General features: G+C 31.4%; 3 protein-coding genes across 3 annotated transcripts; 1 reads left to right on the top strand and 2 right to left on the bottom strand.

The window, feature by feature from the left end:
* Positions 27759 to 32280, top strand: LOC109358797 (calcium-binding mitochondrial carrier protein SCaMC-1-like). The gene is made up of 5 exons (XM_019603242.1): positions 27759 to 27934; positions 28260 to 28774; positions 30580 to 31368; positions 31457 to 31547; positions 31652 to 32280. Exons 2-5 carry the CDS (start codon positions 28333 to 28335, stop codon positions 31827 to 31829), a joined length of 1500 nt encoding a protein of 499 aa, XP_019458787.1. The 5' UTR covers positions 27759 to 27934; positions 28260 to 28332; the 3' UTR covers positions 31830 to 32280.
* LOC109357806 (coiled-coil domain-containing protein 86-like) lies at positions 38508 to 39375 on the bottom strand. The gene has a single exon (XM_019601861.1). The coding sequence runs from the start codon at positions 39370 to 39372 to the stop codon at positions 38782 to 38784; it is 591 nt and encodes a 196-aa protein (XP_019457406.1). The 5' UTR covers positions 39373 to 39375; the 3' UTR covers positions 38508 to 38781.
* Positions 48953 to 52802, bottom strand: LOC109357772 (zerumbone synthase-like). Its single transcript, XM_019601814.1, has 3 exons — positions 52650 to 52802; positions 52297 to 52374; positions 48953 to 49818 (listed from the first exon to the last, which is right to left on the bottom strand). Exons 1-3 carry the CDS (start codon positions 52667 to 52669, stop codon positions 49014 to 49016), a joined length of 903 nt encoding a protein of 300 aa, XP_019457359.1. The 5' UTR covers positions 52670 to 52802; the 3' UTR covers positions 48953 to 49013.

The following is a 56731-nucleotide window of genomic DNA, read 5'->3' as shown; positions in this document are numbered from 1 at the left end:
CTTGTCTCCTCAAGAATTTGTGAATACTTAGTTTATTTTTCTTGTTAATTTATTTATGTGCAAATCAAACTGAAAAACTAACAAAATATGTTTAACCCATTATTTGTGCATTGACGTATTCATATGATTCATTTTATTAAGCAATTCCTTGTGGTTCGACATAATCCTATACTATATTACAATTGAATCTTGAAAGTATATGTTGTTTGCGAAAAGCGGATACTTTGACCGCTACACCTATTCAACCCCCCCCCCTTCTAGGTGTATTTTAGCCACTGATACCTAACAAGTTGGTGCTTTGGTTAATATTATTTGTTTGAGAAGTACTTAATGCTCTTTTTAGATTGATCACCTAAAAAATGGTTTGTTAATAAAATGAACCCGAAAGGGATTAAATAAATAAAGGTCACTAAATTTATTATTCTTTTGTTCTTTATTTATTTGTTTCTAACAACTAACTATTCATCACTTTTATATATTAGAATATCATTAAACCGGTGTTGGAATTTATTCCACAAAACTGAGATGGTATTCAAAGGTACATAATAATTATATAATAGGTAATTACTTTGATACCATTGTACCGGCATTAGAATTTATTCTAACAAAGCCGAGATGGGGCAAAGAAGGAATGACTTATTTACATGATTATTAAAGAAGTAAGTTGTAACTGGAATATTCTTGAAACCATTATACTGGCATTGGAATTTATTTCAACAAAGCCGAGATGGTGAACAGAGAGTAAAACCGAGTTTTCTTACTTAAAAAAAATAAAAAAGAACATAACGAAAATAAAAGTATTAATCTTTTAACAAATTGACACTACTGTCAGGACGATTTGTTGAGAGGAGAAAAATCCCAACAAAACACTGAAATACGCTTTCAACAAATTGACGTCGTTGCTGGGGAATTGCTTCAATAATAGAACATTTCATATTTAGTTTCCATTTATCAAATAATTGTGCAAAACATTTTCTTTCTCTTTTATATAAATTTATTTTTCCTTTTGTACATCTTTATTTTTATGTGTTGTACATTTGAAAAAATTGAATTAGTGGAGTGAAAACCCACTAGTTAAGAAACTTTTTATTGTTGTTATAAAATTTTTAGGAGATGTGGAGGTACCCCTCATCAACCTTTTCAAAAGAACAACATAAAAGGGATTGAAATAAACAAGGATTAATGGCTGGACTTTTTCTTCAAGAAGGGAAGCCACTTGAATCCTTAAAGGTTAAGTATTGACCATGTACTTTTTTATGATGATATTTTATCTTGTGATACTTTAACCAAAAATCTCCATCAACATGCCTTAGTAAACGATTTTGAAATTGTCAAATTAAAAATTAATTTTTAAAACTAAGAGCATGCTTGTTACATTTGTGCCAAACTTGAGAACTCCTAAAATGTGTGTTATTTGGTTCACCATTTAACAAAATAAATTCATGAAACTATGAATGTATTTATTTATGGATGTTTGGTGTGATAAAATGTGTTTTGAAGTTCCATAAATTCTGTTTGGACTTCCATTTTATCACTTGGATTTGAAATATGATTGGTTCACCTGTCTGTTAAGGCAAACACTAGTGCCACCAATTTTATCTTAGGGTGTGGTAGTTCTTTTCATAAGTTCTATGATGATGAGCTTCATAAACTACTACCTTACCACTTGGCATCAATATGCACCCTAAGTCTTTCTTGGAAACCTCACAATACACCACGAATCCCCCATTTGGATTGGGAATAAGAATCGGGGATTAAGTTAACCTTCGCTCTACTTCATTAGGTAGTCGCAGGGCTAACTTAGGAAAACAAATTCTATGAACCTTCTATAGTAGCCTGCACATCCGAGAAAACTTTAGATCTCCATTACAATGGGGTCCTTCCCATTGTAAAACCGCTTCCACTTTTGCAGCCAAAATCAACACAATCTTGTGTGATTACACGACCATCTAACAATACTTCTTCTTATCCGAATTTCACACTTCGATAACTTGGCATACCATTGCCTATCTTTCAAAATGCTTAAAACCGTCCTCATTATATCTTTCTACTTAACTCGAATTTGATGATTTCCTAATTTAGATCAAACTAAAAAAGATATTTATTCCTCTTAACTCGTCCATAAGATCATCCATTCGGGGAAGTAGACACTTATTCATCATGGTTACTTTGTTCAGTCGTCAATAATATGTACATCACCTTATGCTTCCATCATTTTCTTCACAATTAACACTAGAGCATTCCAAGGTGACACACTTGTCCTAGTGATTTGTTCATTCATCATATCTTCTAGCTGCATTTTAAGTCCTAATAACCCTATAGACATTGTTCCACAAGGAGACACATAAATTAGTACATCTCTAGGTACTCAGTGTATAGAGGACTCTAACTTTCTTCCAAGTGGCAATCTAGGAATATCTTCCAAAAATACCTTCGAAATTTTTTCCACCATTGGTATCCTTCAACTCTTGTCTCTTTTCCAACCTCTAGCACTAATATGAACACAAACCATGGGTTTCTTGCTTTAATTGTTGCTAAGAATTCCTATGCAGTAATTATTTTTCACCTCCCATATCCAACGTATCACTAAGTGTCCTTAGGTATCCTATAGTTTTGTCCCAACTTTTCGATAACACGCTATGGTTTGACATCAAATCCATCCTAATATCATATCCAATTGTGGTAAATGTAAGCAAATCAGGTCCTCTATTAGGTTTTTTCCCTAATTCACAACTAGGCATTTGAAGTATGCCTGGGATGTCGCTACTCAAGCTTTCATGGGTGTTCATATGCCTAATCACCCCTCTAGAACTCTAGTTCCTATAACGAGGGGATTCTACGAATGTAATAGTACTACTGTTCAATGTTATGTTGAACACTTGGTCTTACCTTTCCTATGTGTCCTATAGGCACGAATACTAGAGTTCGTTTAGATTTCTAGATACCCCTATGCATAGTCAATCCTAGACTGGCCATTTTTAGCTCGGTGATTGCTATGTAAGTTGTCTCCCAATGAGTTACTACTATTAGGGTGGCCAATCCTCATACTATATCTCAAAGGTGAGAAAATCGTCCAAATACAACCTTGCCAGTCGTGTACCTAAACGACCTGACATTCTATCTTCATTGAAGAATGTAGAACACGACTTAATTTATGGTAGATGTATGAATAGAATCATTAGTTCATTAGAATCAATCAAAACTTTAGTCAGTCTTGTTTTACCCAAAACTGGGAAGTAGCACTCCATGTGGCAAGCACTACCCATCGGGATGGTTATCGATCCTAGCCAACATGAGTAAATAGTTCTTTCCTCATTGCAAAATATAGCAAATGAAATTATAAAATATATTTTGAGTAAGAATAGATTTGCTATTGAAGGTTAGTTGTGAGATTAGGGAGACTCATAGTCAAATTTATCAAGTCACAAGGTAAGCTTCACCACTTATATCCCTAATAACTCCATACTCTGACTAATTGAGTGAAACAACATAGGCAGGCATGGCCATACCCTAGGCCGAAAGAAAAAACCTACTCTGATACCACTACTTGTAACACCCTGACTCAGTGGAATTACAATAATAGACAAGTCAAGAAATGATATATTGCGGAAGCAAACCCATTTTGAAAATGTGGAGTAAATTTTTTTTTTCAAAATCTCTTTCATATAACAACGAACTAGAATTTTAAAACACTGTAAAATTTCTCAACTTGTCAAGCGAAAAATATAATAGACTGATTCAGGTGTTACATCCTACAAGAGAGCGACACACTACCTAGTCATAAGAATTGTTTTTCTTTCCCTTCGGATGATGGCACGATCATTCTCTATGAAGTCATGTACTTCCTAAAATGTTAGGAGAGTAAGTACTTCCATATATAGTATATAAACGACACATAGGATATCAAATTCACATAGCATTTATCATATAATCATTATCTCATGGATGTAATCAAATATGGAATGTCAATATCATTAGGTATTAATAACTATTAGGTCTATATTAGCACGACTATTACTCTCTTAATGAGTGCATGGAGAAATGATTTCTATATGACCCCTCGACTCGATGTTAACAGCAGTGGTACCGACATTGGTCGAGCCCGACTAGTCTTATGATGTTCTTAGGAAACGATCAGGACGAATACCATGCCATGCCCACCATTGGTAACTCATTGGCAAAATACTATGCATTAGATAGCATCGGAAACCATCTGGTCGACAAGGGTAGTCGCCATATCATCTTGAACACGATAACTTCAAGTGGGTGTCAGAGGTCACCATAGTTACTACGAGGAGTTCCGTCATTGCAAGGGAGCTATCCAATTTCTGACAGATTGATACCTACTCGCAGTGTCCCCTCAACCAAGTCACTCAGACTAGGTACTCCTTTAGGTTCCCAACACAATGTTAGCAATGTCGTATCTTCTTGTAGACTATGCTACTAAGAGTAGACATAGTGTTATGAATCTTATGATCCATGTATGACATGACAACGATTCCTATAAGATGAACCGAGAGAAATTTTTCAAGGTAGAGACGACAACTTTATAAAAACCAGATTTTGACCAAAAGAATCACTTTATATAAGTTAAGATAATATATTCTAATTTAATACTTTGAAATAAAACAACCTTAAACTTATGGTTTCTCAAATCGCTTTCTTTTGACTTAGAAAAGAAAACATTTCTTTAAAATTGCATGCTAATATGTTTTCCAAACAACATTCCACCAGTTTTCTCGTAAAACACTATCTACATATTCAAAAGACTTTAGCTGGCAAAAGATAAGTAAAACAAATTCATTTTCCAAGAGAAACATTTTATGTAAGTTAAGACAATATATACTAATTTGACACTTTGAAAGAAAACAACCTTAGACTTGTTGTTTGTCAAATCGTTTTCTTTTGACTTAGAAAACCAAACCTTTGTTTAAAACTAATATGCTTTTCCAAAACAACATTTTGCCAGTTTTCTCGTAAAACACTATCTACATTTTCAAAAGACTTTAGCTAATGAAATCATAGTAAAACGGTTTTATTTTCCAAATAAATCATTCTTCTCAAACCACATCCTTTTCAAAATTGATTTCATTAGGGATACTCGTATGTCATGCCATGAGAATGAAAAATGACAATATTATCATGATGCAACATATAATTCAACATTCTCAATTATTCATATCAATTAAGATTCCATTATCATGATTAAACAGTCATATCAAGTATATAGCAATTTCACATTACTTGGAATTATCAAAACAACCTTAATCATACCAATCATTTAAATTCCAAAGATAGACAAATAAGCATGCTTATTCAAACAAGATCACATATTTATCATAAAATCATGTATCAAATAAAATCAATTCAATCTAAAGTTAACAATTTACGAGTTAAAGGGCCTCAATACCCGATTACTAGCGACCACAGAAATAGTATTTGACTATATCTACTTTAGGCCTAGCTTAGAGATGTGTGATTATCTTTGGCATCATTTTTAAGCTCATACATGAAAACACTTCTCTCCATACATGTACCTCTATTGTTCCTATTAATTCCTTGTCGTAGCTTGCCTGAGTGTCGAGTACCTGATTATGTCTAAAACGATTATCTTCGATATTTCGAATTTATTATAATTTATTAAGAAGTTGTCCTAGTAGGCTCTAAACCATTGAACATATCCAAATATTATATTTGGATACAATTAGAGTCTTAATTAGGCACGATAAAAACTTACAGACAGATTTGACTCAGAGACTCATAATTAACCTGAAAAGCTTTGATTCGTTCTAGGATGAGTACCGGAATTCGATAACATGAGACATACATGAATATGACTCATGTGGGGTTAAAACTTGACATATATTAGTTTGGTTAACTGAGATTAAAAGCTCTAAGTTATCCTAGAGATTATTGATTTTGGTTTAGGGCTTTGCGGCGAGGTAAATGACCTACCGTTGTTGACGAACTCATAGAAGTGTATCATAACTCCCCAAGAGAGTATTAGAACCATTCTCGCAGAACTTAGGCCGTGCATATGGGATTTAAGGTCATACTTAGGCCATTAGAGACCTCATCTAGGAGTATCGGGGATCTAACCTCAAAACTGGTGACATTAACGATGTTCAGGCTTCCCGATCGCCATACGACTCATGGATAAGCTTTGAAACCCTAATATTTTCTTGGATAACACCTAAACATACCTAGAACAGAATGACATTAAAAACTAAGTCAATTCATGTGGTAGAATTTAATCTTAAAGGTTCACACATAACCTACAACACCAAAATCATTCTTTTTGACCAACACCCTAGCTTTTTAACATGAAGTGTGGTTATTCTCTAGGACCCCTTGGACTTTCGTGGTTTAACATAATATCACACTTAAAACATAAATCCTTTAAGAATCTAGGCGCATGCATGTGAATATTGTTAGATATCAGTGGTCTAGACACACCTAGAGGGGGGTTGAATAGGTGTAGCGGTTATGAATTACCGCTTTTCGCACCCAAAACCCGGTTCTGGAGAACAGCCCAGGTAATCGATTAACCAGTGGGCTTAATCGATTAAAACGTATCAGAGACAGAATTGGAAGATTGGCTTCTTGCATAGAAAGTTACCAACAAACAAGCAGAGAAAAAACAAATATTTTTATGCATAATTAACAAAGATATGGCACATTAGCAGTATGCAAAATATCAGCTTAATACACGAACTAAAACGGCTTGAATTATAAAAGAGATTGAGAGAGAACAGCTTGCACAATAGGATTTTTATCCTAGTTCGTTTACGGGTCCACTTGCAAACTACATCCAGGCCTCCTCTTCTGATCTTGGGAGATTTCTCTTCACTATATTGAAAGCATTGTGTTACATACACCAATTCAATTACAAGACTCTAGATGCTTCTTTCTTGAATTTCAAGAACCTCTAACCTTGGTTTGACTATCCCTATCGCCCAAGAAAATGTTTCTCGCGATCCAGCCCCAGCCAAGATTCTCGCTCTAAATTCAAGACCTCCAAGCCTTGGTAAAGATTCACTAAATATCAATGGTGGTAAGACACCAAGAGACAAAATCTAATGTAGAAAACAGTATACAAAAACAGAGTATTACTAAGCACTAATATGTTCAATTTACAACAATGAAAACTCAATGATTAACCCACACTCAAGTAACACAAGCCATCATGAATGTATGCGAGTTAATACAAAATACATATAATGCTGAATCTTTCTCGAAAATATCTAAACAGAATTCACGAACATGTAAGAAAGTAAGAATGAGATTTAGAACATTAAAACTACATGCAATACATCATGAACAATATCAACTAAGCATGTTAATCTCTCTTTCTCATACATGCATCTCTCTTCTGCCTATACGATGCAATAAATCACGGAAAAAATATGCTCTTTAATAGTTTCTAACAATGATATGTAATGATACACGTTTCTTCAATTTAACACAATTTATACAAAACGGATTTCGCTCCACAAACCATTTTTTCAGTTACGCGGTTAAAACAGTTAAAAAGGTTAAAACAAAAAACACCAACTAACACGTTAATCGATTAAGACTCGGAGTTAATCGATTAGCCAGCATATTTCAATACATGATTAAATGGTAAACTACTTATATGTTATGCTTGACACCTATACATGTTTTAGCAATTATGTTATGCCTAATATGCACATATAACATGCATGATTAATGCATGAACACATAATAAACTAGATGATATGCCTCATGAATATGATATGTCAACATTTATGGCTTGTGAGACTTGCATCTAGGTTTACCTAACCTAGACTCACTAACTAAGGCACACATCCCAGACTACTTAGAAATATAACTCTATTGATATAACCTAGTCTAGATATGACCCTTGAGTTCTAGGCATGTTGATTGTTGAGTCATCTTCAAGCTTTTACTAACTCCTTATCTTCATCAAAACATCGGCAAAACATTGCTAGTGCAATCCTTGACACTTTGCACTTTCAATTATTTCTCAGCTCTAAGAACTCCTACACACTACAACATCTAACCCATCACATTAAGCTCATTGCCATGGTAAGAATGTGGGTTAGGGTTTGACAACCTTCTAACCCCAATTTTCAGAGGCTCAACGCCTAAAACAAAAGGAACTAAACAAAAAAAACGAAAATCAAGTTTAATTGTTCAACAATCATTCAAGTAGATGAAGAGAAACTCAAACAACAAAGAAACTAGCTTGATCAACATGCTACTAGAACTGAACTTTTAGAAGATATTTTTTAGTCTTTAGAAGATAGAATTTCAGTGTTTTAAGTTCAAAAATGAGTTCTTCATACCTCAAAATAGTTTACTAGCTTCTTGTTAAAAATCTAAGGAGGAGAATGGAAAGTTTCTAACAACCTACACAACTAATGTCTTTACCTAAGACATGGAAAATTTAAGAGAGAAATCAAGCTAGGAGAAGCTTAAAGATTGGAAAAAAAAGACCATAACTACGATTATCATACCTTAAATATGTGAGAGCTTGGTTTGCATGCAAGCTTGGAGTGAAAATGGAGGTTACCCTCCCTTCCTAATTTAACATTGAGAAAGTGGGGTGGAGGAGGAAGATATTGTGTGGGTGTGTGGGACTTTTGGGTGAGGTTTTGCCCCTTAAGATCTTTATATAGGAGTGGGGGGAAGGATGAGGTGGGTGACACATGGGGGCACTTGTCACCTTCTTGGACTAATCATGCATGTATGCTTCTTCTTTTGTTTTAGTTTGTGTTATCTTTTGTGTGATGCATGGGTGTGTTTCTTGCATTCTAAGACACCTTAATACAAGTCTAAATAGTGTCTAGATGAGTATATATGATATTCCATACCTCATATATTGATAGCTTGGGCTCTAAGAAACAAGACTAGACAAGATACGTGTACCTAGACCAATCTAGGTACTGTTGTTTTGAGATGGGTTAAATCCCTGGATATAAATCTTGATAAATTAAAATAACTTCATCATTTTATTTATTGGTTCTAAGATAATAGGTATAGACTCAAGAATCACTCAAAAAGCTATCATAATGAAAAAGGTTATGGACTTTCTAAGGAATGATAATTTTGGCTAATACTAGAACACGAGTTTGCACTCTAATTAGCTTGAGTAAGACTAGATAATTCCAAATGTGATTATAACACTTGAAAAACATTAACTTATACTATTACAATACTTTCTAATAGGTTTGATTATACTCAATGTGAGATAAAGACGAATACATGCACTCGTAGGTAAAGCTGGTAGTAGGGCTATTGACAATTTTCAGGAAATTGTCTTAGTTGTTACTTGGGATCTTTAATTGGGATAATAACTTTATAGTTCGCTAAATATTAATACATCGTCAAATAATCAGGCCTACACAAGTCATAGGGTCTCGTGAACCACTTCTGACGAAGTTTTGTGACGATAGATTTACCTGATAACGAGTAGATTCCAACTGTGGGAATCTTACTACTGAGCTTCTAACATACTTATTTTCCCTCATAATCTCATGATATAACCCTAATTTATGTTAGAAACTAAATCATGAACTTTTCCTAATGAAATTCCATGATATACAACTCATTTCCTAACTCCTCTCACTATCCATCTATAAATCGAGTAAGTCGACTTCTTAATCGAGTAATCATTTGTAATGGACAAGGGATTTCACATAGTTCCATATTAAATAAAATAATAATAGACACTTATATATACCTATATATAAGGAGAGAGCTGAAATTTGGGATGTGACATACTCATTGGATAAATCACAATCATTATAGTTATGATATCTATCAAAATTTCAAATTTTGTATTGGATCACATTCAATCTTATATCCAAATTCAATTTTTTTATTAGATCACATATAATCTTATCCTCAAATATATTTTGAGTGTAATATTTATGCATTTTTAGTATAAAGATTTATACACAGTGAGTACATTATTTATCATTTATTGATATTATTTTTTTGAATAGACAACGATGATGGACTAACATTATATAAAACTTTTATATTGTCAATGTATACATTTTTTCTCGTATATTTTTTAGATTGGGATACATTAATTAAATGACCTATTAAGACACAAAGAATAACGGTTATGGTCGAACTGATGAATCCTAATTTTATAACCCAAAACATAAAGAGTTCATGCTTTACATAACAACAACTTAAATATTTAACGCTCTTTTAATAGTAAAAACAATGTCCCTTGAAATTAATCATATCAACATGTGAATAAAATATTTATAAAAGTATAAAACATACACATTTAAAATTTATCATGCTTTTAAAATAAAAAGCAATTAAAAATCATAATAATATATATATATATATATTCATATTCATATGAATTCTCATTTTTAAAAACAATTATATCATGTTATAAACACATAAATAACATTATATTCAATTACATATTTATATATAAAGTAAATAATGCTTTAACCAATATAAACACATCTTGTTCATACAAACAGAGATCAGATCTTGTATCATGCTATAAAAAATAAGTTAATTAAAATGGAATTGACACTATATGGTTCTATTAATCTATTTTAAATACCATTAAAATTATGAAAGGTTCAATTTCAAGAAGAAAAAATATAAAATCGAAAACATATTTTTTCATGGTAGGCTCGCATACAATGTTGGAAAACCATGCGGATAATACCGCAAGGAAAAAGGATTCCCATGAAGGGATGACTTGTGAGGTCATATTTCAAAGTTTCTAATTAGAAAATTTTTTAATCCTTTTGTCATTGAGGTAATAAAACAATTACAACCTAGTATATATAGAAGTTCACGTGAACGCTCCCAGTAGGAAAACTTTTGTGATTCCTTGTGCTAGCAGAGACAAAAGTCTAAGTAAATTCTATTTTTTGTTTGTGTAGGATTTGAGTATTTAATACTCTATTTATAAGCAAACAAATGAATCACTCTCAAGGTGGCTAACCCTAATTTACACTTTTGCTTATTGAAGTTCTACCCATCTAGTGAACATGTCCCAATAAGGTAATGTATAACAATATCTAGTGGGTTAATTCTATGTGTGTACTCCTATAAGTATCCCTTGCAAAATTTAAGTTGTAACAATTAAATAAAATAATATTAAGCTACTGGTGCATAATTCAACATTATATTAGGGTAAATTCTTTACATTTTCTCAACACGTTAGTGCAAAAGACTATCAGATACTTTACAAGTTACCCATTAGGGAACTAGTAAGGTTAAGCATTCTACGATGAACATATTGGTGTATTAATATGAATTGTCTCATGTGCTACCAAATGAGAACATTAGTTATGTTCAAAAAGCGTTTTTCCCATATTGTGAACCATTTTACTGATTAAGGAAAAACTCTTCCGTATGATCAACTAACTAAAAAGGTGTTCAAATGTCGATTGGTCTTGGTAACCCAATGTGATTGGTATCACGTAAGTAAAGGATGTAACTTTTGTGAAAAGCTAAAAGAACATAAAATGGAGTTTGGATATGTCTTCCACTATACAAAGAAACAAATATAAAGAAGAATGAAATGGCTCTTAAAGCTATATTTTCAAAAACAAGTGATGTTCAAGAACAAGTAGAAGATGAAAGTTTAGATTCATTGACAATGATGAACATGATTTTACTTTTTTGAATGTTTATTGCCTATCTCCTAAGAAATATGATATCGTTATGGCATAAAAGATTTATTCACATAAATGTTAATCATTCCAATAAGTCAGTTTCTAAAGACCCAATATTTGGTTAACCAAAGATAAAACTTCAAGTGGATAGAATTTGCGATACATGAAAAAATGTTTTTTACCTCCTATTAACTTGGTATCCACAACAAGACCTTTAAAACTACTTCATATGGACATGTATAGACCATTTGAAATTATTAGATTTGGTGACAATTACTATGGATTAGTTATTTGTTCATGCTTAATTCATATTTACAAGGAAATTGTTTCTCATAAAAATCTTGCATGCAAGTCATTCAAAAAATTTGCCAAGATTATCCAGATTGTAAAGAATCTTAATTTAGCATTTATTTGTAATGACCATGATGGTGACTTTCAAAATCATGATTTTGATAAATTTTGTGAAGAATATGACATTGCATATTATTTCTTTTCTCTTATAAATCATCAACAAATGGAGTTATTGATATGAAATGAGGAATTACCAAGGACCATGCTTAATGACTCAAAAATACCTCACTACTTTTGGGTCGATGCGGTTAATACGGCTAACCATAGAATCCTAATTAGAAATATTATCAAAAGGAGTCCCTATGATTTTTACAAAATGAGAAAGCCAAATATTTCATATATGATTACAAATGTTTTATCTTAAACGATAGAAAAGAAAATTTGAGAAAATTTGATCCAAAAGCCAATAAAGGAGTATTTCTTAGATATCCATTGCATAGTAAGGCTTATAGAGTTTATAACAAAAGGATCATGACTATTAAATAATTAATACATGTTGTTGGAACTTGGTTTGTTGAAAGCAATTAGTGGGAACTTGTGAGTGTGAAATCTAAAAAAATCGCAAGTCCCACATAAAAGAGTTTTGAAAAACCAATTCTCAAGTCTCATATTGGAGAGATGAGGAACTTGGAAAAAATGTCATGTTATAAATAGAGGCATTCTCCCCTCATTATAACTCGCCCCAAGCTGAATGCGATTTCATTCAACTTTTTCTTTCTCCATCATATTTTTTGTCGATACATTTCCGGCAAACTTTTCCCATTTTCTTTCTGTGGCACTAAGAATTGGCACAAGCAGCCAAGTTGTGGGAATTCGAAAACTGACATTGGTAGTCAGTATTGAGGGAAAAGAACTGACATGGGTAGTCATATTGTGGGCATTTTGAGAACTGACACTAGTAGTCAGTATTGTGGGAAAAGAATTGATACGGGTAGCCATATTGTGGTATTTCGAGAATTGGCATTGGTAGCCATATTGTGGTATTTCGAGAATTGGCATTGGTAGCCATATTGTGGTATTTCGAGAATTGGCATTGGTAGCCATATTGTGGTATTTCGAGAATTGGCATTGGTAGCCATATTGTGGTATTTCGAGAATTGGCATTGGTAGCCATATTGTGGTATTTCGAGAATTGGCATTAGTAGCCATATTGTGGTGGGTGTATTCGAGATTGGTTCTTACGGTATAGTAAGAATTCGGTAACAGAGATCTGAGTTGTTTTATCCTGGGGACGACGTGGTTCATAGTCTACTTGCACATTTTGGGCAATGCCACGAAACGTCTTAAAGAGAGCGACATGGTCGTGACTCAGCCAGTAAGTATTATTTTGTGCCATTTAGAATTTTTGCAAGTTACGGTATTAATAGTATTTAGGGATAAGTATTTTAAGAAATGACATTGGTAGTCAATATTATGGCAAAAGAATTTGTACAAGTTGTCATATTGTGGGTATTTCGAGAATTGGCACTAGTAGTCATATTTTGAGTATTTTGAGAATTGGTTTTGGTAGTCATATTGTGGTAGGTGTATTCAAGATTGGTTCTTATAGTGCTGTAAGAATTCAGTAACAGAGATCTGGACTGTTTTATCCTGGCGACGATGTGGTTGATAATCTGCTTGCATATTTTGGGCAGTGCTACGAAACTTCTTAAAGAGAGCGACATGCTCGTGACTCAGCTAGTAAGTATTATTTTGTGCCATTTAGAATTTTTGCAAGTTACGGTATCAACAATTTTAAGACGTTTCTACTGCAATGACATTTGTAGATAATATTATTGGACCGACTAGCTATGACCTAAACAAACCATTTCAGTTTGACGGAACAAATTTTAAACGTTGACAACATAGGATGAAATTTTTCCTCACTATGAGAAAGGTTGTCCGTTTTCTGAAAACTGATATCATAGTGGTGTTGTATGAAGCTGAAAAAGAGGAAAATGATTATCTTTATAAGAATTTCATTCTGAATGAGTTATGAGATGGTCTCTATAATTATTACAGCTCATACAAGTCTATCAAATTAATTTGGTATGTACTTGAAAATAAATATGATACTGAGGAAGCTGAGACTAAAAAGTATGTTGTTAACCCTACCTCAAGTATCAAGTGACTGATAATAAATCAGAAGAATCTCAGTCCTTTGAGATACAAAGAATTTCTCATGAAATCATTTTTTATTGTATACCCCTAGAGAGTTAAACTCATAGAACCTAAGAATGTGTGTTTGTTGGGTATGTTGTAAACAGCAAGACGTATAGGTTTTATAACTTTAATGTAAAAGTGATCATCAAGTCTAAACGATGTTGATTTCATTGAAAAATAAATTCCCTTTCAAATTGAAGAATAGTGGGGGCACATCAACTAATTACATACGTATGATTAGAGATAATGATAAAAATGAAAGGTTTGAAATAGAACCTAGAGGAAGTAAGAGAGCAACAACTACTAGAGAGTATAGACCTAATTATATGGTCTATATATTGGAGGAGAATCCATCAACTCTCCAAGAAGTTTTGACTTCTTTGATGTTGATTTGTGGCAAGAAGCCATAAATGATGAGATGGACTATCCACAGTCTAACAAGAACTAGACTGTTTTGGCTCATTCCGCTATGGAAATTGAGATGATAGCCTAGTGAAGAAACAAGTTGGCTGAGAAGCTTGCTTGCAGATATTCGTATGGAAAAAACGTATGTCAACTGTGTTGATCATTGTGATAGTACTATGGCTATTGCAAAAATTGAGAACCGCTTTTATAACAGTAAGAAACGACAAATTTGTTGTAAGCACATCATCATTAGAGAGTTACTCTTTATACGAGTTGTTAGAGTGGATCATGTACGCATTGAGAATAAAATCACGAAAACAATATGATCTCTAATAGTTTCTAACAATGATATGCAATGCTACACGTTTCTACAATTTAACACAATTTATACAAAACGGATTTCGCTCCACAAACCATTTTTTCAGTTACGCGGTTAAAACAGTTAAAAAGGTTAAAACAAAAAACACCAACTAACACGTTAATCGATTAAGACTCGGAGTTAATCGATTAGCCAGCATATTTCAATACATGATTAAATGGTAAACTACTTATATGTTATGCTTGACACCTATACATGTTTTAGCAATTATGTTATGCCTAATATGCACATATAACATGCATGATTAATGCATGAACACATAATAAACTAGATGATATGCCTCATGAATATGATATGTCAACATTTATGGCTTGTGAGACTTGCATCTAGGTTTACCTAACCTAGACTCACTAACTAAGGCACACATCCCAGACTACTTAGAAATATAACTCTATTGATATAACCTAGTCTAGATATGACCCTTGAGTTCTAGGCATGTTGATTGTTGAGTCATCTTCAAGCTTTTACTAACTCCTTATCTTCATCAAAACATCGGCAAAACATTGCTAGTGCAATCCTTGACACTTTGCACTTTCAATTATTTCTCAGCTCTAAGAACTCCTACACACTACAACATCTAACCCATCACATTAAGCTCATTGCCATGGTAAGAATGTGGGTTAGGGTTTGACAACCTTCTAACCCCAATTTTCAGAGGCTCAACGCCTAAAACAAAAGGAACTAAACAAAAAAAACGAAAATCAAGTTTAATTGTTCAACAATCATTCAAGTAGATGAAGAGAAACTCAAACAACAAAGAAACTAGCTTGATCAACATGCTACTAGAACTGAACTTTTAGAAGATATTTTTTAGTCTTTAGAAGATAGAATTTCAGTGTTTTAAGTTCAAAAATGAGTTCTTCATACCTCAAAATAGTTTACTAGCTTCTTGTTAAAAATCTAAGGAGGAGAATGGAAAGTTTCTAACAACCTACACAACTAATGTCTTTACCTAAGACATGGAAAATTTAAGAGAGAAATCAAGCTAGGAGAAGCTTAAAGATTGGAAAAAAAAGACCATAACTACGATTATCATACCTTAAATATGTGAGAGCTTGGTTTGCATGCAAGCTTGGAGTGAAAATGGAGGTTACCCTCCCTTCCTAATTTAACATTGAGAAAGTGGGGTGGAGGAGGAAGATATTGTGTGGGTGTGTGGGACTTTTGGGTGAGGTTTTGCCCCTTAAGATCTTTATATAGGAGTGGGGGGAAGGATGAGGTGGGTGACACATGGGGGCACTTGTCACCTTCTTGGACTAATCATGCATGTATGCTTCTTCTTTTGTTTTAGTTTGTGTTATCTTTTGTGTGATGCATGGGTGTGTTTCTTGCATTCTAAGACACCTTAATACAAGTCTAAATAGTGTCTAGATGAGTATATATGATATTCCATACCTCATATATTGATAGCTTGGGCTCTAAGAAACAAGACTAGACAAGATACGTGTACCTAGACCAATCTAGGTACTGTTGTTTTGAGATGGGTTAAATCCCTGGATATAAATCTTGATAAATTAAAATAACTTCATCATTTTATTTATTGGTTCTAAGATAATAGGTATAGACTCAAGAATCACTCAAAAAGCTATCATAATGAAAAAGGTTATGGACTTTCTAAGGAATGATAATTTTGGCTAATACTAGAACACGAGTTTGCACTCTAATTAGCTTGAGTAAGACTAGATAATTCCAAATGTGATTATAACACTTGAAAAACATTAACTTATACTATTACAATACTTTCTAATAGGTTTGATTATACTCAATGTGAGATAAAGACGAATACATGCACTCGTAGGTAAAGCTGGTAGTAGGGCTATTGACAATTTTCAGGAAATTGTCTTAGTTGTTACTTGGGATCTTTAATTGGGATAATAACTTTATAGTTCGCTAAATATTAATACATCGTCAAATAATCAGGCCTACACAAGTCATAGGGTCTCGTGAACCACTTCTGACGAAGTTTTGTGACGATAGATTTACCTGATAACGAGTAGATTCCAACTGTGGGAATCTTACTACTGAGCTTCTAACATACTTATTTTCCCTCATAATCTCATGATATAACCCTAATTTATGTTAGAAACTAAATCATGAACTTTTCCTAATGAAATTCCATGATATACAACTCATTTCCTAACTCCTCTCACTATCCATCTATAAATCGAGTAAGTCGACTTCTTAATCGAGTAATCATTTGTAATGGACAAGGGATTTCACATAGTTCCATATTAAATAAAATAATAATAGACACTTATATATACCTATATATAAGGAGAGAGCTGAAATTTGGGATGTGACATACTCATTGGATAAATCACAATCATTATAGTTATGATATCTATCAAAATTTCAAATTTTGTATTGGATCACATTCAATCTTATATCCAAATTCAATTTTTTTATTAGATCACATATAATCTTATCCTCAAATATATTTTGAGTGTAATATTTATGCATTTTTAGTATAAAGATTTATACACAGTGAGTACATTATTTATCATTTATTGATATTATTTTTTTGAATAGACAACGATGATGGACTAACATTATATAAAACTTTTATATTGTCAATGTATACATTTTTTCTCGTATATTTTTTAGATTGGGATACATTAATTAAATGACCTATTAAGACACAAAGAATAACGGTTATGGTCGAACTGATGAATCCTAATTTTATAACCCAAAACATAAAGAGTTCATGCTTTACATAACAACAACTTAAATATTTAACGCTCTTTTAATAGTAAAAACAATGTCCCTTGAAATTAATCATATCAACATGTGAATAAAATATTTATAAAAGTATAAAACATACACATTTAAAATTTATCATGCTTTTAAAATAAAAAGCAATTAAAAATCATAATAATATATATATATATATATTCATATTCATATGAATTCTCATTTTTAAAAACAATTATATCATGTTATAAACACATAAATAACATTATATTCAATTACATATTTATATATAAAGTAAATAATGCTTTAACCAATATAAACACATCTTGTTCATACAAACAGAGATCAGATCTTGTATCATGCTATAAAAAATAAGTTAATTAAAATGGAATTGACACTATATGGTTCTATTAATCTATTTTAAATACCATTAAAATTATGAAAGGTTCAATTTCAAGAAGAAAAAATATAAAATCGAAAACATATTTTTTCATGGTAGGCTCGCATACAATGTTGGAAAACCATGCGGATAATACCGCAAGGAAAAAGGATTCCCATGAAGGGATGACTTGTGAGGTCATATTTCAAAGTTTCTAATTAGAAAATTTTTTAATCCTTTTGTCATTGAGGTAATAAAACAATTACAACCTAGTATATATAGAAGTTCACGTGAACGCTCCCAGTAGGAAAACTTTTGTGATTCCTTGTGCTAGCAGAGACAAAAGTCTAAGTAAATTCTATTTTTTGTTTGTGTAGGATTTGAGTATTTAATACTCTATTTATAAGCAAACAAATGAATCACTCTCAAGGTGGCTAACCCTAATTTACACTTTTGCTTATTGAAGTTCTACCCATCTAGTGAACATGTCCCAATAAGGTAATGTATAACAATATCTAGTGGGTTAATTCTATGTGTGTACTCCTATAAGTATCCCTTGCAAAATTTAAGTTGTAACAATTAAATAAAATAATATTAAGCTACTGGTGCATAATTCAACATTATATTAGGGTAAATTCTTTACATTTTCTCAACACGTTAGTGCAAAAGACTATCAGATACTTTACAAGTTACCCATTAGGGAACTAGTAAGGTTAAGCATTCTACGATGAACATATTGGTGTATTAATATGAATTGTCTCATGTGCTACCAAATGAGAACATTAGTTATGTTCAAAAAGCGTTTTTCCCATATTGTGAACCATTTTACTGATTAAGGAAAAACTCTTCCGTATGATCAACTAACTAAAAAGGTGTTCAAATGTCGATTGGTCTTGGTAACCCAATGTGATTGGTATCACGTAAGTAAAGGATGTAACTTTTGTGAAAAGCTAAAAGAACATAAAATGGAGTTTGGATATGTCTTCCACTATACAAAGAAACAAATATAAAGAAGAATGAAATGGCTCTTAAAGCTATATTTTCAAAAACAAGTGATGTTCAAGAACAAGTAGAAGATGAAAGTTTAGATTCATTGACAATGATGAACATGATTTTACTTTTTTGAATGTTTATTGCCTATCTCCTAAGAAATATGATATCGTTATGGCATAAAAGATTTATTCACATAAATGTTAATCATTCCAATAAGTCAGTTTCTAAAGACCCAATATTTGGTTAACCAAAGATAAAACTTCAAGTGGATAGAATTTGCGATACATGAAAAAATGTTTTTTACCTCCTATTAACTTGGTATCCACAACAAGACCTTTAAAACTACTTCATATGGACATGTATAGACCATTTGAAATTATTAGATTTGGTGACAATTACTATGGATTAGTTATTTGTTCATGCTTAATTCATATTTACAAGGAAATTGTTTCTCATAAAAATCTTGCATGCAAGTCATTCAAAAAATTTGCCAAGATTATCCAGATTGTAAAGAATCTTAATTTAGCATTTATTTGTAATGACCATGATGGTGACTTTCAAAATCATGATTTTGATAAATTTTGTGAAGAATATGACATTGCATATTATTTCTTTTCTCTTATAAATCATCAACAAATGGAGTTATTGATATGAAATGAGGAATTACCAAGGACCATGCTTAATGACTCAAAAATACCTCACTACTTTTGGGTCGATGCGGTTAATACGGCTAACCATAGAATCCTAATTAGAAATATTATCAAAAGGAGTCCCTATGATTTTTACAAAATGAGAAAGCCAAATATTTCATATATGATTACAAATGTTTTATCTTAAACGATAGAAAAGAAAATTTGAGAAAATTTGATCCAAAAGCCAATAAAGGAGTATTTCTTAGATATCCATTGCATAGTAAGGCTTATAGAGTTTATAACAAAAGGATCATGACTATTAAATAATTAATACATGTTGTTGGAACTTGGTTTGTTGAAAGCAATTAGTGGGAACTTGTGAGTGTGAAATCTAAAAAAATCGCAAGTCCCACATAAAAGAGTTTTGAAAAACCAATTCTCAAGTCTCATATTGGAGAGATGAGGAACTTGGAAAAAATGTCATGTTATAAATAGAGGCATTCTCCCCTCATTATAACTCGCCCCAAGCTGAATGCGATTTCATTCAACTTTTTCTTTCTCCATCATATTTTTTGTCGATACATTTCCGGCAAACTTTTCCCATTTTCTTTCTGTGGCACTAAGAATTGGCACAAGCAGCCAAGTTGTGGGAATTCGAAAACTGACATTGGTAGTCAGTATTGAGGGAAAAGAACTGACATGGGTAGTCATATTGTGGGCATTTTGAGAACTGACACTAGTAGTCAGTATTGTGGGAAAAGAATTGATACGGGTAGCCATATTGTGGTATTTCGAGAATTGGCATTGGTAGCCATATTGTGGTATTTCGAGAATTGGCATTAGTAGCCATATTGTGGTGGGTGTATTCGAGATTGGTTCTTACGGTATAGTAAGAATTCGGTAACAGAGATCTGAGTTGTTTTATCCTGGGGACGACGTGGTTCATAGTCTACTTGCACATTTTGGGCAATGCCACGAAACGTCTTAAAGAGAGCGACATGGTCGTGACTCAGCCAGTAAGTATTATTTTGTGCCATTTAGAATTTTTGCAAGTTACGGTATTAATAGTATTTAGGGATAAGTATTTTAAGAAATGACATTGGTAGTCAATATTATGGCAAAAGAATTTGTACAAGTTGTCATATTGTGGGTATTTCGAGAATTGGCACTAGTAGTCATATTTTGAGTATTTTGAGAATTGGTTTTGGTAGTCATATTGTGGTAGGTGTATTCAAGATTGGTTCTTATAGTGCTGTAAGAATTCAGTAACAGAGATCTGGACTGTTTTATCCTGGCGACGATGTGGTTGATAATCTGCTTGCATATTTTGGGCAGTGCTACGAAACTTCTTAAAGAGAGCGACATGCTCGTGACTCAGCTAGTAAGTATTATTTTGTGCCATTTAGAATTTTTGCAAGTTACGGTATCAACAATTTTAAGACGTTTCTACTGCAATGACATTTGTAGATAATATTATTGGACCGACTAGCTATGACCTAAACAAACCATTTCAGTTTGACGGAACAAATTTTAAACGTTGACAACATAGGATGAAATTTTTCCTCACTATGAGAAAGGTTGTCCGTTTTCTGAAAACTGATATCATAGTGGTGTTGTATGAAGCTGAAAAAGAGGAAAATGATTATCTTTATAAGAATTTCATTCTGAATGAGTTATGAGATGGTCTCTATAATTATTACAGCTCATACAAGTCTATCAAATTAATTTGGTATGTACTTGAAAATAAATATGATACTGAGGAAGCTGAGACTAAAAAGTATGTTGTTAACCCTACCTCAAGTATCAAGTGACTGATAATAAATCAGAAGAATCTCAGTCCTTTGAGATACAAAGAATTTCTCATGAAATCATTTTTTATTGTATACCCCTAGAGAGTTAAACTCATAGAACCTAAGAATGTGTGTTTGTTGGGTATGTTGTAAACAGCAAGACGTATAGGTTTTATAACTTTAATGTAAAAGTGATCATCAAGTCTAAACGATGTTGATTTCATTGAAAAATAAATTCCCTTTCAAATTGAAGAATAGTGGGGGCACATCAACTAATTACATACGTATGATTAGAGATAATGATAAAAATGAAAGGTTTGAAATAGAACCTAGAGGAAGTAAGAGAGCAACAACTACTAGAGAGTATAGACCTAATTATATGGTCTATATATTGGAGGAGAATCCATCAACTCTCCAAGAAGTTTTGACTTCTTTGATGTTGATTTGTGGCAAGAAGCCATAAATGATGAGATGGACTATCCACAGTCTAACAAGAACTAGACTGTTTTGGCTCATTCCGCTATGGAAATTGAGATGATAGCCTAGTGAAGAAACAAGTTGGCTGAGAAGCTTGCTTGCAGATATTCGTATGGAAAAAACGTATGTCAACTGTGTTGATCATTGTGATAGTACTATGGCTATTGCAAAAATTGAGAACCGCTTTTATAACAGTAAGAAACGACAAATTTGTTGTAAGCACATCATCATTAGAGAGTTACTCTTTATACGAGTTGTTAGAGTGGATCATGTACGCATTGAGAATAACTTAGCAGATCCTTTGATAAAAGGATTAGCTAGAAAGAAAATTCATAATACCTCTAAGAATATGAGACTATTGCCCTTAGAACGAGGATCATTCATGATGGTAGCCCGACTTAACTGACTAGAGATTCCAAGAAATAGGTTCAATGGGTAATAACAAGTTGTGAAGCGATATGATAATGAACATGCTATAAATTTATGTGAAACACGATTCCTGCAGCATATGTAAGGATGAGTTAAACTCTTAATGAGATCTATACTCCAATTGGAGTAGAGTACATAGGCTACAGGAGTACTCTTAATAGACTCACCTATGTGAATGTGGAAGTGAGAGTTGCTTTCTATGAAATTTAGGGGCATAAATTTCTAGAACCTTCACTATATTGGGATAGACGTGCATGGTTTTTAACGCACAGGCTTTACAGTATACACCTTTGAAAAGGTTGTGTGTGGTTTGATGCTGGAGATAGAGTTCAAGACTATGAGACACTCTAGTAAAATCTGGATCTTATTCATTATGCAAAGGTTCAAGTCACATGACACCTTTGTTTATGCACAATCTTATTGATACCATAAAAATTCTCGAAAATTGTTTTTTTTTTTTAATTTCAAGTGGGGGATTGTTGGAACTTGGTTTGTTGAAAGTCATTTGTTGGAACTTTTGGGTATGAAATCTAAAAAATCTCTCAAGTCTCACATAGAAGAGTTTTGAAAAAACAACTCACAAGTCCCACATTGGAGAGATGAGGAATTTGGAAAAATTCTCATGTTATAAATAGATGCATTCTCCCCTTATTATAATTTGTCCTAAGTTGAATGCGATTTGTTCAACTTTTTCTTTCTCCCTCATATTTTCGTTGATGCATTTCTGACAAACTTCTCCCCCCTTTCTTTCTGTGGCATTAAGAATTGGCACAGGCAGCCAAATTCTGAGAATTTCGAGAAGTGATACTAGTAGTCAATATTGAGGGAAAATAATTGACACGGATAGTCATATTGTGGATATTTCGAGAACTGACAATGATAATCAATATTGTGGGAAAAAATTGGTATGGGTAGTCATATTGTGGGTATTTCGAGAATTGGCAGTGGTAGCCATACAGTGGGTATTTTGAGAATTGGCATTGGTAGCCATGTTGTAGTGGGTATATTCGAGATTGGTTATTATAGTGCAGTCATAATTCGGTAACAGAAACCGGGGTTGTTTTATCCTGGGGACGGCGTGGTTGATAGTTTACTTGCACATTTTGGGCAGTACCATGAAACATCTTAAAGAGAGTAATATGGTCATGACTCAGGCAGTATTATTTCGTATCATTTAGAATTTTTGCAAACGGTATCAACACATGTTGCATTTGACGAATCTAACTCTTGAAGGTATGAGAAAGGCCTTTTGTAATGATGTTTCAAGATTACCAAGAAGTACGTACATCAAGAAATAAGAGATTGAGAAGATTGGAGAACTACCCTCTATGTCAAGTTAATTACGTCAAGAGTTTTCAATGTTGGACTTCCATTGTTGCTCGATAGATCTGTTCAAAACTTCCAATGTTGGACTTGAACAAGGACAAAGATCTATAGGAAACATCAGTACTACTAAGAGTCTTGTGCATAATTAATGTATGCTAAAAGGATAGCATAATGCCTCTATGAATGCTGAGATGGTAGCTTTTTTGATGCAACAACTTGTGGAATAACTTCATGATGATGAAGTTGTTTTTATATTGGAATCATGTTTGAGAATACGCTCATAGGAAACGTCTTCTTCGAGACTAAGTATAGCTATTAAGGAAGACACATTCCCAATGTGAGAAACGAGATCTGCTCCTCCCAATGCAGATATTCTATCCATACTCCATAGATATATCTTAGATGTGTCTGTCTCAAGAACAACTTAAAAGGAAGACCTCACCTATGGGCAACCATATCAACTTCCATCTACAAGCCTAGTTGAGATTGAGGTAGCATTGAGAAATCATTAATAATGTGCAAAAATATAAAGAATATAAAGAACTATGTAAAAAATCATTAATGGTTTATAAAATACTCAACCCAAAACAATGTTGCACTTCCAAAATCAAAATAATAAGTTGCTATCATTTTAATATTATCAAAATTAATAACATCTTGTTTTAATATGATTACTTGAAGTATGCCAAGCAGGAACCCACAATTGGAATGGTAAGACTTGAACTAATCCAAGAATTGAAGGATTAAGATTACTGAGTTCATAACAATGCTTAGAATCGTTAAAATCAATGGTAAACATGTAAGATTAGTAATCCTATAGGCCAGAATAGTGTGAAACAACAAATAAATGGAACATGCTGGCCGGACACAATCGAGTATGAGCGCATGTACTAATCGTGTTGGCTACTTGATAATAGTCCTAGTCGTGTGCAGCCAACTGTCAGTAATTTTTTGTAATTTTCTGAAATTATATATTTCCCATTTTTGAATAAGTTCTAGAAGCTTTAGCCATGTACCATTCGAAATTGGTAGATTGTTTCACTTTTTTTAGTTGTCTTTTCATTATCCAAGGATACTTAGTGAGGACAAGACACTAATGACCGAACTATACTCTAGGCTCAATCACCCGATATTTGTACTCTCATAGACATAAAAATCTTGTTTAGATCTTGTGCATAGTTTCATTAGTAGAATGATTCTTATAGGTTGTTGTTGATTTAGTGATTTATCAAATGAACCTTTTCTTGTAGCGTTCTAAATATAAAAATCACACATTTTCAAGTGAGATTACGAGAATGTTAAAACATTTCTTGTACCAAATAACCTTCAAATAAATTATTGTTCTTTTTTATTATTTTCTATTTAAAATCTTATTTTCACTGTTCACTTGTGAAATGATCAAGGAGTGTTGTAGTGAACAATTTAATCTTCAAGTTAATTATGTTTTGGCAACTATTGATGCATTTTTTTCCGGTATTAAAAAATGAAAACAAAGTTAGTTTTTAAAATTCTGAACATCATATCTTAATTTATTATATATATTTGTTATAAAACTTTGCTTTATGATATCAGTGGTCTTCAAAATTGAAGTTAAATATGTTATTAACACACAATGATGGATATGATATTATCCCTTTTGTTTCTACCCTGCATTATTGGTCAACCACGTTTGTTTCATGTCTAATTAGTTGGGATCACATGTGATATTTTAAAAAGTATAACATTTCATATATCATTTATTATGATTAATTAAAAAATGACCAATCATAAAATTATTACATTTTATATGAAAGTAGATGTCTTTATATAATTAGTATACTTTTTATTCCTAACATTGACACTTGGCAGATTGCTCCATGTGACTCCCTAGATTTTTTTAGTGTGTTTTATTTTATTAGGCAGCAAACACCTTGCCTACCACCAAAATATGGGGCCATTATTTGTTGAGTTAGTCACTTCATATTATGATAGGATCACAACATTATTTTTTATATTTTCCATTATTATTTAGACTTTAATATTTATGCATAGTAAAGTGTTTTGCACAATAAGTTTTACTTATTTTTATTTAAAAATTAATATTAATTAACATATAAATGTTAAATGATAAACTAACACTCTAAAAAATTTTACACTTTTAAAACATATATATTAAATTATATTTTTTTATGACTATTTTGAAAAATTGTCATATAAACTAACATAATTATTATATTTCTTCCTGAAATTTTTTTCATTTTATCCATAACTAATAAAACCAATAAAACGTTTGTCTAGTAGTATAAGACTCCATTAGATTTACAAGATAATCAAAAAGTCAAATTTTTTATTTATGAAAATAATATTTATTGGGAGAAGCAGACTTCAAAAGAGTATTTATAAGATGAAAGAATACACTTGATAATAATAATTAATGAAGATAATGTTAAAGTTTTACTTAAATAATTTCTTTACACACAAACACAATTAGCACATGTAAAAAAATCCAAACGAAAACTAATTAAAAAAGGGAAATATCTCAACTTTTTTGGTAGATGAAAATATCTCAATTTCGAAACAACACATTCAATAAAAAAAGAAACTTCCAAACTTTTGTCATCAACTCTGTCCTATCCTCCGCTAAATAAGTGTTGGTTCAAGTGATACATGATTGGTTACATTTAAGCAAGGTATCAAGTCATGTGGATGATAAAAATATTTGTTGGGAGAGTTAGTCTCACATACTTATGGATATTCCCAAAATAGACATAATTACCTCATGTGCGAGAATACATGTGAGAAATCAAAAAAAGTATTCCCATTTTTTATTATCATTTCTTACAGAAAATTCGAAATTTGTATCATAAAAAATGATCTCAGTTTAGATAAAAAATTTGTGCGTCCATTCTCAGGTTTTAAAAAGAGAATATAGTTTGGACATAAACACATAAACAGTTTTTATTCTTTTAACAACTCATATATTAATGTGTTAATAATAATAATTAATTTTTAATTAAAATAATACATACTAATAACAAATGAGGATTTCAATCTACATTATTAAACTTTTTAAAAAATTACTTCTCCAGTTATTTTTTTATGACTCTTTCTCATACTGGTAGTCAAAAGAAATAATTATATCACTCTAAATTTACCTACCAAAATGTATATTTGGTCAAAGTGGGATGTGACGAGAGAAAAATATAAATTATATTCCTTATTATCACTTAAAGTAATATTTATTCAAAATAATTTATCTTGAAAATTAATATGATGTCATAACGTTCTCTTTATTATAAGACAAATTCTAGAATGTTTTCACGATAAATTTATAAGACACTTTACCTTTTTATATAATATTTTCTTTCTTGATTTACCTTTATAAAAGCTTTGATTATCTATATTTTTCTATTATAGTTAAAACCAGTGTTTTGAGAACCGGATTGTACTGGACGGTACTATTGATTTGACCGGACATGAAAACGATTTTGGTTTATAATTTAATCGAATATGGTTGGACCGCTTTCAACCGTGCAAATTATGGCGCTACCATGTTAAACTCGGTTAAACCAGATTAACCCGAGAAGTAAACCACACAGTTTACTTAAAAATTAAAAAAAAATAAAATACTATTATAATCTTTTGTTTTATTCCGGTTCAAAAAAGATAAAATAAAAAATAAAAACTATAATTATATATTTATAATAAAACTATTAATTATATATGAAATCATTTGATTAGATTAGATGGATTAACCATTTAAACCGATTAAATCAAATATTTGATGTCTGATTCGGATTTCATAAAATTGGTTGGATGAAATTATAAATCAATGAGCTATATTATCATAGTAAGATTATAAGGTTACAATAAATTTTTTGGTACTACCAAGAGTATTCTCATCATTCATAGGTAATGAATTAATCTTTCAATATTTATGATTATCCCTTCTATCAAATATCGTTCTCAAGAATTAAATCTTTCATATTTTGATCATGTGGGAATTTAATGGGGTCACACTCACACCACTAAACTAACACATTGATTGATAATGATCTTAAAAAAAAATAAGAAAAGTAGTTTATATGGAAGTGTGGAAGGAGTATTTATTTATTTTATTTTTATTTCTGCTTAATAACTATTCGCCCAGAAAGCATCAAACTTTTAATGTGATGATGGCGACAGCCACGTTCTCAAACATATCATTTATCGCCGGCGATCAACCTCATCGTCGCCGGCAATAATCTCCATTACCCTCCTTCCACGGCTGCGCCACCGTCCCCATGGAACCGTAACTTCCATTTTCAACAACGGTAAAATGGTTTTTTCTCTTTGCATTATTTCTCCTTCCCGCCGTTTACGTTCTCCGTACACCATCAGGAATTCTCATTCCTCTCCGCGTTTCGTTGAATTCATAATTCTCCATTTTGACGCAAAATCGAACAAACCATTAAAACGAATATGCTTCTCTTATTCGATCCCATGAAACTATTTTTAATCCTCGAATTTGCTTTTCTTGTTTAAGGGAATCTAATTGCGTTAGCTTCTCCAATAATTTTGGATTTCAAAAGAACCCTTTTTATATTTTTAATTCTTTCTTTCTTACTAACAATTTTCCTTTGATTTTTCAATTTTCAGCCTTGGGACTTGAATACTAGGAATTATTTGATCAACTTGGAAACATAAAAATTGTTTTTTTTTCTTCTGTGTTATGGTTGCTTCTCTTGCATCAATGGGGCTGAAACCGAAGAAGAACGATGACGAATCACGATCGAAGTGTTGCAACCCGGTGAAGAAGCAAGGGCCAGTGACAATGGATCATGTTTTGATGGCTTCACAAGAGACAAAGGAAGCAAGGGAAATAAGGATTCAAATTCTTTTTGAATTCTTTGATAAGGATAATTGTGGTTACTTAGATTATGCTCACATTGAAGCTGGTCTCTTAGCTCTTCAGATACCCTCTGAGTATAAGTATGCAAAAGATTTGTTCAATGCTTGTGATACAAACAAGGATGGGCATGTTGATTATCAAGAGTTCAAGAGGTATATGGATAACAAGGAACTCGAGCTTTATCGAATATTTCAGGCCATTGATGTTGAGCATAATGGATGTATTTTGCCAGAGGAGCTTTGGGAGGCACTTGTAAGAGCAGGCATGTCTTTTGTTGTTTATTTTATACAATTTCACTGCTTTACTAGCTTGTCATGTTTTCTAGTAGTTAAGGGCCTTTTTTGTTATATTAAAAAGTTGTTACAATTCACTTCCAATTTCTTAGTTGTTTGCCTGTTGGAATGTTTTACATCTATTAGTTTTGATTTGATTATTTCTGGAAGATTAGTTTGAGAAATAACTATACATATGTTATGTATGATCCAATTGTGAGGGATTCAGGTAGGGGGTTTATCTGGTCTTGGGCTCTCTTACTACAACAACTAGCTTTTATGAGATGATTTTCCTAAGGCTTCATTGGTATCGGTGCTTTCCACCGGCATTGGAATGAGCCTGACATATGGTGATGTTGTCATTGGATGTTAACCCCGGGATGGTCAAAGGGCTGGTGTATAGTGAGCCCGTAATGCACTGGGGTTCGCAAAGACTCGTGGGATGTTAGGGTCCAATTGCAAGGTATAAGACTTACTTCCAATTTTGGAAGTAATTGATTCAGGTATGGTGTTTATATGGCCTTGGGCCTCCAACCATAATGGCTTGCTTTTGTGGTGTGGCTTTCCCAAGGTTCGTATCAGTATAACATCTCATTTGGGTAGGTGAGAACTGTATCTATGTTGCATGGGTACTTCAAAGAAGATGATGTACTCGGTATAGATACTCATTTGATGTAAACTATTCCAAAATTATGTCATTTTTGGTTGGAATCTAAGGATTTTTCCCAATTTTCTTCTTAGTTAAATCATAATACTAAATGAGTCGCAAATTAGTCTCTCGTCTTCACATTTCACATAATGATACTAAATATTTACCAATGTTGTACCCGTAATCATCCTACATAGCAACATGTATACCTTATTCATGCAACGTACCTGCACTATAGATTTTGAGAAAATGTCTAACTCTGTACCCAGTAGTTGGTGTAATATATGTTCAATGACAAAAAACCATGTTTGTCGTGGTTTGAGTTGTTTGACAGGTTAAGATAGTGGCGCAATGCATATCAGTGCGTCTCTTATCTTCAATAGCAACCCGATATCAAATCTCATCAGAAGTCATGAAAGAAAAATTGGAGGTCAGAAATGTGATTTTGTTATATTATGTACATTACCTTGCCAAACTTTGACACATCGGATTAATTTAGTTCAACCTCAAAGATTGGCTAAGGATTAGTTGTTGTAACCCCAATCACATATTCCGACAAGGATTTTATGGAATTCAGACCTACCAGGATGATCCCATGGTCATTTCAGTGGAAGTAGCAAACATAAGTACATAACAGTTATGGGAATCCTGGTTGACTAAAGAAGCTCAGTGGATATAATCTAGATTAAGCATATCCTCTTACAAATATGTTTGAAATTTGGAGAAACCGTGATTATATTTGCTGATAGCCTGATACTGTGGTGTTAATATTCCACATTTTGCATATTTCTTCCCATTGAAAGCGTCTTATACCTATAGCCTTCTTGACTAACTGTTCACCTGTTTCAGGCTTATTAATCAGTAATTATAATTGAGTAGCGTAACAGAACCTGATTTTAAATTCCAAAGTACACAAATAAGATTTGTCAGTTGTTCTGGCTAACATCATTTCCAACTTTAGCTATTCTGTATACATCTGCATCAATACAGCTTACACAAAATTAGCACTTTGCTTTCTCTTTAGATTATAAATGCTGATGCTTTGTAACACGTCCCTAATATATTTACGTTATTCTGCATGTGATTTAATTGTGTAGTGATTTACTTTGGTGGGTTTTTCATTCTATAAGCCACACTCTATTGTAGGGATTCAGATTGATGATGAAGAACTCGCTCATTTTGTCGAGCGTGTTGATAAGGATAATGATGGGGTTATAACATTTGGAGAATGGAGGGATTTTCTACTGCTTTACCCTCATGAGGCAACCATTGAGAACATTTACCATTATTTGGAACGGATGTGCATGGTTGATATTGGGGAACACAGTGTTATTCCAGCAGGAATTAGTAAGCACCTTCATGCAAGTAGGTATCTGATTGCAGGAGGAGTAGCAGGTGCTGCATCACGCACAGCAACTGCACCCCTTGATCGTCTAAAAGTTGTATTGCAAGTCCAAACAAAACGAGCTCACGTAATGCCTGTGGTAAAGGATATATGGAAAGAAGGCGGTTTCTTAGGATTTTTTCGGGGCAATGGCTTAAATGTTCTTAAGGTGGCCCCTGAGAGTGCCATTAGATTTTATACCTATGAGATGATGAAGACCTTCATAGCGAATGCCAAAGGAGAAGAAGCAAAGGCTGATGTTGGAGCTATTGGGCGGCTGTTTTCTGGTGGTATAGCCGGTGCTGTAGCTCAAACAGCAATATATCCGATGGATCTTGTTAAAACACGACTACAAACCTATGCTTGTGAAAGTGGAAGAATTCCTAGTCTTGGATCTCTGTCAAAAGATATACTGGTCCAGGAAGGACCGCGAGCATTTTATAGGGGATTGGTTCCTTCTATTCTTGGCATTATCCCATATGCTGGCATAGATCTTGCTGCGTACGAAACCTTTAAGGATATGTCCAAAAAGTATATTCTTCACGATGGAGGTAAAAAATATTAACATCATTTGTTTGTTTTATTCTACACCGGATAAGCGCCTTCTGTTGTATGTTGAAATTCTGCAATTTTCTGCAGAGCCTGGTCCTCTTATACAATTAGGATGTGGGACGGTATCAGGAGCCCTGGGAGCAACATGTGTTTATCCGCTGCAGGTAGTTAGAACAAGGTAAGCTATGGCTGCAAAATATCTTGTTGCTTAAACATCTAGTAACATAAATCATTCCGGCTTTCAATGTAAATTAGAAAGTGACATAGCCGTTATGGTTTCAGAATGCAGGCTCAATCCTCTTATAAGGGAATGGGTGATGTATTCAGGAAAACCTTCCAACATGAAGGTTTTCGGGGATTCTACAAAGGAATATTTCCTAACTTGCTCAAAGTAGTACCATCAGCAAGTATCACTTACATGGTTTATGAGTATATGAAAAAAGGCTTGGATTTGGAATGAAGACCCATAATGCTTCATTTGATAGCTACTATTATTCACATGGCTGATCCTTGTACACTATTTGGAATGGTTTGTCATTGAAGACATTGATGGCAAGAATAAAGTCCACAATTGATTATTGTGACAATTGTCTAAATTCATTGTTCAAAATTCTTGGGAGGATGAAATTGGTTTGTCCTCTATGTTGCTTCTTTAAATGGAAAAGATTCATCTAAACCTCTAAAATGACCAAGAGTGTTTTTACTCTATCAAATGAAAGGTAGATACATCCCTACTCACTCATTTTAGAGGTAAATTCACTTTAGGGAAACTTTATCTTTGTTAAACTAATGTGAAGCTTCATATCCATTAGCAGATTTTGTTGTATGATAGAGAAACATAAGAAACACAATTACGATTCAATTTTGTAACTGTAATTTGTAATATTTAGTGGCTCAAATTGATGATCTTACTCATAAAACTAATTCGTCCATTTGTTCCACTTTTCATGCTCTATTATTTGTTCATTTATTTTTTGAATTTATAGTAATTTTTAGGTATATTAATCAATTTGTATGTCATTTTCATTTTGAATTTGTACAGGCTATAATGCTATTTTATAATTGCCCATCTCTCTATGAGGACATGGTGATATTTTGTTATTCCTAATTCATTTGATTTAGCTTGCTTACTGATAGCACGTTATTCCAATATTTCTATGCAACTTCATTAAATAATTAATGCTTTGTTTATTAGAGTGATAAATAAAAATAAGTTTAACATTTTTATAATAAAAAATAGAGTAAATTACATTGAGACCCCCTGAGTTTTAGTGAAATTACACAAACCACCCCTCACTTTTCTACACCTACACAAACCTTCTCTAGGTTTTACACTTTCATTACACTTACCACCTCTGTATAAGAAATAAGTGTAATCTTTTAAACAAAAAATGTGATAAATGCAATTAAGTTAAACAAAACATGATATATTATGTAGACAAGTCTAAATAATATACAAATCAATGTATCTTTATTATTTTTTGTTACAAAATGCATCAACAATTTTAAATAAATGTTGTTTAAATCGCTCTTATAATATATATGTAACGAACTAAAAATAATAAAGAAATATTGACTCATATATTATTTGGATTTGTCTCCACAATATATCATGTTTTGTTTAACTTAATTGTGTTTATCACATTTTTTGTTTAAAATATTACACTTATTTCTTATGCAGAGGTGGTCAGTGTAATGAAAGTATAAAAATTAGGGGAGGTTTGTGTAGATGTAAAAAAGTGATGGTAGTTTATGTAATTTCACTAAAACTCAGGGGGTGTCAGTATAATTTACTCTAAAAATATGATTAAAATTAATAGATAAATTTTTGTATTGTACATAAAGAAGTGTCAATGGGACAAAAGGTTAGTGTTTTCCAGCCTCTTGGGACAAAGGTGGTTAGTACACGATATCCATTTGTAGAGATCGCAATGATGACCAAACCTGTGGGTACTCATGTGAACCCAACCCAAATTTAATGGAAAAATTCAATGTGATTGAGTTTATGTTTGAGTTCGAGTAAAATCTTATCTTAATTTTTAAGTTTGGGTTTGGTACAATTGATACTCTATCACAAATTCATTGGTTATTGTTATGAATGTTATGTAAGCACTTAAGATGTGGTGTGTTGTGAGATGTGGTATTTTTTGCAGCCTTTATTAAAATAAAATGGTTATTTCTTGTAAGTGTGTATAAATTAGTATGTTATATTCTGATTAGATTATTAGAATATAGAATTAGTATATGTTAAATTAGTATACGCTATAGTAAAATTAAAATGCATTATATAATAGTGATGGTTTTTTTTTACTGTGAATTGCAACATTCACTTATTTTTGTCGAGTTTTTCCTTTGGGTTCGAGTTACCTGAAACCCGACATGTTCAAAGATAATATTATTATTTTTAACCTGTTGAATTTGAGTTTGGGTTCTAAATTTCAAGTCCGGGGTTAGATAAATATATATCTGACCCCGATCTGCCATGTTGCTATTCCTATTGAGTTGAAGTTTTTGTGGGTACAAGAATTGCTGATAGGTTCGGGAAACTTGAATACAATAATATTAATATTATACTTATTCTATACCAACCATACTACATGTCAATCATTAATTTACTAATTATTTTTATTTGCAATATTTTGATTTGCAATATAATGAATATATATAAGTTTTTTATAAGAAATTTGATGAGTCATATATAGTTCCTAAACCTATATTTTCAATCATATCAAATGGATGTCAAAAGTGCATTTTTAAATGGTTATATATAAGATGAGATGTATATTGAACAGCCTCTATGTTTTTAAGATTATAAAAAAATTGTATATAAAACTATAAAAATCATCTTATGGCTTGAAACAAACTCCTATAACTTGGTATGACGGATTGAATAATTTTTTGTCAAAAAGAATTTCAAAAAAGGAAAGTTACACTATACTTTTTATTAAAGGGGTTGATCAATCATACATTATTAGTCCAAATATATATGGATGATATTGTTTTTGGATCTATTAAAATCTTTGTATAGTGAGTTTATTAACATGATGCAAGGTGAGTTTGAGATGTCAATGATGAGTAAATTGAACTACTTTCTTGGAATACAAATAAAACAAACCTTGGATAAATCAATCCAAGTATTGTAGATCTCTGTTTGAAAAGGTTTGACATGAATGATTGCAAATCAATAACCACACTCATGGGCTTAAATACATATATTGACAAAGACGAGATTGAGAAATCCATAGACATCACCAAATATCGATGTATGATTGACTGACATCATGTTTAGTGTATGCTTATGTGTTAGGTATCAATCAAAACCTAAAGAAAAATATTATTAATAGGATAATTAAATATCATAAAGGAACAACCTATGTAGGTTTATAGCACCCTAAAGGAAGTATATTTGATTTGACTATGTATTATGGTTCAGATTTGTTGGATGTAAAACTGAACGAAAAGAATACTAGTAGTATATATCACATATTAGAAAAAGCTTTAGTTTCATGGTCTTGTAAAAAGCATATATATTCCAATAGGGAGTTGTTGTACACAAATTTTGTGGCTCAAACAACAACTATTCGACTATGCAGTAGATATTGGTTGCACTCCCATTAGATGTGACAACACATTGCTACTAATTTAACTAAGAATTCAGTAAAGCATTATAGAACTAAACACATAAATATAATGAATTGTTTCCTAATGGACCATGTGCTCAAAAGAGATGTAGAATTAGATTTTGTTAACACTCATGCTCAACTTGCAAATATATTTACAAAATCTTTACCAATAAAATCCTTTTGTAAGATTAGAAAAGAACTAGACATACTAGATAAAAATAATTTAAAGCAAGCATTCACTTTCTATGTTTTATTGATTTATTATATACAACATGATTGATTTAGTGTTTATATACTTGTTTGAATATGATAATTTCTTTTTAAGGGTTACAAATAAATTATTAACTGATTACTCAGGGAGGGTAACTGATCACTAGGCATTGGTGATGGTTATCCTGAATCATAGAAAGGATAGATAATCGATTACTCCAAATGGATAATCGATTATTCCAAATGGATACTCGATTACTCCAAATGGATACTCGATTACTTGGCCCTCTTCATACTTATCTAAAGTTCAAAAGAAGTTAGTTTATATGAGCAATTGAATACTTGGCACCGAGGATTAGTTCCAATAAGGTTGGGCAACTGAATACTCTTGAAGAGTAATCAATTATTTAAGTTGATAAATTTTTGGATAGAACACTTGAGTAAGTGATTACCTCAAGTAAGTAATCAGTTACTTGTCAGTGTATGAAAGAGAAAAGCTAGTGTGTCACTCATTTTTCTTTTCCCAATTTTTTTCCTTCTAATTCTCTATCATTTCTCACTTGTTCTTCACTCAAATTCCCTGAAAATATTACAAATAGTGAAATTCCTTGTGAAAAAATGTATTGTTAACTTATGACTTAGGCACTTAAGTTGTATGTTTTCCATATATGTTTGCCTTAGAAATTATTGTTTTTTCTTTTTTTTTGATGATGTCAAAAGAGGAAAAAGATTTGGTCTTGTGTTTGATTTTTATTTTAAAGCATTGCAGACTTAAAATGTTAAAAAAATAAGGAGATATACAAGATAGAGGGAGTAACCCTGAGTAAACCCAATTCAAACTGTTACAAATGAGGTTTGTTATCATAAAAAATAGGGAGATTGTGAAGAATAGTTTTTTTCTTGACTAGAATTTGATGAAGACACTAACATCAATAAAGAAGAAGAAAGTTGAATACCTTCTATATTAAACGTTCAAAATTAGTACATGAGATTTATTGTTTTCTAGCTTAAGGACTTATCTTAATAGTTTATTTTAATTTTAATATCATATAAGGCTTATCAAAATTATTTTTCTAAGTTTTAAAGGATGAAAATATTAACAAGGTTTCTAAAAAAGAGTTTTTAGAAAACCAAGTAACATTTAATTGAAATAGAGTTACAAACTACTTGAAACAAGGCAATAGATTATCTGATTGGACAATAATTGATTACTTTGTGCTAAGTTGAGTAATAGATTACTCATGGGACAGTAAGGTCCAGTAACCGATTACCACAAGCCAGTAACCGATTACCACAAACCAATAACTGATTACTCTATGCTAGAAATGTGTTTTCAAAATTGAAACTCAACTAGTACGTAACCAAATGTACTAGTATAATTCCAAGTGTTTGATACTTTCTATAGTGGACCTTGGAACCCCTCTAAACTCTGTATATCATCCTAAGTTTTTGAAAACATCACATCTTTCTCTTGGAAATCTATAAGAGGTTTATCATAAAAAGTTGAAGTAAAATTCTGCATTTTCATGTTTTTTTTAAGATAAGAGCATGTTATATTAACTTTAAAGTGTCCATGAAAAGGTTTCAAACATCATTAGATTGAATCCATGAAAAGGTTTCAACAAATCACCATATGTTTTGATGACTAATTTTGTAAAACAAAAGTGATGTGCTTTCTTATAGGAGTCGAGTGTTCTAGAAGATAGTCTTAGTGTGAGACACATGGTGTTGAAGACAATGTTACTGCTGCCAAACCCAAAGATAAGCCCAAAGCTATTGCTATTGCCCCCAAGTTAAATAACAGAAGTTTTCTTTCTTTTCTTATTTCTGTTATTAATTAGTTTCCTCTTTTAGTAAGTTCTCATTAGATCTATATTTTTGTTATTTTCTTTTCTTCTTAGTCTTCTTATATAAATAAGTGATTAATTGTACTTTATATTGAGAAATTAATACAATTTATTGAGAAGAAAGTCTGCATTTAGTGTTCTTTCTTTTCTTTAGTTTTTGCCTCTGTTAGCACAATAGTTCTTCATTTTGCAGCAAGCTTTTCTTCTTCAAAGCAACATGATTTAACAAAAATGACACTCCCAAACAAATGATCCATTCAGGTTTGGAACCAAACTCTGTTAATTTCCTTAGGATTCTATTTGCCTGCAGCCACTACTGTGGTCTAGTTGAAAAAGGAATACGATACTTTAATTTCATGACTGAAAAATATAAACTTGTTCCAAAAAGAGGGCGTCATGCGTCAATAGTTGATATGTTATGTCTGAATGGAAGATTTGAGACAGAGAAATTGATGCCTTTTAAACCTGATGAAATTATGTGGCCAGTCATCAATTCCCAACTCATGTAGAATCCATATAAATCAAAAGTTGGCAAAGAAAGCAGCAAAACTATTCAATATGAAGGTCCTTAGATATGTTGCTTCATATGTTAGCATGTCCAATATCTATGCAGCACTAGGTAAATGGGACAATGTAGGGTAGTTGAAGAAAGCCATGAGAGACAGAGGGATCAGAAAGGTCCTGGGTTACAGTTGGGTTGAACTCAAACAAGAACTTCTTTATGTACAGACCAGTCTACATAAAGGATAAACTTATAAATCACACAAATGCTGTATAGCTAATTCGATACACAAAATATTAGATGAAAAATAGGGGATGGAAGAAGAATTCACATTCTGAATGATCCATGGATCAGATGGAGTATCATCAAAACTAACATGAGTTAGTGATTAAAAGGGAAAACCAGTCATATAGGATTCCCTCATTACTGAAAACATGTTAGTTGATGCAGATGCAAGTTCCATTTTAAAAGTCTTCAATTGCATCCATCCAAACCTGGGTGAAGTCTCAAATCAAGTCTCCAGCACTTGGCAAGGGGGTCTGGTCAAGCAAAGTACCCAACAAATTCAAAGTCTTCATGCTCTAGCCCTGCAGGAATGCTAATGAATAAACTCTTCATGCTCTAGCCCTCTGTGATCACGATCAATAAGTGCTGTGGGCATCACGATTAAGGTTATCCATATACCTGCATCATCTTTCTGAGAGTGGTAGAATGAGGTCTTATCCCTTTAAAGAGTATACCAATAAAACCAAGTTGATTTCCCAAGCTATCTTTGAATTTTTTTTTAATAGAAATATTCGCTGCATAAACTATGAGGATTCAAAAGTATCATGGTTTCAGTTCAAAGTATTTTTTTAATGGAAAAATCACAACAAAAACTTCACCTAGATTTTAATCATTCCACTAAACTCCACTAAAGATTGATCAAGGCAATGCAACTTTCAAAACAAAAAGTATGCAGCAAAAGAAATAACATCAAATTCAAACAAGCAATGGAATCACAATATTATGTTTCCAAAACAATACTTTAAATTGCACTACCCAAAGTAACTGGGATCACAAGTGCAATATTATGGTTTCAAGAGTCTCTACATTAGCTACATTTTCCCACAATTGCAGTAAATGCAACATAACTGTGATTTAAAACACTGCACACGACTATAGAATCTCAGGATTACAAAACTTTAATTCATAAAACAAACAAAAAAACAACATATAGAAAACAAGATATTACTTATGCTTCAAAAAATCATCAGGAACAACTTTAAGCTGCTTCCTCTGCTTAGACTTAGCAATCTTCTTCAACGTATTCGGATTAGTAATCTTCTGAAACCTAGTCCCCGACTTCAAAACATTTTCCTGCTTCTTTTTCTCTCTCTCTTCTCTCTTCTTCCTCTTCTCCACCTTATTCAACCGAATCTCCTCTTTCAACTCCGTCATTCTCTCCTTATACGCTTTCTTTATCTGCTTCTCTTTATCTCTCTGCTCAAACGTTGTCTTCTTATGAAACACATGAACCGATGAAGCCCTCTGTTTCCTCGGTTGCTTCCATTTCCGCCCGGAAACCCTCCCGGCGATTACGCCGTCGTAGCTAGGGTTCCCGAACACCGGCTTGTCGGGATTTTCCGACGATGGAACGGCGGATCTTTTCGCTGGAGGAGGGAGAACGTCGTCGGTTTCCATTGAAACGGTTCCATTGTTGTTGTTGTTGATGTTGGCGACGACGGCGTTGTTTTGGGATTGAGCTTCTTCTCTTTTGCGCTTGTAGGTCTTGCCGCCGAAACCCTCGTCTAGGCAACGAAAGTCGATTGTGCATGCCATGGTTGTTGTGTGAAGAGAAGATCCAAAACCCTAGAGGCCCTTGTAGGGTTTTATATCATGCGGTAATGGGATAGTCATATGACGAATATACCCTGTCTTCATAATTTATAATTCTTTTTTGGTACTCATAATTTATAATTTGAGTTTAATATGTATTTATTAAGAAAAAAATACGTGCACGAATAGTATATGTGACAAAACGGATTATCCAACTCATTTTTGCATATCCTTTTATTATGTCCATAAAACATAAGTAAAATGAAGACATGCAAACAGCACATTTTCCTATTTAGGCAATTTGAGTTAAACTCCACACAAAAAATGAAGACATTCAAACATTTCACTCATTTGTTTTCCAATATATTTCATTTCACTCATAACAATTGTGGAAACTAGGACAATCATATTGGCAAGATAAAGTTAATTGCTACATGAAAGTTGTGATCCTAAACATCCAATCAAACAAATATAGCATAGCAAAGTGGTGGCAACCTTAAGCAGATAGTGGATTATAATTCTTTAGTTGTTCTAGGTTTTCGAAAAAGTGGAATTGTTGAGCAAATACAGAGATTATTCATAGAGATGGATGAAAATTGTGGAAAATTGGATGGAAACACATATTAAATAAAGGAAATCACACATTCTGTGTGGCCAATTTGAAATTTGAAATGCCCACAAATTTAATGAGCAAGCATGTCAAGTAAGTTAACAACAAAAATTTGATGTCATGTTTATATGTGAAGTGATATAGGTTAACAGACAAAAATTTGATGTCATGTCTACATTTTTTTGTGGGCAATGTGAGGTGGCCTACAAGCAATGTTCAAATTTTTGCATTTAACTAATATTATATGAGTTTTATACATTGTTCCTATATTATTATTTATATTAATTATTATTGACTTTAAAAAAATAATACAAATGAATAGTGAATAATATATTAATTATATATACATCTTTACAATTATAATGTATAGATAATATACTCATTTACATTATGGTGGTGATTACATAAAATCTTATACTAACTCAATTTATATTATTGAAAAATATATGCAAATTAATCCTTGAAGTTTATAGTGGATAATTTTTTTTATAGCATTTGTAAATAATACAAATCAAACATTCAGAAAGATATTAAAGGAACCACAATAGCTAAGAAATAGACCAAAGTATCCCAGCCGTAAAAAATGGCATCACACCTAATACCACCTTCTATCTCAAATATAAGAGAATCTTTGAATCACACATGGTCATCAAAATACTAAAGAAGAAAAGGCATGAGTGTTTTATCCACCAATTTGTTAAAGTTTGGAATGGGTTATGAAAGCAAGTTTTTTTTTATGATTCAAGAAGAATTAGGAGTGAATGAATGAGAAAGAAAGTTTTTTTTATGAATCAAGAAGGATTAGGAGTGAATGAATGAGAAAGAAAGTTTAAATAGTGAATGAGAAAAATTAGAGAATCAAAACTCTACTAAAATGAATACACTTCTCAACATATATCATTATTCTCATTACTGAATATATTACAAAGATTGGAGGAATATTCATTTATATATAATAACTACTAAAATAGAAAACATAAATTGTTAACTAGATAATCGATTAACTTTGTTGATTAATCAATTATCGCATACAAACAAACTGAAACAACTAACCAGTTAATCAATTAACTACAATGTTAAATGATTAACTCTTACATAGATAATCAATTAACTATAGTGTAAATTACTTACCGAATCTCAGCATTCCAAGCTTGAAATGATTATATTGGACATCATATATACTCTAATACATGCTCTTGTTGGTGAGCGAATCTTAATCGTGAGCGAATCTTGATCTCTCAGTCTTGAAATCATAATGTGAAGCAGAAATAACGCTTAACCACCATTTGGCAAAAACAATTTTATCAAAGGCTTAATATATATTTTGAAAGAAGCTTAACCAACTAAACCATAATGAATGAAAAAGAGAAAATGAAATGGATCTTAATCTTCATCCTAATATGTTGCTTCAATGAAGAAAAATTACACAATATAATGTGATGAACTTAATGAGAGTGGTAAAGAAAATAGAGTAGTAAATAAAAGAAATAATTGGGGAAAATCATATTGATTGATGATGGAATGAATTTCATCTTATTATTTTCTCATTCTTCTGCTTCTGAATCTCCTTGATCATTGCTTGCATTATATTTTAATACAATTGCCAAGTCCAAACGAGACCAGGCAATTATGCATCAAATGTTGGAGACACAACAAAAATTATTAATCCAAGTAATAATTTTCGAGTTGTTCACTTCCCAAGTTTCTAACTTTTTTGCATAAATTTCAGTAGCACTATTTGTAGGTTTAACAAAAGTTCCATAAACATATCCCCACATTCGTTTACCAATCAAAAAAAATCTCATCACATAACTCCAATATGCATAATTGGATGATCCATTTAGTTGCACACTAATGGATTGCAAGGAATCATCTCTTTCAGTTGCCATAACTAACAAGCACAACAGCAGGGAAATCGAAATTCAAAGGGAAAGAGAAACAGAAAACCTGACAAATTCGCTCAGCAAAATTGATACTCTCTCAGCGAAAACTGCTATCTGCGAACTGCGGAGGCTGATCTACCACTGCAAAGAAGAAGAAAAGATGATGGAACCCAGAAGAATGAACAGGATCCGCGAAAACTGTGGCCTTAGCAAACCTTGCTCTTGATACCATGTTAGATCAGCTGCATATGAAGAGAGAAGAGAGAGGAGGAGAAGAAGAGAGAAGGGAGAGAAATGCAATATGGAATTGATTATGGAGATAAGGCCAAAGGGCCAATACATATAGGAAGCTAGGAAAATACAAAAGACAAGACTACTCTTTACTAATAACTAAAATACATTTACCAGTTACCATAAATGCTAAACTCATGGTAAACAAAATCATAAATTGTGACTGTTGAAGGTTTCTTCACTTTCTTGAATGAATATCCTGTTGGGCCATTAGGAGCTGTGTAATAATTGGAGTAGTATCTGCCGAAGAAGCCCTTGGATGATGAAGCACAACTCTTTAGGAATCTCATGCAATTCTTCTCCCATATTTTGATCAATGTTTTCATTGCTTGTTTTGTTCTTGATGGAGCTCATGCTGATGTGAGATTGATGATTCAGTGTTGGGGCTTCCATGGGTGAGAGTGGGAGACTAAAGATGAGATGAAAGATCAACTTTTCTCCTGATAACAAGGATTTACTTCTTCTTTCATGGTTTGCAAGAGACATCTAAGGCAGACTCACAATGCTCTTCACCACTTCATAGCTCATTATTTGACCAACAATGGATAAATAATTTTGCTTATAAGCAAATAAAGCAAAAGAAGAGAGGTTGATGGATAAACATCGGAAAAAATAATTATATTGCTTAAATACCATGTTAAAGTCTGGTATGAGACAGTTTCTTCATGAGTCAAGAAGGATGAGAAATGAATGAATAAAACAAAAGCTTAAAGAACGAAGAAGGAGAAAAAAATAGAGAATCAAAACTCTATTGAAGTGAATATCATTCTCAACATATTTCATTATTTTCATTACTGAATTAACTACAAAGATTAGAGGAATATTACTTTATATACAACAACAACTAAAATAGAAAACATATATTGTTAACTAGATAATTGATTAAATCTGTTGATTATTCGATTATCGCACACATAAAAACTGAAACAACTAATCAGTTAATCAATTAACTACAATGTTAATCGATTACAATGTCAGTATTCTAACACAATTTTGTCTCTTGTATGCATTGTTACCTCTAATCCAACCACAATGCCACAATATTGTCCACCAACTCAACCTTATCACCATAATTGGGGTGCAAAATCAAATTTGATGTGGACACATTGTGAAGAATGTCACCACAACAGATCATATTTTGTTGGTACTATGAATGATATCTTTTCATCTTTTTGGATAAGGAACTAATTTATTTTAGGGTTTGTGGTTGTCCTCTTAACAAATATCGCTCTCAGGAATTGAAGTATCGACTTTGGGGTCTAGTATAACATTAACTACTAAACCACCGTGCTTATATATAATAATTCCACTCTTCTTTATCAAATTTTCAGTAATTCACAGTCTCTAACTCATTCCCAAAAAATACAGTATCTTTTTTCTGCACCGCCATTCTTGTCCTTCTTCCTTCAGTACAACAATTATTAATTTGTGCTTAAATTAATAATTGAATTGGTCTCACTTTTAATCTCAAAAAAATGAAAATAAATATTAGTTTATGCTTAATATATCTGTAATATAATTATTACCATTACATTGATTCTGGGACAATAAGGATAATTCAAGTGGGACTGAGCTTGCCACTGTGAGTGACATTTGACGGTGAGAGGGCAAACTACCCTATTTTCACTTTAAATTATTAAACTGAATATGTTTGTGTGATTTTTTATTTATTTTTTAGTATAATATCTGTCTTTTTTTATATTATCAAAATAAAATATCATTTACTATTTATATATTTTAATATATGCTGGATAAATAAGGAACTTACCGTAAAAAAACTCATATATTATTAATTCTTTATTTTTTTATGGTATGTAAATATAGTTTGGCTAAATTTAGTGGGATTTTTTGTTTTTGACAAATCTATTAACTATATAATAAAAAAATGTCATGATCATATTATCATGGGCACATGTCATATTTTTATTTACTTTTTTCCTCTCGGAATTTCATATTCCTGTAGTGAACTTTCACACACTATATTTATCTTCTATTATTATGCATGAATTGAAAGAGCTTCTGAAAATGTTAAACTAAACACCCTATATTTGTGACAATTATCCAAAGAAGAGACTATTATCATCAAATAAAACTTGAATTTTAAAAGTCATTTCATTTTCTCATGTCATACAATGATATATCTGTTAGAATTAATAAAAACCAGATAAGACGATATGAAATATAAGGAATCTATTAACCAGATAATAAAAAAGGTCATTGTCATGTCACATTCTCATTTATTTTCCCCCCTCCAACAGAGCTTCATGTTCCTATAGTGAAACTCTCACACTATATTCATTTTCTACTATCTATGTATGAATTAAAGGTGCTAATGAAAATGTTAAACTCGACACCCTATATTTGTGACAACTGTCCAAAGAAGAGACTATTATCATCAAATAAAACTTGGATTTTAAAAGTCATTTTCTTTCATCATGTCATACAATGATACGTTTCTTACAATTAATAAAAAACAGATACGATGATCTAAAATGTGAGGAATATAATAATAATTAAAAAAATCATTTTCGAAATTGAAGTTTTTATAACTTTTAAATATTTTTTTAAATAAAACACTCATATAGTATCACGATTTGAATTCTCCATTTTGTTAAAAAATCATTATTTTCTACAACTTTTAAAGAGATTTATTTTTAAAAAAATCACATAGTAACATGTTTCGGTTTCCTATTTTCATTAGAAAATTTAAATTCAAAATTGTCTTTTATTTTTCTTATGTGTTTTAATTAACAAATACATGAGAAACACATGTGTTCTTAACAATATGAATGTGCAGGTAACATATCTGTTTTAATTATACGAATACACAATTAACATGTGTGTTCTTAGCAATGCATGTACGAGTAACATGTCTGTTTTTAACCCTGAGAATGCACATGTCAATGTGTTGATGTAAACCCTCCTAGGGCAACTTTTGAATCCAAGGGCAAGAGAGGTCATGAAGGTCCTATAACTAGGGCCAAAGCCAAATCATGACCATCTAAGGTCACAAATGACTCATTTGATCCTAGAGATCACTTGGAGGAAGGACATTTATGTCCTTAGATTACTTATTTATTTTAGTTTATTTTATTTGCATAAGTTCAATAAATGAGAATTTAATTCTCAGGTAGTCTTAGGATTTATGTTTATTTTCATTTAAGTATTTTAGTATTTAATTTGATGTAATTTGGGGTTGGGAAATTATTTATTTCCTTGTAATTTGGCCCAATAGTGGCTAAGTGGTACAGTATATGCAAGGGCACGAGTAGGACAAATGGAAATCAAGACATGATCAAGTCTTACAAGACATGGCATGGTTCAAGACAAGATGACATGAAAATAGGAGGATGTAAGGAAGTGACATGGAGACAACACAGTTCAAGTTTCTAATCTGCTAAAGATAAATATGGAGATTCATTAAATTTCCTTTGCTAAATCAGCTTGGATTTAATTCAAATAAAAATGAAGTTGAAAGCAAGTGTTGGGCGGCTAAGAGTTGTTATAAAGATAAGGAGAAGGCATGAGAATAGCACATGGTTGAAGGAGAAGATAATGTGAAAGATTTAGTTTCCAACCAATATATTTGACCACCATGATCCACGGGATTGAAGATAAAATAACTTCTTCATTCAAATGCAAGTTGCCAACCTCAAGGCCAAGTGGACGTTTGACTCCAAGATCAGCCCTAACATGAACCAATCCTCCCTTTGCCCATTCGGTTCCAACCTTCCTTGAACCAAGGATCAAGCCATGACTCACTTATGGATCAAACCACATGGGTCTTCATATCAAAGGAAGTGTGTGCTTTTTCAAATGGATCAAGACTTGGTCAAGTTTCAAGGCAACAACAACTCAGCCAACAAAAGATCTCAACTGAATTACATTAGTTAGGATTTTAAATTTTCAAATTTCATTTTGTTAATTAGATCTTAGACTTAGTCTTTATTTTAATTCAGCCAAGGCAAATTGCCTATTTATGTAATCCATTTTCCATTAGTAAAATTACGTTGAATTTGATTAAGAAATTAAAGTGTCTTAGTTGAGAAGTATCTCCTAAACCTAGATTGGCCATGACCACCATTGTTGAGTTTTTATCAAGTTTCTTTGCTTGTGGCGAAGATCACTAGCTTATCAAGCTTCCCTTCTTGTGGCACTTCCCCCTTCATTCTTTTTCCACCTTCACAAGTGCCTCACGCACAATACAAATTATACCCCATAACTCATCCATTAACTCATCACCTTCATACATCATTCACTCATCTTTTTCATTATAAACCTAACCATGGCATATCCTTCCCCATACATCCAAACTGAGACCTCATCAAGCCTAAATACACTCCCCAACTGTGATCCAATCCCTCACCCAAACAGCCACAAAACCTTACCGTAAAAACATAAAGTCCTAACCTTTCTCCACCCTAACCTTCATACACCTTCCCCAAAACCAAATAGCCACAAAATCTATCTTATATCCATCAAGTCAAGACATTTACCAATAAATTCATCAACCCCAATTACCTATACTATTCCGCAGCCAAAACTCTACAAAATCCTAACCTACACATACAAACCAAAACCTTACTTATAAACCCCTGTCATATACCAACCCTAGTCTAAATTACCCAACTAATCCGAACCCAAATCAATCCTAAAATTTCATTAAAACCGAATTATACCTTAATCACTCATAATTTGAAGCTAAAGATGATCTTAAAACAAAGGCACCCTTAGAATTTGTCATCATCATGTGTGTTCTTAATAATATGAATGTATGAGTAACATATATGTTTTTAACCATGTGAATGCATGAGTAACAATGTGTGTTCTTAAATGTACATGTAATATGTGTTCTTAATTATGAGGAAAAAAATATTATCTCCTACAAATGACAGATAACTTGCTGGTTGCTTATATAATTTTCAAATCCCATCCATACGTGCCTGCTACATCTCAATTGAACAACTAAGTATATTGCTAAAATAATGAAATTGATAGTTTCTTCCTAATAGTTTGTTGGCGATTTTAATTTCAGACGAAAAGAAATGGGAAATGAAGACTTGAGAATCATCAAATATATTGCAGAGATAACTCTAATGTTTTCATTTTCTCTTTGTTTCCATCTCCAGGACTGAAATCACAAACATATCTTAAGAAAATGTACCTTTTCTAAATAGGCATTCATTCTCTAATTTAGAGAGCTCTGTTTCAAAGAAGGCCGAGTGGAGAGCCCTCACACATTGCTCGACTTCACGGTTATTAGATGTTTTGTTTGAGAATGTGATTTTGGATAGAAAGAGAACATATGACTTTAGAAAATATCTTCTTTGTTTGAGAGTTGAATGAATGAAAGATACAATTTTGGAAGGGTTTCTCAAACTCTCTAAAATTTTCCATGTACTTAAATGTTTTTAGTAAAATTATATAATTATATATTATTGTTCATTTTTCATTGTTAATTACTTTAAAGGAAAAATAAAAAATATTCTAACATTATAATTAGTTTGTCATCCTCCATCTAAATTTCGTACTTCCAAAATAATAGAGATGTTTGTCTTTTTTTTCCAGTGTTGTTAATACCGTACCGATCATCAAATCGGTTAGGATACTGGTATAGTGGTATAACGGTTCAATAAGTGGTTTACTAATTAAACCGCATACCGGTGAAATTAGGTATAAAATATAATATGTTATTATTACTGTTGGAAAATCAATAAAAAAAATTAATATTTTTTCATTTTTATTAAAAAATTAATTTTAATTAAAAACTGGCCGGTATGACCGGAATGGTTCAATTGAAAACCGGTTGTATAACCGGTTTTTGCCGGTTTTAAAACCAGTATGATTGCATGACTGGTATAACCATACCAGTATTAAAACCGGTTTACTGGTTGAACCGACCAACACAAACCAGTTTTTATAACACTGTTTTTTACCTTCCATTTCTCATCTTCTTAACTTTTTGATTCATCTCCTTCATTTTCCCTCATTACTCCCACATATGACCTAAGGAGATAAAATTGCACCCTTGATTAAAATTACACCAATGTCACTCTTTATTCTATATGATATATTTTAGATTAGTGGTTGACTTGATTGGATTATTGGTCAATGATTAAATTAGTGAATTATTTATTAGATTAGTTCAATTGATTTACATTAAGGGCTAAAAAAATTTTATAATACTAACTACTACTATTTAATAATTTTATAGTACAAATTTTAAAAATATTATTATCATATAAATACATAATTAAACACTCAACAATTAGTGTTTTACTAAAGTGAAATTTCACAAATAACTTTAAAACATCATCGAGAAAAGTAATTTTAATGTTCGATCACAAGAAAAATAGATAAATAAGCTTATAATTTAACTAAACAACTAAGATTTTATTATAACATAGTCTAACAAATAACAAACAAAATTTCAATAATAATAAATATAACTATAAATAATTTGAAAACACAATATGTGTTCCTTCCAAGATGGTGTCTTTGACATTCTTTAAACAAGATTCATACTAGTTTTGATTCATGGATATAGATGAACAACTCAGAACAATTAAGTGTCCATTATAGATTATACTGCCATCTACTTTCAATATAATAACATTACACTAATGTAACTTGTATCCCTATCATGTCATGGGAGGGTCCTAAATTCACTACTGGCTAAAAACATATTTAAATATTTTCTTCTTCTATGCAGATAAATCATGGCATAGTGCACAGAATCACATACACATGCTTGTGAAATAGATATGTCTTCTTAATTTATAAAAAGAATAAAAATAAAGAAAACATTATAGCAAATATTTCAATTAACCATAATACATTGCAAAGTTGAACAATTAAGGCTAAGCAATTTGATCTAGAGAAGGGAAGCTAAGATTTTTATAGCAAGTGAACCCTCCATCCACAATTAGGTTGTGACCTGAGATATACTTTGCTTCATCTGATGCTAAAAACAAAGCAGCCCGAGCCACATCAATGTCTTCACACTTAGCACCCTTGAGTTCACCAAGCCCATTAACAATGTCAATTACTTGTTGTTGGGTCAAATCAGGATAAAACTTCTCTATTTGGCCCAAGGACATGGCTGTTGGAATTGGAGCTGGGGATATGCAATTGACTCTGATTCCAGCTCTACATAGCTCACTAGCCGCAGACTTCACCATCCCAGGTATTGTAAATTTTGATATTGTGTATGGATGAGGCCCAAGCCCACCCATTAGCCCACTTATGCTAGATGTGCATAGAATGGACCCGGAGCCCGCATGTACCATGACTCGGGCCGCATGCTTTATACCTGCAAGCATTCCCCAGACATTGATCCTCATGACCTTATCAAATTCATCAAGGTCTAGCTCTGTGATGCTTGGTGGAATTGATGGGCCAGTTATACCAGCATTGTTGTACATGATGTCTAGTTTGCCATACTTGGTTATAGCAACATTTACAGCTTCTGCTATCTGGGACTCAACAGTGACATCACATTCTATGTATTGGGCTGAAGGGCCCAATACTTTTGCAACTTGTGGCCCGAGTTTAGTATCGTTATCGGCTATGATGACTTGGGCCCCATTTTGGACAAATTCATGGGCTGTGGCCTTGCCAAGTCCATTTGCTGACCCTGTTATGAGTGCCACTTTTCCTTCTAGCCTGATTTTTTAGTGCCAAAGTGAATGAATGTCAATCATTATGGTAAAGAAAGAATGCTACGGGAAAGATAAAAGAAATTGCTTCGTTTGAAATATAGGTGGGAATAAATAATAGAGAGAAAAATATATATAATGACAATTCCATATATTGTCTATACATCATTCACAGTTCATAGCTAATAATCATTGAATCTTCAAAAAAATAATTCAAATAAATTATAGATGACATAATCTGTGTATAAACTTTTACACTGATAATGCATAAACATTACACCCTAAATAATAATGGATTTGTCATCATGTTCATGATGACCTCTGTCAAGATAATGATATCATCACCTTTATCTCAATATTTGAATCAAAAAGCATAATTTCTTTCTCACAAAGTTGAGAGGATGATGTCGTGGAACAAATTTTCTTCCAATAAGATTGATTAATATTGTATATTCCTTAATGGAGTTTGAAAAGTAAGACAGAGACATTACCTTTAGTTGTGTTTTTCTTTCAAAAGTTGGATTAAGATTAAAATAGTTGACATTTCTTTTATGAATAACATAATAGTTAAGATTCAAAGTTATGGATTAAGATTGCATATTATTAATGTGATTACCAAAGCAGAAAGGGACACTTTGTACATATCAATGGACTCAAGTTTTTTTCACATTTTTCTACAGTTTTGTTTAATTATTAGATATAGAATCTACAAGAATGGCTTAAATAAATGACACGTTTAAAAATAAAATTGGACACCAAAATCACGGAGAGCTGTTTCTGTATGGTAGATCTACAGCATGAGAACATGCAGAGGCAGCTACCCCAATTTGTTCCATGTGCTTCCCTTAATTCCGTTACCAATGTTTAAATATATTCTATAGTATGTTGCTTTTTATTTGTTAACGGAAATGAATAAAACTGAATTAAAAAAGTGGTATTAGGTTTGTAACACTTTTCTATTATAAACTATCTTGTCGTCGTATCATCTATTATTTATTTAAATTATTATTTCTTTGAAAAGTCAACAATAATTAATATATATTACGATTATATACTAATAATATATAAAACTTTATTAGTTCATACATGTGTTATCTTTCTAGTAATATTTTTAATCTAATAGTGATTACATTATCACTAAATGTAAAGAGGGGTGTGTTTTAGAGTTCACAATAACTTAAATGTGTTTATTAGAAGAAATAATTAATAATTTTATAAAACAAAGTTCAAAATTGGATTAATATACCCTTATCTGAATGTCATGTGTAAGAATAACCTAGTTTTTTTTCTTTATTTTTCAAGTCTGTTGATTTTCTTTTGTCAGAGTAGTTTTCTAATTTTATAGTAGCTTCCTGGTTGAGACCCATCATTTATGCTAGTAAGACATGACACATGGGTAAAATAATTGATGAGATCATTCAGGGATTAAATCGTATAACGATAAAGTTAAGAATATATATCATCTAATGTTAGTATTGAAAAATTATTAAAGAATATAATAAATATTTTCAATTATATCATTTGTGATACTATAATAAATTCTAGATTTTTTTCATTTTCACACCAATATAACTGCATGTTCGATATATTTATGTTGGTATACTGATATAAAATTTAATTAATTTTTTCCAGATTACACCGGTCAACACCATTTTTATATTGCTTCAAACCATTAAATATAAACTTTTAAATATTTTCTATGCAGTGAAAATATTAACTACAATCATGTTTAGTTTAATAATTTTTGTTAAATGAGAAAATAATCATGAGGAGATGTGGATAATGGTGTCTTAAGGATTTAAATATAAAAATTTACATTTTTCTTATAAATTTTAAAGTTATCATTTTTTTAAGGATTTAATATGTATACAGTGACACTGTAAGTGTTTTTTACACTGTCAGCAAATCACCCACCATTGATTTTTTAACCACTATTGACTCTCAAACAAAAGTAATACAAATCAACAGTGGATAATATGCTGACAGTGTAAAAAACTTTACACTGTCACTGCATAAATTTTAAACTTTTTTTTTAAATTGAAGCACAAATATTGTTACGGCATTTAATATATATTATATAAATAGTTTCACATAAACAAAATGTCAAATAAAATTGAATATGAATTAAATGAGTAAATAAATAAATTGATATCTTATAGATATCCTGAACAAGAGATCACGGGGGGAGGGACATGAAGAGAAGTAATAATACTCAATTGAAAAAGTTGTTATCACCAAGTTACAACAACACTGCACTATACTCATTCCCCATATGCGAAAGTAAGAATGATAGTTCATTGAAAAAAAAGAAATTGAGTATAAGTGTAAATTTAGAAAAATAATCAAAGACCATAAATGTTTTTTTCTAAACAAGAATAAAAGGCTTAGTGTAATTCACTTATAAAGAATTCAAATAATTGCACCCATTAAATGAGGCAGAACAGAAACATAAGCAGCTACAGTGTAGAGCTTTAATGAAACTTACCTTCTTCCACCAACCGTTGCATAGAATCTGCTGTTTTTTTTAAGCAAACTGTTGTCAAAGGCCTTGAGCCTGAACTCCCTGGAAAAGATAAAAGCCAAATCATATACGAATAATAATACTCTCGAGTATTGAAAGGAGAGTTCTTATTTATAATTTTTATTTTAATGACAAAAATCTTATTTTATTTTAATTAAAATGACAAATGTTTAATATCAAGTTATATAGCAATTAAAATAGAAGAAATAAAACGTAGCAAAAGTTAATTACCAGAAAACGTTGACCAACTAATAATTAAGGGTGATACATATTATTGAGACATCAAAGAATATTGAACATGATGAGTAGTAACGAACCTGACTAATGTTCTGAGCATAGTGACTGTGAAGATCTGTGAAAAAACAACAAATGGTTGACCTTAACCAGATCTCAAGTTAAATTGAAATCACAGAAGAAAGTGGAGATTGAAAAGTGTGTTTATAGAAGGAGAAGGAAACTTTTTGTCTTTTGTATATAAATAGAAAATGATTCCCCTCGGGGAGCTAGATTTTTCAATATATAAAAGTGTTAGATTTTTATTTTTTTTGACAGAAATGTATAAAAGTTTTATATATTATTTATCTATAATTTATCATTGATTTTTAATTATTATTGATATTTTAGGAAAGTAATATAAATGAGTGGTAAACAATATATTGAATATGTATAAATCTTTACTCTATTCATGAATAAATATTACATTCTTATTTTTATATAAAAAATGACATGTAGAAATTAATGAGTGGTTTACCAGACGTATATTATTTTATTGCGGAGGAATAGAATTTGACATTACTCTTTTCTATATACTAATGTAAAATAATAATAAATAAGTTGGATGAATATTCTTTAAATTGAAAATGAGTTGTATTATAAAATATATTTGAAACAATAATGCTAATAAGAAGATCTTTTATGGATAAGTGGATCAAGTTTGTGTTGGTCAATGTTAGTATTTATTGTTTTGCACATTAGCTGTAAAATAATAATATAAGATAATTATAATTTTTCATCAAAATATTTTAACATAAATTATTGTTGCCTTTGAAAATCTTACAAACACAATTGAGATAAAAACTGGAATAACAAATATATAATACAATAATCATGCACTAGAATACCTAGGTAATTAGAATATAAAGTTTTAATATATATAATGTGTAAATTAATTATGAAAATTAATATTAAAATTTATCATATGAAAGCATGCTTTAATTATGTATACGTTATATATATTGAAATTTTAAGCAAAATGACTTTAAATCAAAATTATCATAGGAAAGCATGATTACCAAAAAAAAAACAAATTCTAACAAATCCCTAAAAAGTAGTTTAAATGATAAAGTAATAAATTTATATGATTCCCATTCAAAGTAATGATATATTTTTATTCAAATTCTTTTATAAATCATTTTACATCACAAGAAAGTGACTAATGTCGCTTGTAAATTAGTCATCAATAAACAAAAAGTAAATTACACTAATACTATCTGATTTTAAAAATTACATAAATCATCCAGCTTCTTTTACATATACATAAACTCATAATTCATATACATACATTATGCTGAATATCCCTACATGAGATATAAGTGTATTCTTTTAAATAAAAAATGTGTTATGTGTAATTGTGTTAAAAACATGGTATATTTTTAGACAAGTTCAAATAGTATATAAGTCAATATCTCTTTATTTTTTGGTTCGTAACAATATAGTATAAGAGTATTTTAAACAATATTCCCTTAGAATTTTTGATGTATTTTCTAATGAAACAAAAATAATGAAGAGACGGTGACTCTTATACTATTTAAACTTATCTTTACAATCTATCATATTTTGTATAACTTAATTACTGTCATTACATTTTTTGTTTAAAATATCACACGTATTTGTCCTCGAGGTGTAACTTGGGTAATGTATTTATATATATGGTTAGTTTGTGTATGTAAAAAAGAAAGTATTATTTGTACAATTTCACTAAAACTCGGAAAGTATCAGTATAATTTACTCTAAAAAAAACATTAATGTGTGAAAAATGTTACTTTTCTTACAATGCAAGAGAATTTATAGGAGAATATATCATTTCTTCTATAACAACACCTTATAATGATAAAAGGTACCATTTCAATGGAGATGGACTTCCCTCAAACATATGTTTTTCTAATTAAAATCCAAATTCAAGATATTAAATACAAGTTAAAATAAATAAATAATTTTTTTTAAAACAAAGACACCACTTGCATATAATTTAACGGAAGGTAACTTCAATGATATAAAAATACGATTTGACTTATAAGTATTTTGAAAATATTTTTCAATAATTAAAATAAAGAATTATTTTCTAATTTAAATTTAATAATAATTATTCATTTTATAAATTGCACTATTTTTTTAACACATGAAATTTAATTTTCTTTCTAGTTTAATTAGTAAGTTACTTGTGCATTCACATGAGGCAGTATTTTTTTATCGCATGGTTAAGAACATACATGTTACATGTGTATTCACATATTTAAGAACACACATAACAACATTCGTATGGTTAAGAACAAACATGTTTCTCATGATTTGTATAGTTAAGAACACAAATGTTATCCGTGCATTCACATTGTTCAGAATGCACATGCTATCAATGCATTCCTATGATTAAGAACACGTATGTTACTCGTGCATTAATATGGTTAGAATGCACATGTTACCCGTGCATTCACACAAGACATGGTGATTTTGATGCAGGTTTAAAAACACATAAGTATCAATATTGTTAAAGATAGATATAAATATAAACACACACATATATATATAATAGTAATATCGTGTAATAATTTGATAAAGTAAAATAAAATATATAGAAACACAAACATTGTGAACTAATTTCATTGTATGTATTTTCTATTGTAATCATTCAATCTCTACATGACGCATATATATCTATCATGAACAAAACACTTTCACACATTTGTATTATCAAACACAATTATAAAATTCATAAGTTCAATACCAGTCTGATACAAAATAAACATATATTCATTAGTCAAACATAAATTTATAATAAAGTCAACACAATCATGTATGTGCTTAAAATATTTTCAATATTATGTATTTAGTTCGTATTACCATGTTAATATATAATTAATTGATAAATAAAAACTCGTTACCACGAGTGCATGAATATTTTATACAAATGCCGTCATAATAGTCATTGACTTTCCACTCACAATAGTAATTAAACAAAAATAATTTGAGTGACTTTCCTAAATCATTTCATAACAAAATATTAATTAATTAAGATGTTAAATTTTATGATATTATTTATGATTATTTCTTAATGTAACTTGTTTTTGTAACACCGTGAATTTTCTGTGTATGTTTTATTAATTATTTATTTTCACAATGAATAATTTTAGTAATTAATTGGTATTGAATTAGACTAAAGCGTAGTTGAGTGTTAGTCTTGTTTTGTGATTACCTATTTTGTGGTAAAGTTTCGTAAGTTTCTATGACGAAAAGTTTTTGAGCTGCTGTCGGGCCTAAATTCGCCCGATTTCGGCCTAATAACGTGTTATTGAGTTCCATAACTCGAAATCGAATTCCGATTATGCCATTGGCTTTGAAATATTAGTTCGAGTCAATATTGACTTCAAGTTTGTTCAGAATGCATTTCTAAATATTTTTCAATCCGAATTCTGTGTTTCGAAGTTCTAACCGTAAACCGAAATGGAAGATTTTTATTATCCGACCGGGTATTAGCCGACATTACTCGGGAATGGTTTAATCGAGAATGTGTCAACGAAAAGGTCACATCACTTTCATGTAAGAAACTTCCTTGTTAAACAAGCAAAAGTACATATCCTCTTACACTAAATCCCCTAAATCACTCAACAAATCCTCTCACTCACCACCATTAGACACATCACCTATGCAAGTCTAAATCTACTTACTTTGCATTAAATTTTATGATTTGATGAGGGTGAGACTCTCCTATAAATACCTCACCCCATTCTCTCATTTTTACACTAAATTTCCTATACAAACTAAGGTAGTCTTTTGTTTTCTCTTCTTCATCTTCTTCTCATACTTCATAGAAAGTTATGAGCTTTTATTATGTTGTTCATAAAGTAGAGTTTATATTTATTCTTTAAGTATTTTATGAAGACATAACTAAAGGGGATGATAATAAAATCATATGAACAGTTTATGTAGTTTTTGACTTTTGTAAATCTTGAAATTTCTTCCTTGTTCTTAGATGGAAAAACTATATCTTTGGACAAGGTTAGATGAGTTATTTGTTTGGAAATACTAGAAATTATTGTTAGTATTTGAGTATGTTTAAATGTGATGATTTTAACATGAAAGGAACCTTTAATGTGTTTAGGAAAAAGTTTGTATATTATTCTTG

Source organism: Lupinus angustifolius, chromosome LG10, assembly GCF_001865875.1.
Source record: "Lupinus angustifolius cultivar Tanjil chromosome LG10, LupAngTanjil_v1.0, whole genome shotgun sequence".
Taxonomy (NCBI): Eukaryota; Viridiplantae; Streptophyta; class Magnoliopsida; order Fabales; family Fabaceae; genus Lupinus; species Lupinus angustifolius.
Note: the sequence above shows the minus strand (reverse complement) of the source record. Positions and strands in the feature narration are given on the sequence as shown.

Excerpts from the sequence above, each read along its gene's own strand:
- LOC109357772 (XM_019601814.1), bottom strand. The coding sequence starts at position 52,669 with ATGCTCAGAACATTAGTCAG. Across the intron at positions 52,375-52,649 it reads ATGCTCAGAACATTAGTCAG|GGAGTTCAGGCTCAAGGCCT; the intron begins GTTCGTTACTAC and ends TATCTTTTCCAG. Across the intron at positions 49,819-52,296 it reads GCAACGGTTGGTGGAAGAAG|GCTAGAAGGAAAAGTGGCAC; the intron begins GTAAGTTTCATT and ends CTAAAAAATCAG.
- LOC109358797 (XM_019603242.1), top strand. The coding sequence starts at position 28,333 with ATGGTTGCTTCTCTTGCATCAATGGGGCTGAAACCGAAGAAGAACGAT. Across the intron at positions 28,775-30,579 it reads GGAGGCACTTGTAAGAGCAG|GGATTCAGATTGATGATGAA; the intron begins GCATGTCTTTTG and ends ACTCTATTGTAG. Across the intron at positions 31,548-31,651 it reads CTGCAGGTAGTTAGAACAAG|AATGCAGGCTCAATCCTCTT; the intron begins GTAAGCTATGGC and ends TTATGGTTTCAG.
- LOC109357806 (XM_019601861.1), bottom strand. The coding sequence starts at position 39,372 with ATGGCATGCACAATCGACTTTCGTTGCCTAGACGAGGGTTTCGGCGGC.